This window comes from Aegilops tauschii, chromosome 6 (assembly GCF_002575655.3).
Source record: "Aegilops tauschii subsp. strangulata cultivar AL8/78 chromosome 6, Aet v6.0, whole genome shotgun sequence".
NCBI lineage: Eukaryota > Viridiplantae > Streptophyta > Magnoliopsida > Poales > Poaceae > Aegilops > Aegilops tauschii.
In genome coordinates, this window is record NC_053040.3 from 42,310,618 (window position 1) to 42,382,204 (window position 71,587).

General features: G+C 46.7%; 2 protein-coding genes and 1 long non-coding RNA gene across 9 annotated transcripts; 2 read left to right on the top strand and 1 right to left on the bottom strand.

Moving 5' to 3' along the window:
- The first annotated feature begins 29,093 nt into the window (after positions 1–29,093).
- LOC109758424 (uncharacterized) lies at positions 29,094–35,929 on the top strand. 7 transcript variants are annotated; one of them, XM_073500973.1, is made up of 14 exons: positions 29,203–29,544; positions 30,544–30,736; positions 32,225–32,478; positions 32,628–32,682; positions 33,045–33,172; positions 33,253–33,403; positions 33,495–33,762; positions 33,847–33,928; positions 34,026–34,092; positions 34,209–34,266; positions 34,350–34,431; positions 34,630–34,893; positions 35,000–35,173; positions 35,318–35,929. In XM_073500973.1, the coding sequence occupies exons 2-14, from the start codon at positions 30,592–30,594 to the stop codon at positions 35,663–35,665; spliced, it is 2,076 nt and encodes a 691-aa protein (XP_073357074.1). In that variant the 5' UTR covers positions 29,203–29,544; positions 30,544–30,591; the 3' UTR covers positions 35,666–35,929. The 7 variants fall into 7 exon arrangements, with proteins under 7 accessions (XP_020172871.1, XP_073357075.1, XP_073357074.1 ...); XM_020317280.4 differs by having other exon boundaries at positions 29,243–29,544; positions 35,315–35,929; XM_073500972.1 differs by lacking the exon at positions 29,203–29,544 and adding an exon at positions 30,326–30,358 and having other exon boundaries at positions 35,315–35,929.
- On the bottom strand, positions 32,838–35,561 carry LOC141025518 (uncharacterized). Its single transcript, XR_012187098.1, has 2 exons — positions 35,288–35,561; positions 32,838–35,195 (listed from the first exon to the last, which is right to left on the bottom strand). It is a non-coding gene; the product is annotated as an uncharacterized lncRNA (long non-coding RNA).
- Positions 35,930–45,980: 10,051 nt separating the features above from the next.
- On the top strand, positions 45,981–47,808 carry LOC109758430 (uncharacterized). Its single transcript, XM_020317288.4, has 4 exons — positions 45,981–46,421; positions 46,527–46,589; positions 46,828–46,905; positions 47,192–47,808. Exons 1-4 carry the CDS (start codon positions 46,077–46,079, stop codon positions 47,489–47,491), a joined length of 786 nt encoding a protein of 261 aa, XP_020172877.1. The 5' UTR covers positions 45,981–46,076; the 3' UTR covers positions 47,492–47,808.
- Positions 47,809–71,587: the final 23,779 nt, after the last annotated feature.

Consider the following 71,587-nt stretch of genomic DNA (forward strand, 5'->3'; position numbering starts at 1 on the left):
TTTTTAGGGATGAACTCTCCATGTAATGCACCACGCGAGGACACGAGAGTTGGGCCACGTTATTTTTTTCTTCCCCTCGTTTTTTTCCAAGGTTGTTTTTACTCTCTTTTCTAACACAACTAGCAAGATGCTCGTGCGTTGCACGGAACATCAAGATGCATTTGTATGAGTAGTTTATCTTGTAAGAGAAAAGGATGAACGAGGAAAGACATTATTTGCAAATGTGGAGAGGGGTGTGGGTATCTTTATGCAAAAGTGTCATAGTTTCCTTCCTATCCGTCAGATATAAATCGAACGGCCTATATTGCAGGATGGCAGGCACACCATCATCACCAACTCTATTTTTTATAAGAGTATAGATAAATATACACGCAGACGCTTATACATACGCACATATACTCATCACACAAACGCATGCACGCACACCCTACCCCCTATAAGCACTACCGAGAGGCTGAGCCGACACATCATCTTGAGATTGACGAAGTCATCACACTTGTCTTCGTTGTCAACGGGAACGTCTTCTCCCACTAAACAAACATCGCCGAAGGGCCTGAAATACATTTAGGAAAATGTGAGAACCAATGTGAAGTCTAGGACTTGACCTCTGGTGAGTTGAGGATATCGCTGTCCTACTGACCATCCAACAACAGGCTGGTTCACTAGGTCGATTTTTTTACTAAGTCATGTTCTTAGCTATGTCGGTTTCTAATTGAAAAAACGTCACAAAATTACAAAACATGTTTGTGAATTACAAAAAACCTTGAATTCAAAAACTTTCCATAAAAGAAAAAGTGATTGCATTTTTTAAAATAAATATCCAAAAATACTCATGAATTCAAATACGTTCATCGACTTGAAAAAATGTTTGTACATACGAAGTTTTCACAATTCAAAAAATTTCGTGAACTCAAAATATATTCAACAATTCAAAAATAGAATTCATGGACTTTAATATTGTTCATGAATTCAGATAAATGGTCAAGGATTCGACGAACATACAAAAATAAGTATTCAAGAAATGGAGTTTGTTTTATATTTATGAACATTATTTGAAATTTTGGATTTTTTTTGAAAAATATGACTATTTTTGGCACACGGGAACATTTTGGAAATTCCAAAAAAATTATGAAAGATGCGACAATGTTTTAAAACCATGACGAAACTTTGAAAATGGGAATTACTTGAATTTCAAAAAAAATGAAGGCGAGCATTTTTGGAAAAATTATGTACATTCTTTGAATGTGTATACAAAATTATTAAAACGGGAATATATTTTGGAAAACACAAACAACTTTTAAAAACCTTGATTTGTTTTGAATATGTGAACAAATTTTCGAAAATGGACGTTCTTCTAATTCAATTTTTTAAAATGCAAACATTTTAAAAAGTCATACATTTTTTAATATGTGATTAATTTTCGAAAATGAGAATATTTCTTGAATTCCAACCAATTTTGAATTCCTGAAAATTTTCCAAAACATCAACAATATTTGAATATGTGAACATAATTTGAAAAGGCAAACCGTTTTCTAAATTTCAGGCAATTTTTGGAAAGCAGTCATTTGTTGAAATTTTTCGAACAATTCTTGAATATGTAAACAAATTTGGAATTGAGAATTTCCTTAAATTCCAAAAAATAATTCCAAACATTTTTTCAAACGCAAATGCTTCATGATATATGGGAAAAAATAAAAATGAGAACATTTTTTTAATTCCTGAATTAAAGGAAAAAAATGAAAAGGGAACACACACAAAAACGAAAACAGAAAAGGAAGAAAGGGAAAATGAAAACGAAAATTTCGAACTAATTTTGACGATTTTTAAATTTGAACATATTTTTATGATTTTGAAATTTTTTGAGATTTATAAATTTTAGAAGAAGAAAATAAAAATAAAAAGAACATCAGAAAAAAGAAAACCGAAAAAACTGGAAAAGAAAAGGCCGTTCCAGGAAAAATCTGCTTGGAACCTGCTAGAAGGTTTGCAGAACCGGCTGAAAAGGACTTTGCCACACCTACGTAATTGACCTACATAAAGTTACATACTAGCTGATTTGGCCTAGTTTGGTTGGACGAAAGGTTAGGCCTAGGCCCACACCGTGAAAATCAGGGGGGGAGGGCTGATTAGTTTACAAAGGGCATAATGTAGGATTACGTAGATAGACTACGTAGATCTAGCATTATTGGAACCTGCTAGAAGGTTTGCAGAACCGGCTGAAAAGAACCCGTCCCGCAAAACATGTGCGATCTAATGGGTCGAGCGGCCCATAGCATTTCTCGTTTATATCTCACTTCACTTGAGACAAAACGTAGCCTCATGGGACCAATGTCTCGCTCGTTGCGAGACGTAGCGCCCCCCCCCCCCCCCCCCCCCCCCCCCCCTTCGCTTGTGGCGCTGGATGCTTGCTCTGCTTAGTGGGCTGGCCCATTAAAACGGTTTTGGAAAGGTTCTATCTATATGTACTAATTTTATAACATTTCAAACGGTTTGTTTTTCTCTGTTTTAATGTGCTCCTTTGTTTTTCATTTTTCAAATACATGACTACCTTTTCTAATACACATTGTACATTCTTCGTATACATGTGGATATTTTTTTATACACGTTAAACAATTTTGAATACATAATTAACATTTTTTTAACATAGAACATTTCTTTGAGGACATTTAACATTTTTCATATACATGTTGAGACAGTTTTCTTGAATGGTAAGAAACACTAGTTCAAACTCATGTGGACATGTGTTCAAAAAATAATAATTATGTGGACATTTTTTATATTGTATAAATATTTTTATATTGTTAAAATCCACGAATCTTGAATTCCATCGTCATTTTCCTCTCCTTAATATTAGTTCTCGTCGCAACCTGGTATCCCCATATTGCCATGGGGAGTGAATGTTTTGTGTTTTTCGCTCAGGAGGGTTGTGCCCACCGCAATTGTAACTTGTCACCACGTTGAGATTTATGCGACGGATTAGACACACCACAAATCGTTCGCTCAAAAATCCGTTCTAGAGAACGTTCACTCTACATCATTTCCATTTAAAAAATACCAATATGTCTATATTTGTGGTGCGTCCGAGGCATGTTGGTATATATGGCACGAAAAAGTTCTAACAAAGGGCAATGCAATAATTGCAAAAAAAGCGAGAGTTAATTTGCATACATATGGTTTCCTTTCTACAAGTGGGACTTCAAAGCTAAATTATATTTAATATATTTTTATTTTCTAAATTTGTTGCAAATGTAAAGTCAATAACACCATTTGGAACAAAAACACGATGAGTTGCCTCCTAAGGGCATCTCTAACCCTTTCCTCAAAATCCTTTAATTACGTTTTGAGGAGCTAGATCCTAGCTAACCCTTCCCTCGAACATATAACTTGTAAAAAATTGAGAAGTTATTATTCAAAAGTTGCCTCTTCTGCTCAAATTTGAGTATTCCACACAATTTTCCCTAAACTTTCTAACACATCACCCCCCCCCCCCAATGCCGGTATAAGTACTCGGCAGGGACCCTCCCCCCAACCCTAACCCGAGCCCCGCCGCCATCTATTTCCCCCCAAATCGCCTCCATCGCCACCCATCGCCGTCGTGTGCCACGACTTTGCTTGCCCCCGCCCGAGCCCTCCCCCTAGCCTAGACAATGGCCCGCAGACGCCCCGCTCTGCCAGATATGCTCTCCACCATGCGCGTGGCCGAAATTGCGGCGGAGGTCGACGCCATGGTGGCCACACATGAGGCCTCGGACGCCAATTGCAGGTCCTCCTTGTTGTCTTCGTTGGAGAAGAAGGATGAGGAGATGGAGGAGGAGGGAGAGGAGGAGAAGGAGGACGAGGGAGAGGATATGGAGGACGAGGGAGAGGAGGAGATGGAGGAGATGGAGGAGGAGGGAGAGGAGGAGAAGGAGGACGGGGGAGAGGAGTTGGAGGAGGAGGGAGAGGAGGAGATGGAGGGGGCGGGAGAGAAGCAGGAAGAGTGGGAGCATCCTGATGCCGACGCAATGGTGCACGGTGGCTACATGGTGCCCCTCCAACCGCAAGTGGAGGAGGAACACCGCGTGGCGAAAATCATGGCAGAGTTCGACGCAATCATTGCCAAATATGAGGCCTCAGACGCCAAATGGAAGTCATCCTTGTTGTCATCGTTGGAGAAGAAGGGTGAGGAGATGGAGGAGGAGGATAAAGAGGAGGAGGAAGAGGGGCTGAAAGAGTGGGATCAGCCTGATGCCGACGCGGCGGTGCACAGTGGCGTCATGGTGCCCCTCCAACCGCAATTGGAGAAGGAACTCCGCGTGGCCGAGGCCACGCACGGGGCGGAAATCGGGGCAGAGGTCGATGCCATCGAGGACGCACGCGAGTCCCCAGGCACCGATTGGATGTCCTCCTTGTTGTCGTCGTTGGAGAATAAGGATGAGGAGATGAAGGATAATTAATGGAGATGGGGAGAAGGAGGAGGGAGAGGATATGGAGGAGGAGAAGGAAGAACATGATATGGAGGAAGAGGGAGAGGAGGTGAAGGGCAAAGGAGAGGAGATGGTGGAGGAGGAGGAGGAGGAGGAGGGAGAGGAGATGGTGGAGGAGGAGGAGGAGGAGGGAGAGGAGATGGTGGAGGAGGAGGAGAAGGGAGAGGAGCAGGAAGAGTGGGAGCAGCCTGATGGCAACGCGGTGCACGGTGGCGTCATGGTGCCCCTCCAACCCCAAGTGGAGGAGGAGCACCATGTGGTCGAGGCGCAACTCGTCGTCGGGCACGCCGACGCCATGGCCATCGCCAACCCGCAGGAGGTGATGGAGTACCGCATTGCCAATGCGGAACATGTCCGCAAGCGTCGTGCATGTCTTACCTCGGTCTTCGTCTGCCTCTATGACACTGACGACGACGGCAATGATAAGCCAACAGTGAAGATGCTGAGGGGCAGCCACAATGGCGAGGCATCGGCCTCCGGCACCGCATCGGTCATCTACAACCTCCCCTCCGACGAGGAGGCTTAGCTTACTTTTAGCTCGTTCTTAGCTATAATTAGCTCGCTTTCATATCTAATTAAGTTCTACCTAGTTTAATTGTATCAGTAGTATGATGTTTAATTCTGAAGTTTATGTATAATTAGGCACTATGGGGTATTAAGTTTCAGTTTGAGTTTGAAATGGCTTGTTTGTGCACAATTTCGGTTTTGGGGAGTTAAAGAACAGGGAACGGTTAACTCTACACTTTTCTTGACTCGTCATTTTTAGAGAGTTAAAGTTTAGGAGGTATTTAGAGAGTTAAAGAATAGGGGAGGGGGTTAGAGATGTCCTAATGCCTTGTACGATGCAAGGTTCTTAGTACAATAAACTGAGTTTTTTTAAGTGTCAGTGCTTATCTCTACATGAGGGGCGCCTAATTAAGTTGCTATCCTTTATAAATAAGCATATGTGCTTAAAAAGTGATTTATTTCACTAAGCACCGTGCATTGTACGGCGTCCCTAATACCAATTTGCTTGTGTGGGCGCTAGAGGAAAGAAAAATTGAAAAAAAAACATAGCGTGCATGGAAAAGTCTATGACTGTTACGTGAGTAGCAATCAACAGACACTTATAGGAGTATAATGCAAGGTGCTTAAGGAGATGCATTTCTGGCTCAAGGAGATGCTTAGTGAAATAAATCATTTTTTTCTTAAGCATCAGTGCTTAGCTAAGCATAGATGTCTAATTAAGCATCTTCTCTACAAACAAGCCCTGATGCTTACGAAAAATTGTTTTTATTCTGTAGGCATCTCCTGTAAGCATGCTTTAAAACAAAAACAAAAAATTTACCTTACCATGTGTCCTCCCAACGCTTCGTAACGAGGCGCCCACGTCCACGGAATAAAATATGTTAGAGTTAGCTGAATGTACAATATATGCTATGGTTTTTTTTCCCTCAAGGTAACGTCTGCCTCCAGTCAAACCGGCTCATGCCAAAAAAAAGTAGTTGAATCATCAGGCGATTGGTTTTGAGTCGATGCAACAAACAAAATCTCGGGATCGGCCAAGAAATGGCCACAAAGGTGATCCTGGCACCTCCGTTGTCGATGGCCTAAGGGCATGTACAATGGTGCTATCTAAAGCCATGTAGGATAGATGATGAGGTGGAAGAGAGAACTCATAAGAAAAGGCTTGTCTTTTTTTATTTAAGAGAAGACAAGAGGTGATCTCTTAGCACAATATGTCTCACCACATTTTTAGGAATTGCTAGTTATTGAAGATAAGACTAAGAGATGACCTATTGTAGACAAATTTTGTTGTCATCTCTAAATCACATATAAGACTTAAGATAAGACTATCTTATCAACCATTGTACATGCCCTAAATGGTAATATTTTTGAAATTCGTTGAGAGATCCATGTTAGTATATATAGGGGAGCCTTAAAATTCAAGGCACTTATAGGCATCGGACTGATAGTTTGCTTTGCTATCAAGCGGGTCGGGGTTCGTACGATTAATTATAAGCATGTCTATCGTCCGAACTATTAGCTAATCCCCGTGTGTGATGGTCTAGTTTACTTTGTTAAATGACTGCTTCGTTTGTAACTACTCCTGTGATTTTTTTCTGCTTCCTAATCATTGTTCCCACAATCATCCTTGTTTTAAAAACTGCTTCTAGGATGACTTCAAATCCCATTTTTTGTGGAATTTTTTTTGGAAAAATATACTTACTTCTCACAAGTAAATACAGCAATTAATTACGATATTTCTGATGTGTTTCCTTGTCAATGGTAACATGATTTTAATACCACACAAGCATTCTTCTTGATGAACAGAAGCATCATTTTCTGGTAAATTAAACTTGCTTCCATCTACCAGTGAATTATCTTCCCAGCCGAATCACTAGTAGAAAAAGGGCCTTTAGTCCCGGTTCTGGAACCGGGATTAAAGGGGTACTAAAGGAAATGTTATGATTTTTTTTTGAATTTTTTTTTTGATTTTCAAATTTCTGAATTATTTTAACCTCTAATCTCTAATCACCCCATCACTGCTCAATTTAACCTGTAATCTCTAATCACCCCTCATCATTCCAAATCATCTAACTTTCCGGACGGTCACCCATCCTCTCACTACTCCAGCCTGAGCACGCCTAACTTCCGGGTTCTATTCTCCCTCATTTTCAAGTCTGCACTTGTTGTTTTCCTGATAATAGTAAGATGTCAATCCTATTAACGCTCAGGAATTTAGCTTGAGCATGAAGTCACACATTTCACTGTTTGAGTTTGAAACTATTGTTCTAAAAAACAATAATTATTTAGTAACACTAATATTTCTTGAATAGGTAGTTTGACCACAGTTTGACCAGATTTGACCAAAATTCAAAAAATGAAATAATTATTTAGTAACACTAATATTTCTTGAATAATTAGTTTGACCATTGTTTGACCACAGTTTGACCAGATTTGACCAGATTTGACCAAAATTCAAAAAAACTGAAATAATTATTTAGTAACACTAATATTCTTGAATAATTATTTAGTAACACTAATACCTCTTGAATAAGTAGTTTGACCAGATTTAACAAAAATTCAAAAAAAACTGAAATTTGAGCATAACTTTTTTTCCTTTTAGAATTTGAGGATTCTAAAAATTTGCAAACAGGCCGAAGGCCATCAAAATCGGATGCGGATTTTCGTGCTGAACATTTTGATATATTATACGTTTTTTTCTGACATCGTATGCAAAAGTTATAGCCGTTTTACATTTTCCCTACACTTTTTGCAAAACATGTCCAAATTTAAGTTTTTAAATTTTCCTAACTAGTACACTAGTAACATAACTACATCTGGAAGGATTTTAATTTTTGAAGTTTTTATCATTTTCTTTTGATTTTTACAAAACTGAAAAGGCGATCCACCAAGGGGGGTAGAGTTTGAAAATGGGACCTTTAGTACCGGTTCGTGCCATGAACCGGTACTAATGCCTCAAACCCCATTAGTACCGGTTGGTGGCTCGAACCGGGACTAAAGGTCTAACCTTTAGTACCGGTTGGTGCCACGAACCGGTACTAATGGGCATCGCACCCTTTAGTCCCGGTTCGTGGCACCAACCGGGACTAAAGGTCCCATTTGAACCGGGACTAATGCCTGTACGGTGCCCTAGCCGCTCGAACCGGGACTAATGCTCACATTAGTCCCGGTTCATAATGCAACCGGGATTAATGCTCTTTTCTCGCTGAACCAAAGCCCTGTTTTCTACTAGTGAATTAAACTTGTTAAAATTGGACCGTTTGTCAAAATTTCCTTGCCACAACTGAGAGGACTCCCGTGTCGCTCTCGCGGGCGGCTTGGGAGAAACCCCAGCCGCCGCCGACATCCACCCTCGCCTCCCCCCTCCTCCTCCCGCCGCCGCCGCCGGACAGCCACCCTCGCCTCCCTCCTCCTCCTCCCGCCGCCACCGGAGGGCGTCCTTGGGCAAAGCCCTCGGCGCCGGCGCCAGCGGGGACGGCTCTCCCTCCTCTTCTCCAGGCGTGGCGACGCGGGACACTGGCCGGCGACGGAGACTCCCGGGCGGGCGCGGGCGGCCGGGGGCACGCACCGGCAATGGTGGCGCAGTGCACCGGCGCGAGCGGCGCGGAGGCGTGGGCAGCTGGGTCTGCAAGGATCTGTCGCCTCTCTGCCCAGGGGAGCTCCAGATCCCGCTCCCTTCGGACGGCGGACCGTTCCCTTGGCCGGCGGTCCCCGCGGCGGCAACTGGGGGCTGGTGGCATAGGCGGGTGTGGTAGTCAGCGCAACATGGTGGAGCAGGCCATGGCGGTGACCCTGGTGACTGCCATGCCTAGTCTGGGTGCCTCTCTTCGCCCAGATCTGGACCCTTCTGGGGCGGTGGCTCGCACGGCTGGTGCTCTCCATGGTTGCGTCCGGGGGATCGGTGGTGGCTGCTGTCGGCGGGGTAGGCGTGTGGTGGTGTGGTGTTGTGGCCGGCGGTGAGGGGTTGGGTGCAGGTGGCAGCCGAGACAGAACCAACTCTGTCTGTGCAGGTGCTCGAGGTGAGCGGCTGTGTTTGCGGATGACTCTTGCTGGACCAAGCGGGCACGCTCGTCGTGGACTGGCAGGAGAGGAGAAGGTCTAGCGCTGCCGGACTCGGCGGCCGGCGTTTGCGGAGTCGGCCGGGCTGGGATGCTTCGGGCGAAAGCCTATTGCCGACCTCATCGGCAACGATGATGATGATGTCTCCTGGCGATGTGTCCCTTCGTGAAGGCATCATTGGGGAGCTACCGTTGCCGACTATTTCTCTGTGCTTCGGGCGAAAGTCTCAGATCCTTCTCTGGATCGGACAATGACGACATCTTCAATGGTTTTTCCCCATTGGGGCGTCATTTCAGGAGCCAGGGATCCGCGGTTGGTCGTCTGATGTCTGGGCTGGAGTGTTGGTTCAGGTTGCTGGTTTGTAGGGCGGTGGCGGTGGAGGTGCTCTGTGGCGGCGACCGGTACCTTGGTCATCCTATGCTGATGGTTGACCTCTCTTTTTGGGGCTCGTGGTGTTCGGCACCCTTTGATGGCTTTTGAGGTTTGGTGGCCTGCGGAGTGCTATGGTTCTCTCTATTTGTGATGGTGGCCGTGGTGTGGCTCAGAGGAGGTGTAGGGCTATCTCGGCGGAAAATTGCCCTTCGGCACGGTCTGTGGCTTTCTCTGCCGCGACGTTCCTAGGCAGCAGGATGCTCTTCGATGGTGGCTACGATCTCCTAGCTCTTCAAGGTGCAGAGACCGCATGGTAGCAGGCAACTTCTTCTCTACGTCTTCTCGGTGGCAGATGTCCTTTCGACGGATCCAACAAAGCTAGTTCCCGCTCTTCTCGGTCCACTGGTGGTGATGGATGCTAGGTTCTTGGTGTTGGCTGCTTGTCGTAGCTCGCTTCTGGTTCTTTTTCTGTTGTTCCTTATTCCATCTTCTATTCTGTTGTTCCTGGTTCCTTTTCCTATGTGTCGGGTGATATCTGTTGTAACCGTCATGTTATATCTCAATCTTATCTATAATGAAAATGGTTCAGGCTAGCGTAAGCCCGCCATAGCACCGTCAAAAAAATTTGTTAAAATTGTATAAGAATTTTTACCTAAGTGATGATTTGTCTTACTTCAAAAACATGAAAATTGGGTTTCCATCTACTAGAAAAATGCTTCTAAATAAATAAGGCCTTTTTATACAAAGAATCATTATCATGAGTACACTTGCTTCAAACAAGGAGAAATACGAATGTGCTCAATTTGTTTCCATGGACAAAAGATTCTGCTTTCATAGTTCCATGGACAAACAATGTTGCTTCCGAAACAGATAATTTACATAGGATCGATACTTATGAATTGTCAGTTGATCCTACTAGCTTCCCTACTTGCTTATGTATAGGATGTGACAATGTGGCCCTCAAGCCAACCTTTGGCGCAGCTCCTCAAGGCGCACACTATCTTGGCACCAGTGACATACTAGGAGCAACATATCGGTTTGCCTCCGTCGACTTGAAGAAGAAGTTCGTTAGTACGGCAGTGGTTTGCTTGGAAGCATATAAGCAAAATATGTTTGGTGAACTAGTATGGAAGAACATATGTAGGTTCAAAGCATATAATTCAGCAATTTAAAGCAATGAAGCATACATATACAGTTACATACACTACCAAATGGCTTTGGTAATCATGTTGTCTTAATTTTCATAAGCCTGAAAGCATACGGTTACAAACGTCGACGGAGAGACCGCCACCATAGGAGATATATGCAATGAAAGGTAAATATGGAAGCATGAGTAATGTGACATCAACGGTTGAATATATACACATTATTGCTAGAATGAACAGGCTAATTATATTACACAACCTGAAAAGCCATGCAAGAAGAGGAAATCATACAAGTTATGAGAAATATAATGCAGCATGTTTGCTTTTTTTAATAAATCTACACACTGGAAACACATATACAAAATCAAGAAGTGTGATTGCAGTTCTATCAGTACATAAAGAAAACATGGATGCTCCGAAGCTGTCGGATTTCGGGTTCCGGCAAAGCCCTTGGGGTTCGAACACTGGGGTGCGCACGAAGATCTCTCCTCTCTCGAGTTAATCACGCCCTCACCGCTCCGCGATCTCAAGACTTAGCTCGCCGGACCCAGAACACAAGAGACACAAGGTTTATACTGGTTCGGGCCACCGATGTGGTGTAATACCCTACTCTAGTGTGGTGGTGGTGGATTGCCTCTTGGGCTGAGGATGAACAGTACAAGGGAAGAACAGCCCCCCAGAGAAGAGGTGTTCTTGTGCTTGGTGAGTGTGAGGATGGAATGGATCCAATCCAAGGTGAGGTGAGTTCTACCCAAGTCGAGATGTTCCTCCTACTGTGGTGGCTAGTCCTATTTATAGAGGCCTTGGTCCTCTTCCCAAATATTGAGCGGGAAGGGATGCCACAACGGCCAATTTGAAGGGGGACAACTAGTACAAGATATCCTGACTAAAGGTGGTCTTTGCCTGCCAAAGGCTCTGGTGGTGACACCGTATTGGGCTCCACGATGACCTCCATCCTGCCGTCCTGCTGGTCTTGATCTCGTTGCACCGACATGGGAACCTTTGCATGATGCCTTGGTACTCCTCGCCTGCGCTTGCCTCCTTAGCACCAAAGAGAAAACGAGGACACTGCGCGCGCTGGCGCCCGCCTGGCCTTGGTCATCATGGCTTGTGTCATAGGAACCTCACGAGGTTCCCTTTGTCTTGATCTCTCCGCCCCTCCCGAGCTAGCCTGGTGGGGCCGCCCCTGAGGAGGTATTGCGTCGTCCGCCTCGCGAGGCTTGGCCCCTCGCGAGGGTCTTGAGTGTTTGCTGGTGAAGACGGGCCGTACTGGGCCGCGGGTGGAGCCACGCCATGGGCCGCAGGCAGGCAAGTCTGGGGACCCCTGTTCCCAGGACGCCGACAGTAGCCCCCGGGCCCAAGGCGCGCTTGGACTTGGCTTCGAGGCGAAGCTGAAGGGCAAGTGCGGAGCGTCGCGGGCCCCAACAGCCTGCGGCCTTGGTCGACGCATGGCGATTGATTGAACGTGGGCGTCTTCGCTTCCCCACGCTGCCTCGGCAACTGCCCGACTAACAAAAAGACTGGCGCGGGCAACGCTTACCTTCATTGCTTTCCTCCGCCTCGCTTCAGATCCCCTTTCTCGCTCCTTGCTTCCGCAATATCCAGATCTGCTTCAATCCCCTTCTGAGCTTCCGACCAATGGCAACGCAAAAGAACAAGGCTGTTGCGCCGCCTGCTTGGTACGAGCCGGCGCTGGACGCGCCCAATGTCTCGGAGAAGAACCTTGCCGCCACACGCCTGCTGACGGCGGGGGAAAGCAACGAGAAGGGGAAGACCGAGCTCCGGGCCGGTTCCGCCGAGCCAGAGGCTTAGGGGAGCACCTTCTACCCCTTCTTCATGAGCAGCGTCGTCGCGGGCCTGGTTCCCCCTTCTCCAACTTGTTCTACGTCGTCCTCCGCCATTACAGGTTGCAGGCCCTTCATCTCCATCCCAACTCCATTCTTCTCTTGTTGATCTTCGCCTTCTACTGTGAGGCGTATGTCGAGGTGATGCCGTCCGTGGCCCTGCTGCGCCACTTCTTCTTCCTCCGAATCAACGACGGTCACACTTCTGGGTGCGCCAACTTCATCGCGGCCGGCAAAGACAACACGATCTCGAAGACCGGGAAGAAGGCCGACGGCTTTAGGAGCAAGTGGGTCATGATGGACGCCAAGTGCGTCCATCCGCGCTTGAGGCTGCCGACGGAGATGCCCCAGTCCGACGAAGGATGGTCTTGCGTGAAGCTTACTGATGACCGGGCGAAGCTGGTGCTGGAGAAGGTGAATGTCGACCTGAAGCTGGGCAACGCGAAGGCTGCGAAGCTGATGGGGGCCATGCTCCTGAGGGAGTTCATGATGCTGCGCGTGGCCCCGCTCCAGGCGCACTCGTGCCCCTTGTGGATGCTTCAAGGCACGGAAGATAAGCTCCGCTTGAGTCCGGCGGCCTTATCTGACGAAGAGCTGGCAGTGGCTCTCCACCTCTTGGTCGGGGATGATCAGGAGTACCCGCCGAGTCCCTTCGTTCCTCTGTTCCTTCGCGAGGACGGAGCGCAGATTGCGGCCGCCATGCCCACCTTTGATGGGCGCGGGCTGGTGCCACTGGCGCCTACTGGGGTCCCGGTGGTGACGTCGTCGGTGGACATGTCTTCTGGTGATTCCCACAGGGAGGGAGAAGAGGAGGAGGAGGAGCGCGACTCAGAGGCGACCCCTGAGGGGACGGGGGAGACCTCCCCGTTGCGCAAGGCTGACATCCTCCGCACCCTGCCTGACGACGACGACGAAGCTGATGCCCTTCCGGAGAGGGAGGAGCTGGCCGAGGTTCCGACAAAGGGCAGGTCGGCGTTGATCTCCCGGGGCGCTGCTTCAGCTCCAACACCACCTGGGGCTGCCTCCGGCCCATCTGCTGCCCCTTCTTCTGCTCCTGGAGCCCGCGCTCCCGCGCCTCAGGCTGCGAGGCTCTCAGGCTTCAAGCTTAGCAAGAGAAGGGTGGACTACACCGCGGTGGATCAGTAAGTGCTCGTGCTCCGTCTTGCCCTTGCTTATGCTGCTGATTCTTGACATTCACCGTTGATTGGCTAGGCCACCGCATGCGGCGAAGGAAGAGGAAGGAGGATCCGGCGACACTGCCCGGGACCAAACCGCCTGCGGCAGCCGCACCTCCCTCCGTGGAGAAGGGGAGCGATGGCGCTCGCACCTCCCCGGCCCGGTCGTCCTCGCGAGGCCTGGAGGAGCATCCTCGTGTGGAGTCTGCCCCCGTGGCTCCACTAGCTCCAGAGGTGCTGATGTCCGGCGCGGCTGCTGAGGTCCCCAAAGCTCAGGAGCCCCCAGTCTCCCGGGCTATGGTGACGACGTCGGCTCCTCCTCCTCCCGCTATACCGCTGATTCCAGATCCTTCCGCCTCCCCTGATGTCTTGGAGCGCGCTCTTCTTGAGATGTCCCGGCTACGAGAAGATCTTCAGGGCGCCGACCCCCACCTGGTGGCCGGGCGCCTGGAGCTGGTCTCTGGCTGGCTTCATTCTGACGCGTCTGCTCGGGCAGCGTTGAGCCAGGCCACAGCGACCTCCAAGAAGGAGAAGCAGGCCGCCACCCAAGCCGCGGCTGCTCGTGAGGAGGAGCTGAAGGATGTCGAGGCCGCCCGGGAGCTCTGCCGGGTGCTGGAGGCCGAGCTGAAGACCCTGCACAACGAGCGTGCAGAAGAAGCTCGTGGCCGCAAGGCGTAGGAGGGGAAGATGAAGGCCCGGGAGGATGCCGTCAAGGGTCGCGACGCCGAACTGGAGGAGCTGGCGAAGGTGCAGGCCGCGGAACGCAGCCGGCTGGAGAAGCTGGAGCAGAAGGTGGGGGCGGAGAAGGCCGAGCTTGACGCCAAGGCGGAAGTCCTGGCCGAGGACCGCGTGGCCTTCGCGCTCCTCGAGGAGAGGTCTCGCATGGCGTTGAAGGCACTCTACGAGAAAGGCTTGGAGAAGCCGCTGACCACCGATGAGGACGGCCCCGCCCAGCTGCTTCCCTACTTGGTCGAGGCGCTTGAGAAAGTCGTGTGCGGTATCGGCCCCATGGCAGAGGAAGAAACTCGTGTCCTTTCCTCGGCTGCGCTAACGCGCGTCTTCAGCCACCTCCATCTTCGCGATCCTGCCGCCCGCCTCGACGAGCTGCTGGAGCATGTGGACGATGAGCACTGCGCAGCCGCTGCCGCACCCGTGAAGGGTCAGGTGGAGGCCCTGCTGAAGAAGTTCTGCACCTTTGCTCCCGCACCTTCGACCGGCAGCGCTACTGATCCTGCAGCCTCGGCTGGTGGTACAGGTGAAGGCGACACCACCAAGGAAGGAGCGCCTCTTGCGGGCGCCGGCGGTGTCCAGGGATGACTTGCTTGCGGCTCCTTTCCTGTTTAGCTCCTGCAACATGCACCATGCCTCGTGGAGGCGTTTAAACTTGCGTTTGGTATTGTGAGAACAATATGTCCTGTAATATTTGCTTTGACATTTTGCGATTTCCTTCCTATTTACTTTACGTTCTACGTCGGCAAAGCCCGACCCCGCGCATACCTCAACCGCCGTTGGGTCGTCCGGATCACCAGGACGAGACCGAGGAGTGAGGGGCTACATGGTCAGTTAGGCTCCTGAGTCGCGATGCTCAGGAGTCCCCCTTGACGTGCAAACAACTTACAGGAAGGAGATTGAAGAATAGGTCTAGTGTTCTGCATCGCCAGGGCCCGGCCCCGCGCATACCTCAACCGCCGTTGGGTCGTCCGGAACACCAGGACGAGACCAAGGAGTGAGGGGCTACGTGACCAGTTAGGCTCCTGAGTCGCGATGCTCAGGAGTCCCCCTTGACGCTCAAACGACCTTCATACCTTTTTCCTCACCAAGGCTCCGCTCGAGAGGGCGCGCGACGACCAGGTCCAGGGGACCTGGCAGGGCGGCGTACGCTTGGGCGTGACCCAAGTGCAGCCCCCGTGCCCAGCCCCTCGCGCGGCTCTCCCGGGGGGAGGCGTTGCGACGAGGCCAAATACTAAGCTCAGAGCTCCCTGAGGTTGATACGGCCAAGGGGCCGCCCTCAGTTGTTTATCACCAGCGTGGAGCATAGCACTTCCGCACTTGCGCGGGCATAACCGCTCCTTGGTAGTGTCGACCGTCAGCGCGGAGCATGGTGCTTCCACTGGTGTGTGGGGGGGGACTCCCTACTGCGGAGAGCCCCCGGGGCGTGTACAGCCCCGCCCTGACACGTGGCTTGCACGGCAGGGCTAGACGAGGTGTGTCTGGGCACTCGTGAGCCAGCGCGGGACTCACGAGGCCCTACCTCAAGGCGGGTTGCGCCTGGTCTTGATTCTTGTTGGCTATGGCGGCCCTGCGAGATGGTTAGACAACCTGCACCGAACGAATCTCCTGAGGTTATCACATGAGAAGGCCAAGCACCAATGACCCCAGGAGGTGACGTGAACGGGACCAGCCCGCCAGACAGAGCTCAGCCGTTGGATTTATCGATGCTGCAGGGACGGGCCCGAGCACAGACGCCGTGCCTAGCCTTCTTATGCGAAGGACCCTGAAGAAAGACGATCGGCGCGCGGCTCCCGTGGTGGGTGACAATCAAGCAAGTGATAACCATGGATAGATTATGCATGAAAAGCAAAATAGCTCAGGTAAATGCATGAACGATACATGCCACTGGGTCAGAACCGAGCAGCTTGGCGTTGATGCCGCCCGAGGGGCGCCCCCAGCAGAGTAAGCTAAAGACATAAAAAGGGATACATGCCGCACGGACGGACCCACGCGGCCCAGGAATGATGCGGCCCTGAGGGCGCTCCTAGCTAAATAAACTTGGAAAATGTCACCTGGTTCCGTTGTCGAAGGGGTGTTGAGGCAGCTGAAGACGCGTGGTGAAGGGGTTTCTCCTCACGAGCCACCAGGGCCCTGAGCCTCGGGAGGCTCCGAAGGCCCAGGCGGATCCTTGAGGACCGTCTCCATCTCCACCAGGACTGCGTGATGCCTGGCCTCCTGAGCCGCCAAGATGCTCCGCAGGTCGCGCTGGAACGTGGATGCCACGCTTGGCAGGCCGAATGTCATGCAAACGTAGCTGTGAGGCGGGCCTTCGCAACGTCCCACGCGCGAAGGCCAGAAGAGTTCCTGGGATGCGGCCCTGTTGAGCCCTGGGATGTCGATGCAGACGCGCAGCCCGCCATCCTCGCCTGGATGGGGAGCCGCGCCAGGTGAGCGGCGATCGCCGCGCATGGCCCTTGCTTCCTACAGCTCCTGAGTGGTCTTGGAAATGAACTCATGAACGCTGGGCGCTCCTCGCTTGGTATCCTCTTGAGGGAAACGTGCCGCGAAGCACGCCTCCAAGTGGTGCCCGAGCGCCTCCCAAGGGCGAGATCTGAGGCCCTCCAGAAGAGAGCCCCCGAGCCCTGCCAGAGGAGGGCGCCGGGCGCGCCTTCCTATGCGAGGGAGGGAGGCGCCCTAGTCGCTGGCGCCGACCCTGGCATGGCACCGCTCCCCTGAGGCCCTGTGCGGAGTAGCTGCTTCTTCTTCTTAGGGATGGCCTCAGGAGGGTGTTCGCCCTTGCTATCGGGGTCTTCGATTGCTGCGGCTTGGAAGGCGCACTCGAGGGAGCACACCGCATCTCTTTCTTCGCAGGGGACCGTGATGATCCCGCCGCTTCCTGGCATCTTGAGGACGTTGTAGCCGTGGTGGGTCACCGCCATGAACTTGGCCAGGGCTAGATACCCGAGGATGACATTGTATGGCAGACGGATGTGGGTGAAGTCAAAGTCGATGAGCTTGGTGCGGTAGTTGTCGCGCTGTCCGAAGGTGACAGGGAGGCGGACCTGCCCTATTGGGGTGGTGGAACCGTCGGTCACTCCTGAGAAGGGCTTGGTAGGCTGAAGCTGATCGTAAGGCACTTGAAGGCTGTCGAATGTCTCGACGGACAGGACGTTAAGCCCTGCGCCGCCGTTGATAAGGGTCTTGGTGACTTGTACGTTGCTGATGACGGCTGAATAGAGCATCGAGAGGGCACCAGCGGTGGCCGCGCAATTGAGCTGATCTGCCGAGCTGAAGGTGATGGCGCACTTGGACCACCTGAGCGGGTGATACGTCTCCACCGTATCTATAATTTTTTATTGTACCATGCGATATTATATTCTATTTTGGATGTTTAATGGGCTTTATTATACACTTTTATATTATTTTTGGGACTAACCTATTAACCGGAGGCCCAGCCCAAATTGCTGTTTTTTTTGCCTATTTCAGTGTTTCGAAGGAAAAGGATATCAAACGGAGTCCAAACGGAATGAAACCTTCGGGAACATGATTTTCGGAACAAACGTGATCCAGAGGACTTGGAGTCTACGTCAAGCAATCAACAAGGAGAGCACGAGGCAGGGGGGCGCGCCTACCCCCTGGGCGCGCCCTCCAACCTCGTGGGCCCCTCGTTGCTCCACCGACGTATTTCTTTCTCCTATATATACCTACGTACCCCCAAACGATCATAGACGGAGCCAAAACCCTATTTCCACCGCCGCAACCTTCTGTACCCGTGAGATCCCATCTTGGGGCCTTTTCCGGTGCTCCGCCGGAGGGGGCATTGATCATGGAGGGCTTCTACATCAACAACATAGCCTCTCCGATGATGTGTGAGTAGTTTACCTCAGACCTTCGGGTCCATAGTTATTAGCTAGATGGCTTCTTATCTCTCTTTGGATCTCAATACAAAGTTCTCCTTGATCTTCTTGGAGATCTATTCGATGTAATCTTCTTTTGCGGTGTGTTTATTGAGATCCGATGAATTATGGGTTTATGATCAAGTTTATCTATGAACAATATTTGAATCTCCTCTGAATTCTTTTATGTATGATTGGTTATCTTTGCAAGTCTCTTCGAATTATCAGTTTGGTTTGGCCTACTAGATTGATCTTTCTTGCAATGGGAGAAGTGCTTAGCTTTGGGTTCAATCTTGCGGTGCTCGATCCCAGTGACAGCAGGGGAAACGACACGTATTGTATTGTTGCCATCGAGGATAAAAAGATGGGGTTTATATCATATTGCATGAGTTTATCCCTCTACATCATGTCATCTTGCTTAAAGCATTACTCTGTTCTTATGATCTTAATACTCTAGATGCATGCTGGATAGCGGTCGATGTGTGGAGTAATAGTAGTAGATGCAGAATCGTTTCGGTCTACTTGTCACGGACGTGATGCCTATATACATGATCATACCTAGATATTCTCATAATATGCTCAATTCTATCAATTGCTCGACAGTAATTCGTTTACCCACCGTAATACTTATGCTCCTGAGAGAAGCCACTAGTGAAACCTATGGCCCCCGGGTCTATTTTCTATCATATTAATCTTCCAACACTTAAGCTATTTCCATTGCCGTTTATTTTACTTTGCATCTTTATTTTCTCTTTATCATAAAAATACCCAAAATATTATCTTATCATATCTATCAGATCTCACTCTCGTAAGTGACCGTGAAGGGATTGACAACCCCTTTATCGCGTTGGTTGCGAGGTTCTTATTTGTTTGTGCAGGTGCGTGGGACTCGAGCGTGGTCTCCTGCTGGATTGATACCTTGGTTCTCAAAAACCGAGGGAAATACTTACGCTACTTACCACCCTTTCCTCTTCAAGGGAAAACCAACGCAGTGCTCAAGAGGTAGCAAGAAGGATTTCTGGCGCCGTTGCCGGGAAGATTTGCGCCAAGTCAAGTAAAGATTTGACTCCCGACAACGAGCCATTTCTGGCGCCGTTGCCGGGGAGTCTACGCACAAGTCAAGACATACCAAATACCCATCACAAACTCATCTCCCTCGCATTACATTATTTTCCATTTGCCTCTCGTTTTCCTCTCCCCCACTTCACCCTTGCCGTTTTATTCGCCCTCTTTTTCGTTCGCCTCTTTTCCGCTTGCTTTGTCGTTATGGCTAGTCCTTTATCTACTCCTTTGTCTCCCGAGTTTGAAGTTCTTCACTTCAAACAAAGACAAGGAGAAAACTTAAAAGACGCTTGGTATAGAATTTGCAATGCTCAAAATAGATCTACCAGGAAGCAATCTACTTCCGTTCTTCTCCGCAATTTTTATGTTGGCGCTACTCCTTGGTATAGATATATTCTTGATACCATTACCGGAGGGAATTTCTTGGGTAGCCATACTTTTGATTCTTATAATGCTATGATAGATTTGTTTGGCTCACCACCTCTTTTGGTTAATGGAACTATGTTAACTTTGGAACATGTGATGCAAAGGCTTGAAATTATTGAAAATAAAGTTGCTACTGTAGAGTTGATTGAGAATTTGGATAAAAAGATCCACAACCAAATTACCCAATATGGATCTAAGGTGGGAGTTACTCTGAAAAGTTTTAAGGAAAAAGAACCCATAGTTAATGAAAGAATAGATCTGGACTCTACTAGAATCGATGAACTTGAAGGAATTATCACTAATTTGGGATCCGCTTTTTCTTCCGTTAAAAATACTCCAAATCCTCCTACCAAAATTACCAAGCTTGTTTATGTTCCTAAAAATAAGGGTGAATCCTCTAGTAAGGAAACTGCGGATCTAAAATCAATAAGTGTTCATCCCAATCTTTTTGCTATCATTAAGGAACCGTTTTCTACAAATGATTTTATTGATTTTCTGCCTAGGAGTTTGATAATTAATAAAAAGAAAGAAACTCCTAGGGGTTATAGGTGTCCTATTGAAGAATTTCCTACCAAAGATGGCAATACTTAGATCTATCCTTGTTTTTATGCCTAGCTAGGGGCGTTAAACGATAGCGCTTGTTGGGAGGCAACCCAATTTTATTTTAGTTTTTTGCTTTTTGCTTCTGTTTAGTAATAAATATTTGATCTAGCCTCTGGTTAGATTTGTTTTTATGTTTTAATTAGTGTTTGTGCCAAGTGAAACCTATAGGATCTTCTTGGATGATAGTTATTTGATCTTGCTGAAAATTCCAGAAACTTTCTGTTCACGAAAACAATTGTTAAAAATCACCAGAACGTGATAAAATACTGATTCCAATTGCAGCTGATCAATAAACAAATTGTCTAGGTCGTCCTATTCTGGTATAATTTTTTGAGTTACAGAAGTTTGCGTTAGTTACAGATTACTACAGACTGTTCTGTTTTTGACAGATTCTGTTTTTCGTGTGTTGTTTGCTTATTTTGATGAATCTATGGCTAGTAAAATAGTTTATAAACCATAGAGAAGTTGGAATAAAGTAATTTTAACACCAATATAAATAAAGAATGAGTTCAATACAGTACCTTGAAATGGTGTTTTATTTTCCTTCGCTAACGGACCTCACAAGATTTTCTGTTGAGTTTTGTGTTTTGAAGTTTTCAAGTTTTGGGTAAAGATTTGATGGATTATGGAACAATGAGTGGCAAGAGCCTAAGCTTGGGGATGCCCCAGAAGGCATCCCCTCTTTCGTCTTCGTCCATCGGTAACTTTACTTGGAGCTATATTTTTATTCACCACATGATATGTGTTTTGCTTGGAGCGTCTTGTATAATTTGAGTATTTGCTTTTTAGTTTACCACAATCATCCTTGCTGTACACACCTTTTGTGAGAGACACACATGATTCGGAATTTATTAGAATACTCTATGTGCTTCACTTATATCTTTTGAGCTATATAGTTTTTGCTCTAGTACTTCACTTATATCTTTTAGAGCACGGTGGTGGATTTGTTTTATAGAAACTATTGTTCTCTCATGCTTCACTTATATTATTTTGAGAGTCCTACAAAACAGCATGGCAATTTGCTTAAATTTTGAAATTAGTCCTAATATGCTAGGTATTCAAGATGAGTAAAAACTTTCTTATTAGTGCGTTGAATACTAAGAGAAGTTTGATGCTTGATGATTGTTTTGAGATATGGAGGTAGTGATATTAAAGTTGTGCTAGTTGAGTAATTGTGAATTTGAGAAATACTTGTGTTGAAGTTTGCAAGTCCCGTAGCATGCACGTATGGTAACCGTTGTGTAACAAATTTGAAACATGAGGTGTTCTTTGAGTGTCATCCTTTGTGTGGAGGTCGGGATCGCGCGATGGTTAACTCCTACCAACCCTTCCCCAGGAGCATGCGTGTAGTTCTTGGTTTTGATGACTTGTAGATTTTTGCAATAAGTATGTGAGTTCTTTATGACTAATGTTGAGTCCATGGATTATACGCACTCTCACCCTTCCATCATTGCTAGCCTCTTCGGTACCGTGCATTGCCTTTCTCACCTTGAGAGTTGGTGCAAACTTCGCCGGTACATCCAAACCCCGTGATATGATACGCTGTTTCACACATAAACCTCCTTATATCTTCCGCAAAACAACCACCATACCTACCTATTATGGCATTTCCATAGCCATTCTGAGATATATTGCCATGCAACTTTCCACCGTTCCGTTTATCATGACACGCTTCATCATTGTTATATTGCCTTGCATGATCATGTAGTTGACATCGTATTTGTGGCAAAGCCACCGTGCATATTATTTCATACATGTCACTCTTGGTTCATGGCCCATACCGGTGCACTGCCGGAGGCATTCATATAGAGTCATACTTTGTTCTAGTATCGAGTTGTAATAATTGAGTTGTAAATAAATAGAAGTGTGATGATCATCATTCATAGAGCATTGTCCCAAAAAAAGAAAAAAAAAGAGAAAGGCCAAAGAAAAAAAAGAAAGGCCCAAAATATATATATAAAGAAGGGGAAATGTTAACATCCTTTTTCCACACTTGTGCTTCAAAGTAGCACCATGATCTTTATGATAGAGAGTCTCTTGTTTTGTCACCTTCATATACTAGTGGGAATTTTTCATTATAGAACTTGGCTTGTATATTCCAACAATGGGCTTCCTCAAATGCCCTAGGTCTTCGTGAGCAAGCAAGTTGGATGCACACCCACTTAGTTTCTTTTGTTGAGCTTTCATACATTTATAGCTCTAGTGCATCTGTTGCATGGCAATCCCTACTCCTTGCATTGACATCAATCGATGGGCATCTCCCTAGCTCATTGATTAGCCGCGTCAATGTGAGACTTTCTCCTTTTTTGTCTTCTCCACATAACCCCCATCATCATATTCTATTCCACCCATAGTGCTATGGCTCACGCTCATGTATTGCATGAAAGTTGAAAAAGTTTGAAAATTCTAAAGTACGAAACAATTGTTTGGCTGAATCCGGGGTTGTGCATGATGAGAGCATTCTTGTGTGACGAAGATGGAGCATGACCAAACTATATAATTTTGTAGGGATGAACTTTCTTTGGCCATGTTATTTTGAGAAGACATAATTGCTTAGTTAGTATGCTTGAAGTATTGTTACTTTTGTGTCAATATTAAACTTTTATCTCGAATCTTTTGGATCTGAATATTCATACCACAATTAAGAGGGTTACATTGAAAATTATGCTAAGTAGCATTCCACATCAAAAATTCTGTTTTTATCATTTACCTACTCGAGGACGAGCAGGAATTAAGCTTGGGGATGCTTGATACGTCTCCAACGTATCTATAATTTTTGATTGTTCCATGCTATATTATATTCTGTTTTGGATGTTTAATGGGCTTTATTATACACTTTTATATTATTTTTGGGACTAACCTATTAACCGGAGGCCCAGCCCAAATTGCTGTTTTTTTGCCTATTTCAGTGTTCCGAAGGAAAAGGACATCAAACGGAGTCCAAACGGAATAAAACCTTCGGGAACGTGATTTTCGGAACAAATGTGATCCAGAGGACTTGGAGTCTACGTCAAGCAATCAACGAGGAGAGCACGAGGCAGGGGGCGCGCCTACACCCTGGGTGCGCCCTCCACCCTCGTGGGCCCCTCGTTGCTCCACCGACGTACTTCTTCCTCCTATATATACCTACATACCCCCAAACGATCATAGACGGAGCCAAAACCCTATTTCCACCGCCGCAACCTTCTGTACCCGTGAGATCCCATCTTGGGGCCTTTTCCGGCGCTCCGCCGGAGGGGGCATTGATCACGGAGGGCTTCTACATCAACACCATAGCCTCTCCGATGATGTGTGAGTAGTTTACCTCAGACCTTCGGGTCCATAGTTATTAGCTAGATGGCTTCTTCTCTCTCTTTGGATCTCAATACAAAGTTCTCCTTGATCTTCTTGGAGATCTATTCGATGTAATCTTCTTTTGCGGTGTGTTTATCGAGATCCGATGAATTGTGGGTTTATGATCAAGTTTATCTATGAACAATATTTGAATCTCCTCTGAATTCTTTTATGTATGATTGGTTATCTTTGCAAGTCTCTTTGAATTATCTGTTTGGTTTGGCCTACTAGATTGATCTTTCTTGCAATGGGAGAAGTTCTTAGCTTTGGGTTCAAGCTTGCGGTGCTCGATCCCAGTGACAGCAGGGGAAACGACACGTATTGTATTGTTGCCATCGAGGATAAAAAGATTGGTTTTATATCATATTGCATGAGTTTATCCCTCTACATCATGTCATCTTGCTTAAAGCATTACTCTGTTCTTATGAACTTAATACTCTAGATGCATGCTGGATAGCGGTCGATGTGTGGAGTAATAGTAGTAGATGCGGAATCATTTCAGTCTACTTGTCACGGACGTGATGCCTATATACATGATCATACCTAGATATTCTCATAACTATGCTCAATTTTATCAATTGCTCGACAGTAATTCGTTTACCCACCGTAATACTTATGCTCCTGAGAGAAGCCACTAGTGAAACCTATGGCCCGTGGGTCTATTTTCTATCATATTAATCTTCCAACACTTAGCTATTTCCATTGCAGTTTATTTTACTTTGCATCTTTATTTTCTCTTTATCTTAAAAATACCAAAAGGGCCGTGAAGGGATTGACAACCCCTTTATCGCGTTAGTTGCGAGGTTCTTATTTGTTTGTGTAGGTGCGTGGGACTCGAGCGTGGTCTCCTACTGGATTGATACCTTGGTTCTCAAAAACTGAGGGAAATACTTACGTTACTTTACTGCATCACCCTTTCCTCTTCAAGGGAAAACCAATGCAGTGCTCAAGAGGTAGCAGCGGGCATGTGGCCTCCAGCCTGGGAAGGACTGCGTTCACCTCGTGAGCAAACTGCTTGAAAATTCGCTGAGAGGCTGGGGCTTGAGCTCCGCCTAAGATGCAGGCGATGCACGTTGTTCCTGGAAGCCCCTAGCCCCCTCGTCTTGGTGGTGGTCGTCGTTCCTTCTTGGTGGTGGCGGCAGCGGAGGAAGACCAGCGTTGCCCTGGGGGCAGTCCTCGCGAGGCTGATCTCTCCAGGCGCCCTCACGAGGCTGATCTTGCCAGCGGTCCTCACGAGGCCGGTCACGCCACTCCTGGCGAGGGCCATGGTCGTCCCAACGTCCTCCGCCACGTCCTCCTCCTCGGCCATAGCCCCGGTCGTTGCGCTCGGGGCGTCAACCGAAGCGTCCATCTCGAATGGCCCTGAGCTCTTGACAGACGTTAGTGTTGTGGCTGTGTACGTTGTGGAAGGCGCAGAACGGCCGGCTGCTCTTGGATGATTCGGGCTGGTCTCGGCCGCGCTTCGTGTCCGGCTCCGCCGCGAGCACGGCCACTCCCTTGCGCTTCACGTCCTTGGCCTTGGCTTTCTTCTCCTCCGGGTTGGTAGCTGGGAGCTCGAGGAGGGAAAGGCGCCCTTCCTCAGCTCTTGCGCACTTGGTCGCCAGGTTGAACAGCTCCAGAGCCGTGCACAGCTCCTCGTGGATGGCGAGCTCCTCCTTCATCTTGATGTCGCGGACGCCATCAGAGAACGCCGAGATGATGGCCTCGTCCGTCACCTTGGGGATCTTGAGGCAAACGTTGTTGAAGCGCTGGATGTACTTCTGTAGGGTCTCTCCTGGCTGCTGCTTGATGCGGCGCAGGTCACCCGCGACTGGGGGACGGTCGCGAGTGCCCTGGAAGTTGGCGACGAAGCGGTTGCACATCTGGTCCCAGGAGGATATCGAGCCTGGAGGCAGGTTCAGGAGCCACGAGCGGGCGCCATCCTTGAGTGCCATTGGGAACCAGTTCGCCATGACTTTTTCGTCGCCGTTGGCCGCCTCGATGCTCAGCTCGTAGAGCTACAAGAACTCCGCGGATTCGGGGGTGCCGTCGTAGCGAGGAAGTAGATCCGGCTTGAACTTGCCCGGCCAGGCGACGCTACGCAGCGCGGGGGTGAAGGCGCGGCAGCCTGCCGTGGTCACCGGGGCCCTTCGCTGATGCAGAGCTTGCCCTTGATGCCCGTGCGCCACCGCTGCAGGCGGCACACGATCTTGTCGTGGTGGCGCTGGGAGCACGGGAGCGTTTTCTTGCGGCCGGGGAACTTCTTGGCAGCTTCCTTCTTCTCGCGCAGTCGCCCGACGCGGTGGGTCGCGCCAGGGGACCGCACGCCTTGGCGCCAGGGCGCCGTCTTGGGGCAGAGATGGTGGAGGCTCCCCGTGAGCAACATTGCCCGCAGCTGGCGGAGGGCGAGGCAGCGAGAGGGACAGCGCAGGGGAGCCCCCTGCGGCGCTCACGAGCTCGGCGATGCGGTCCAGCCAGTCCTCGTAGAGGTCATCGACGGGGCGCTAGCACAGGAGCTCGCGTGCCATGAGCAGCGCGGCCTGCGCGTCCGTGGGAGCGCGACGAGAGTGGGACAACGAGCCGGCCGGGGTCAGCGACGGAGTGGCGGAGTGGCGGTGCGGCCGTCCCGCCGTACCGAGGGGTGCAGCGAGGATACTTGCTGCTCGTTCCCCGTCGGGCCGGTGGCGGCGTTGGCGGCGCGCGAGGGAGAACGACGGGGAAGCCCGCCGACAGGGGCCGTCTAAGCGACGCGGGCGGCGAGGGCGGCCCAGCGCTCAGCGCGAGCCCGACGAGCGTCCGCCATGGATGCGACGAAGCGATGGGACGCGAATCAGTGGAAGGAAAACTTCGGCGCACCCCTACCTGGCGCGCCAAATGTTGGATTTCGAGTTCCGGCAAAACCCTTGAGGTTCGAACACTTGGGTGCGCACGAAGATCTCTCCTCTCTCTAGTTAATCACGCCCTCACCGCTCCGCGATCTCAAGACTTAGCTCGCCGGACCCAGAACACAAGAGACACCAGGTTTATACTGGTTTGGGCCACCGATGTGGTGTAATACCCTACTCCAGTGTGGTGGTGGTGGATTGCCTCTTGGGCTGAGGATGAACAGTACAAGGGAAGAACAGCCCCCGGAGAAGAGGTGTTCTTGTGCTTGGTGAGTGTGAGGATGGAATGGATCCAATCCAAGGTGAGGTGAGTTCTACCCAAGTCGAGATGTTCCTCCTACTGGGGTGGCTAGTCCTATTTATAGAGGCCTTGGTCCTCTTCCCAAATATTGAGCGGGAAGGGATGCCACAATGGCCAATTTGAAGGGGGACAGCTAGTACAAACTATCCTGACTAAAGGTGGTCTTCGCCTGCCAAAGGCTCTGGTGGTGACGTCGTCTTGGGCTCCACGATGACCTCCGTCCTGCCGTCCTGCTGGTCTTGGTCTCATTTCACCGATATGGGAACCTTTGCATGATGCCTCGGTACTCCTCGCATGCGCTTGCCTCCTTAGCACCAAAGAGGAAACGTGGTCGCCCGCCTGGCCTTGGTCGTCATGGCTTGCGTCATAGTAACCTCACGAGGTTCCCTTTGCCTTGATCTCTCCGCCCCTCGTGAGCTAGCTTGGTGGGGCCGCCCCTGAGGAGGTCTTGCGTCGTCCGCCTCGCGAGGGTCTTGAGTGTTTGCTGGTGAAGACGGGCCGTACTGGGCCGTGGGTGGAGCCACGCCGTGGGCCACAGGAAGGCAAGTCTGGGGACCCCGTTCCCAGGACGCCGACAGAAGCAATGAGCTTTACATTCATACATCTAGGAAACATGGCAAGAGATTGAAGTTGCATGGAAGAAACATCTGTACAAAGAATCACCTAGGAAGTATGGATGCTAATGCTTTGAAGAAATTATATGTACACCTAGCAAGCATGGCAACCAGGTTGAAATTCCATCTGTCCATATGAATGATGGTAGATGCAGGGGTAGATAGGAAGCTACCTCGAAGCATGGCAATAGATTGAAATTGCGATATACGTAGGAAGCACGAATGCTTGAAGCAAAATACAATTTCTACCACTCTATAAATAAGACATATTGGAAGCACAAAAGATTGGTGATGCAAATTGCAGAGTAGCATGCTTTCCGCTGGTATCCAGGTGAAATTTATAATCCCCTTATATTAAGGCATAGACATATGCATAGATCAGCAACGAGGTGGGGATGGAGGAGCATAATTTGGGCAATATTTGAGAAGGTGTACATTGGAGAACGACGGGGATTTGGGCTCGCCGGCGATGTGGTGGAGAACGGCGGCATGCGCGGTGGTCCGAGAGCCGCATCGAGAGAAGTGGGACGGGCCATGGATCCAACCCGAACGGCGCTGACAGAGAATACATGGGAGGTGCGGTGGATGACGACCTTGGCGGAGAAGGTGTTGGAGGCAGGAGAGAGGAAAGGGATTGGGGATTGATTCGGGAGAGAGGTAGGAAAAATCGAACACGGGTCACCAAATTGTCCGAGCTTGACCGCGCGGACAATTTCAGCCATCCTCCAACGATGGCCATCAAAACTGTCCTCACTGGTCTGGACGGCCGGAATCTCACAAACTGGCACCAGACTGGCCGAAGGATCGAGAAGTATGGGCGTCCACTTGGCCCACTATTACTTGGTCCATTGTCCACATAGTCCATGTGTCCCACTCCATCATCTCTCTTTTTTTTCAGTCTACCTGGCCCATCATGAGCCATAGCCCACAGCCCGGATTTTATGAACACGGTTGGATCATCGGGCTGTCTGTGGACAGTTGATGACGTCCATTTGGTGATCCGCTTTGGAGTTTCCTTTGACTCGGGTAAGAAGGGGTTTGTTTCTAAAAGAAGGTAAGAAGGGGATTTTCCTTGTTCTCTCGACTGTGGGTCGAAACACTCGAATCAATGGTGTAGGAGTGGTCTGACGATTTATTGACGAGTACTTTTAACATGCTCCCTCTTACCCTCTCTTTTCACATTGTAAGTAAGAAGATAAGAGTTCATCCGACCATTACTTAATCAAACCAATGGCTGACATCTATTACGAACACTTACCTCTCGTGTGAAAAGGGGAGGTAGGAGGGAGGGAGGTAAGAGGGATCGTGCTAAAATTCGCCTTTATTGACTCGTATGACAGGAATTTGCTTCCCAAGAATTTGTCATGTTTGTTTCACGTAGCGTGCTTCGGTCCAATAAAAAAATGAACATGTTACTACAATGTCCTGAGTGTCTGAGTTTCTGACTGACTGACGTCGTCGACGAATGGCGGGTGGGGCGCAGAGGAAAGGAAAGGAAGACCATCATCATAATATGTGCTGCTCGCCCGTACGCAGTAGTAAAACTAAACTCTGGCAGTCTCGGCCGGCAGCACTTGAATTGCCGATATCATCATATCTTTTCTCGCAGCCGCGGCAGCAAGCACTAATAGAAAGTCTTCACCAAAAACGCCCACAAGAGGCTGCATCCTGTAGCCAGTAGGGGTGTTTAAGTGGGGGATAGACTGGACTGGACTGGACAGGGCACGGAGATATCCGTCCGTCCGTCCGTCTCCGCACACACGCAGTACATGTGAGGAGAGAGAGGGATGAAGACAGCGCTACGAGCCTAGCCAACGAGAGAGGATTTATAGTGAGGGGGAGAGGACAAGCGCAGGCCAGTCCAGGCGGGGGGCGCTCGCGGCGGCAGCTTTCCGTTCACGCCCACGCCACGGCGAAAAGGGGCCGACGTCGCCCGTCCCCTACCCCGGCCTCCCCCTCCAGACCATAATCCCATTTACTACCGCTCCCTTCTTCCTCCTCCAGACAAGCAACCACCTCCCTCCGTACCAGACAGATATCGCTCGCTCTGTTCCTCCTCCTCTGCTCGCCCTTCTTCCTCCTCTCCAGCACGTCCTCCGCAGCTGTTGTTGCCGCCGCCGCGGGGAGGATTCTGCTCCGCGCCGGCGCCGATCGACGCGATGCGAGGTGGGTACGCGTACGAGCACAAGCGTTAATTACTTTCTTGATTTGGTTGAATATAGTTGGTTCGTGTTTCCTGCGATGTGTTCCGTTTCTTTCCTCCACTTAATCCGTGCCTTTTCCGTCGATTCTCGCCGTTATCACCTCCGTGTTTTCCAGCTTGACAGCATTAACTCAGGATAAACCCCGCGTTCTTTGGTGCGATGGATCGAGCATCGACCCGTCCATGGCCCAAGCAGCTGCTGTCCCCGTCGACGTCCCATCACCGCATTTCTCCCACTACTTGCTTCCAAAACCGAGCAGAGCAGAGATTTCCCAATCCTTCATTAATGGCGATTACATTAGTACTCGGAGTATTACTCGGAAGAATTAAGCGAGCAGAGAGAGATTTCCGCATTAATTCGGATCTGGACGGATAAAGGGAAGGGATCGATCCATGGATCGATCGCTGCCTGCGCAATGCAAAGACACCGCCACCATATTCCTCTCTCTTTCTTTCTGGGATTCCTGGGGCTAAAGAAAAGATCCATCCAATCCAATGCTACATGGCCGGGTTTCGTTTTCAGGCAAGAAAGTGAGTGAGAATTCCTCCTCCTTTCCTCCGCCTTTCCAGGCATCCGATCCCTCCCTCCCTCCCCCGTTCGTCCTCACAGGAGCAAGCAACGCAGGCAGCTCGCTCGCTCACTCCTTTTCTCTTCGTCTATCTATCCGCCCAATCTTTTCCTGATGTTGCTTCCATTGTACCGCTGCTGACCTCTGGGATGCCTGTCTCCTTGTCTCAGTCCAGGCAGGCTACCACCACTACTACGGCGACTAGTAAGTAAGTAGTACAACCGCTGCTAGGCCCGGCCCATGCCCACTTTATTATCTATCTCCCTCCCATAAAGAAAAAGAAACAAAGTTGTTGTTCACTCACTTTGCTCCCCCTCCTTATTAAAGAGACCCCCCCTCTCCCTCTCCTCTTCCATGCTAATGGACGCATTGGCCGTGTGTGTCTCCGTGTAGGTGTGGGGAGAGAGAAAGAGGATTTGTAGGAAGGAGAAGCCTTTTTGGATGGTGGTGGATATGGAGGATGAGGGCCGGAGGGAGAAGAAGAGGCTGGCGGCGGTGGTTGGGGTCACGAGGAGGCACGTGATGAGGAGCGGCTCGTCGTCCTCCTCCTCCTCGCCGACTTCATTGCCTCCCCCTGCCGCTGCTGGTACGTGGTTGTGTCCTCTGCTCTGCTCCCAGCTTCCTCTCTCATCTCATCTCACTGCCACCAATGGCCTACTCCATCAGATCAGATCAGATGATGGTCACATTGAACAAACTCTGCTGCTTTCTCTCTCATCCTCCCCAAAATGCCCCTTATCTTCTCCCCCTATAAACAGCAATCTCTCTCTCTCTTTTTCCTTGTGTTCTCTGGAGGAGGTGGATGGTGTGCTGGTGGGGCGCTGCTACTGCTACAACAGATCAGTGTGGCCAGTGGGCTTCTGTGATTGGTTTTAAGGTTCTTTTCTTGGGAAATTAGCCTCTTTTCTTGTGTTAGCAACCGGCCGGCCTCGTGGCCGGAATCATTGCCTAGAACTAGATTAGCACCGTGTACTTTGGGGGGCTGGCCGGCCGGAGAGTGGAGACCACCACCAGCTACCAGTACCACCAAACGGCAAGCAAAATTCTCCTCAGCTCTGCTTCCAAATCGATTTCCTGATCAACTTGAGCTCCATTCTGGTTCTCTGATGGAACTGAGCTTGCACAATTTTGGGAAGAAGCTATCCTTTTTCCCCTCTATCTCCCCTCGGTCACCGGCCACAAGGAACCAAAACTTCCGTGCCTTTTTGCGCTTAGCGATCCATATCCTGTGCTGCCTTTTCCGATTAGGTGGAGCTCGTCTCCTCCTCCGTGAAGAAATTTCCGGGAGATATCGTGATGCTTGCCTCTGGCTTGTGGCTTTGTGGCCTTGGGCCGCAACGCTTGGCACCTACTGCATGCCGACGTGTAGGGAGATGTGTGCACACGTACTACGTACGCTAGCCCTCGGCTTTCCCGTCGTCCTTTTCTGCAACAGAAATTGGCCGTCGTCGTCGGATGTGTATCAACGGACGACCGTGATACGGCGTAAATGGGAGGAAATTAATTCCTGTTTTTTCGGCTACTAGTGCTTTCTAGAGTCCCTTGAGAGTTTGTTTTTCTGCTATATCTATTTTATTTATTTATTTTATTTGACATGCAGTTCTCCTGCATGGTTTGGAAGAAAAAAAAGTTTGTTTTTTGGGGGTGCTTTCTTCTCCTGTATATTATTCTGTTTCTCCTTTTTCCTCCTATCTAACTTTGCTGCTGTTATCCTGGCTTTTCGGGGGCCTTTTTGGTTGATTCAGTTAGGGCATCTCTCCCCCACCGGCGACCATTCGATTTTTATTTATTTAATTTTTCTTGTTAAAGCATAGAAGTCTTACTGCTCTGGTCTTCTCTTCTCGATCATCTCAACTTCATGCCAAAGGAAGTTTCTGTTATTTCCATGTGACTGATGCATTGGATTTCTTTTGTTTTCTCTGTCTAAAAATCAAATTATTTTTTAAGGGAAATAATGGATTTAATCAAGTACTAGAAGTACGGCAGTTCACAACACTATATCATGATGCTTGACAACGGCTATTCCATCAGATTACCTTTCTAATGCCTGTTCCCCTCTCAACACTATTTCCAGACAGCAACATGAACGAGAGCGAGGGCGGGGATCACGTCGCCGAACTCAAGCGTAAGAAAGGGAAGAAACCCAAGCCCCTGAAGTGGAGATCAACCAACAGCGACATGAACAATCATCGCAACGGCGAGGCCGAAGAAGGTTCCGACGGAGGCCGCGACGACGACGATACGGTCCTCTCCTCACTGACCAGATCCGCCACTCCTAGCAGCAGCAGCAGCCTGATCATCAGGAAGAGGCCGAGGACCCTCGGAAAGGTGATGCCTTGTTCTGCCTTCCCTGAAATGAAGTGAAGCGAAGCTCATTCATTTTATTTATTCCCAAACAATGAAAAAGGCTCACTCATTTGGTTTCTGTATTTGTTTATGCACGGCTTAATTTGTTTTTTCGTCTTGCAAATTCAAAGGTGGCTGAGGGCTGTGATGCCGTGGACCCGCCGGTTCCTAGGAAATTGAGATCAGGTACCACTAATCGCTGCATTTGGTGTCTCTTAAAGCTGGGAACAGGGACAGCTTTGTCCCTTTCTCTTTCCATCTTTACCTACTGATTTGCATAGCATAGGACCATCTCTGGCTAATGGTTCTCAGATTTGATGATGGCTAACCAACAAGATTGCTTAGTGGTTTTACAAAGTAATATAGTGATAATTTTTAATAGCATATCTAACTTGGCTGGTCCCTGAATGTACTATTGATGTGAGTGTTTCTACTTTTGGGACATCCACAGTTTAGATGTTTTCTTAAGCAACAATTGGCAGAGCACCAAGTTTACATTTCAATTCTGGGTCTTCTTTACATCTCAATTCTGGGTCTTCTACTTTCAGCCATAATCAAGCGCGTCGGTCAGGCTGTTCCTTCGTCGCCGCGGCATGCCAAGAAGAGGCGTCATCTTTCAGCTATCAGTGCTCAGATTTTTCAGATGGATCGTGAAACAAGAACCGACGAGACCATGGTATGTATCTTCTGTCTGAAAACTGCTCTTCACTTTGTCATAATCCAAGACTTTGCAAGTGAACTATGGGTTTCTTGCAGCCATCGAATTCTTTCACAAAGGAGGAGGAAGTACTTGCTGATACTTTGCTAGCACTATCCCAAATAGCCCCACCTTCTGAGCCAAAAGCCGACACGGCGACGGAGCAAGATATCTCAAACACAAATGTTGCCTCAACTTCTTGTTCAGAAGGTTGTTGATCTTCACTCTTTCCTGCTATTGTGTATTTCATACTAATAACTGAAGTTGTACAGTTTGAGTAACATGCTGCATTGTAATTCAGGTGTGATTACTCCTACTGGAGCTATCAAGGAGGATGACAGAATAACTTTGTTGCCAACTGATGCTAACAAAGTGGTTACGCAGTCTGGCTGCGCAGATCAACAAGTGGAACCAACTGCTACTGCTAGTGTTCCACAACTAAATCCTGCTGTAGGTGCTCCTCGCATCAGCATAAATCCTGATCCTCCCAAAGATGGACAGATACAGGACCTTTCTTTGGGACTTTTCGCGAATTCGCCAAGTCCACCTAAAGAGTCCTTCAATAAAAGGTGGGGAATTGCTTCATGGATATCCTCAGTTCTCTTACCTTGCCATAATGTTGATGGTGTTCTCATGTTTACTTCTGTTTACAGCGCTTGGAAGAAGCCGAAGGCACAGTTTGATGGTAGTCTAAGTCTAACTAACCAGACAAAGAAGGAGGCTCCTCACTGGCTGGTATTGCTTCTTCCGTTTTTGCTCTCTGAAAGTACTGCTGTAATTTCCATTTTGTCCGAATGTTTCATGAAGTCCCCACAATATGTTTTTTATACAGCTGAACCGCAATAAATCTGGTTTTGTGGCACATGATAGAACAAAAGATGAGAATAGCAGTGCCAAAGGTAAATCCTAGTTTCAGAATGCCATGACAACTACTTTATGACACGCGATTCTACTAAAATGCTGGCGATGCTGCTATTGCTTCTTAGCTAATCTGTTGTTACATCATCCCTATCAGAATTTACGCCTGCCATCCAGGCTCCGCTACCTTGTACATCTACTGGGTCTTCAAAAAAGTAAGTTGCTGCCTAAAACTTGACACTGTTTCCTACACTCTTTTTAGTTGTTAAGAAGAGCGTTAATGTCTGTTGTTTTGCAGGCCCTCTTCAAGTACATTGGGTGCATGCACAATATCTGGCAAAGAAATTACTACAGCCTGGGCAATTGCAAATAATGACAAGGTCAAGTATTTTATCAACTCTAATTTTAGTAAAACAAATTGGCCCTGCTACTCAATTATCTATCGGACACTAAAATCATAGCCAAGTTGGTCGCTCAAGTAATATAGATATTCTTACCCCTGAAAGGATTTTCCTGTACATAACAAAATGTTGAGCTTGAACCCTTTGAGCTGACAAGTGCATCCTTTTTATTCACAGCTTTCCCTTCCTGAAAATGGTGGCTCTGCAAAGACATGGAAGAGAAGTGTTACCCATGCCTATGTGAGTCATCTCATCCAAAACCATTTGGACAAAGACAAGGCGTCACAAAATCAAGTAATCACCCAGGAGAGATCACACAGCCGCATTTCAAGCTCTCCAAGCGTCTCCACCTTGAATAAGAATGGCATGCATTTCGACGGGGGGAACCCAGTTCAGCCTTCTATCGGGGTTTGCGACATGGCTCCTGGTCGGCAAGCAATGGTTTGTGATCATAACCGCCTTTCCATTGGCACTGCTGCTACTCCAGTAGCCCAGTTTCTTCTGTGATTCTGTCTTCAGGCTTGACATGTCCTGCTGCTTCTTTCAGGTCAGCACTGATTACCTGAACTTGCCCACCTCGGCGGCATTCTCGGGGCCACAGTATGTTCAGTATATGCATCCCCAGATGATCGCCACTCACCACGGTCCGGCGCCGTATCAGTCGTATTCGCATCTCCCTTGTAGCAGAGGGAATGTGGCACCCGTGATGTCGATCCAGCAGGTTCTCTCTTTGCGCAATGTTTCTGAACTTGTTAAATAGAAGTGTCAGCAAATGCAGCCATCTTAGCTCTGATCATAATAACAACTGCTTGTTATAATAGAAACAAAGTCTCACTAGATCTTGTTTGCCAATGTCGCCCAGCAGCAGATGCAGCAGTACATGTGCGGTCCGGGGTACGCGCCGCACCCCGGCGTGCCGGCGAGCCAGGCCGCCATGAAGCTCCAGCAGTTCGCGCCGACTCCGCAGCAGCAGCAGCAGATGTGGCAGTACCATTTCTCCCAGTACCAGCCGAGGCAAGCAGCAGAGGGCGCGGCCGCGGCGTGGCAGAGCGGCCGGCTCCGGGACATGCCGTCGTCCGGCTCCCTGCGGCCGATGCAGGCGCTCCATGCTCCCCCGGCGATGGCGCCGCCGCAGATGGAGCTCCTCTGCGCGCCGTACCAGGGCGGCGGCGGCGGCGGGGCCAGACGACCGCCGCAGCTCAGGCTGATCTAGTAGTGGCGAGTGAGCGAGTGATGTGTAGATCTTAAAGAAAGAAAGGAGATCGTCGGTCCCCGGCGCTGCGTTTACTTTGACCTGACAACAGAGGATGGTTCTGAGAAAATTATAGCAGTGGTGTGATGTGACTTATGACTTGTGAGTGGCTGAGGCCGGGAGGGGAAGGGGGCAAATTTTAACTGTGATTAGCATAATTTTCTGTTCGTCGACCAGTTTTAAAGTTTTAATAATGTGGAAATGGGATACTGTAGTTTTCCTCTATGTTCCATGTGGAATTTAAGGCCGATATACTTGTTTTTTGATAGAATTGAAGGGTGTTTGCAAATATATCTATGCTTTTTTTTGCCTAAAAAATCGCAGCACACATCTTCTAAAAAAACCACTGAATCGCTAACAATTTGCAAAAGATCACCGCCTTTTCTTATTTTTTTGCTGGAACCACTAAAATCTTGATTAAGTGTTTTTTCATAGGATAACTGAGAGTGAGACCAAGTCGTCAGGCCCACGGGGTAACGGTCGTTAGACGACATTGCCCTTTAGCTATTTGGCCCAACCAAACAGTTGCGCGCAACCATCTTTCTCCTCGGTCCCCTCAGTTATCCGCGACCCTAGCAGGCTCGCCACCACCCGCTGCAACCATGGCCCCGTAGAATGACGGCGAGATGAGCTCAGAGTCCCTAACGCCGCTCTCGAAAGAACATGGCTACAAGCCCTACGTGGGTCTTCTCTGAACTAGGGTTAGGGTTCCTAGAAGTGGGCATTTTCCGATTTGAGCTTTGATTTGACTCCAATCTTTGATTTTTGTTGCTTGTTCGTGGTATTTTAGTGTCTAGCCACAACGGATGACTTGGATTGGTGTGGTGTGGGTACGGGATACGTGCTTTGCATCTATAAGCTGCCGACGGAGAGATTCGTTGCATTGGAAGGCATGATCATTGGCAAGAGGTTCTATGGCTGCATTGCGCGTGTGAGTATTTTGTTTCCATTTCATTACTTCTGTGCACGTAGCTCATTAGTGTTCATAATCGTGTGCGCATACATCTTTTTATTAGTGTGCACATGGATATGTTGGTTAGTTAGTACAATTGCTTTGTTTAATGTGTTCTATAAGTGTGTGAAAAATGGTCAGTACAAATGCTCATATGCACATAGTTCAGTGTCATTTGAAATAGTTGTTTACTAAAGACCAAGCTTTGTGTTGTTTAAATAAGTGGGTTGATTAAAGACCAAACTCTATTCAGCATAAAGAATTGCTCATTGTATTTAGTGTGTAATGTTGAAGATTTATTATTAAAATTTAATGCGGAAAGAATTATTTCATTTTAGTGCCACAAGTTAAATGTTGCCTTGTGATATTTTCATAATGGGTACAATTGTGGTGTTGTGGAGTGGGTGGATTTAGAATGGCCCGGTGTGAAGTAGATCTGGGATATGTATGAGCAGGCCAAGGAAGGCACAATCAATGACACTTTTGCTCAAGCAAAGCGGATTTCAACGCTAGCAAAAGAGAAGAAGTAGCAAGTGGAGAAAATACAATAAGATTATTAAGGACGCCAAAGAAGTTTTTGCATCTATTTAGGAAAAGGTGCACAAGGAGAATTATGAGAAGTTTTCTTAGGGAAAGGGAAGAGGAGAAGATTGATCTTCAAGCACAGGAAGAAGTGGGCAAAGCTTGAGAGGGAAAACATGGAGCTGAAGAAACAGGCAGCTGAAGCACATTCAGACTGCTGAAGCAGATGTGATTACGAAGTGAAAGAAAACAGCAGTTGAAGGTATTGATGAGCTCAAGCAGGAGAAAAAGAAGCTTGAGCATGTCATTACTGGCATGTTGCAAGCTGGGGAGGTGAACACGAGCAATATCAAGAGGATCAAGGGAATTTGTGATGAGTGAAATGTAAAAAGTTGTTTTAATTCATGTGCCATGAGATTTAAGGCCAGTTCTTTTGGGGCTTATGGCTGGATGTGGAAATAAGATGCCTGCTCCCCAGCTTATTCTAGAAGCCCAACCTATTTTTTCAGAAGCCTACTTATTTATTTTGGGGCTTATTGCTGGATGTGGAAATAAACTGCCTCCTCCATAGCTTATTCTAGAAGGCCAACCTATTTTTTTACAAGCCTACTTATTTATTTTGGGGCTTACTGCTGGATGTGGAAATAAACTGCCACCTCCATAGCTTATTCTATATGCCCAACCTAATTTTTTTAGAAGCCTACTTATGAATAAGAATTGGCCTTTATGTATTTTGGAGGAGCCAAAGTATGCTTGTGATGTATGAAGTTGTTGTTATGAATTTATGATGTTGAACTTGCTATGCTGTAACGTCACATTTGTCGTACTAAGTTTCTAAAAAATCATGCTGGTGTTGAATTTATCAGAATTTGTGCTATTGAAATTAGCATATATCTCCTTTTTGTTTTTGATGTTGAATTTATCAGATTTTTTTATATTGACATGTTATGGTGGTTTAGGATTTAGCCTAACCATATTTGCCGTTGATGACCACGACAAATGCCAAATGGTATTATGTTTACCCTAACCATATTTGTCGTTGACGATGACAAAAAATGCCGAAGGATTTAGACTTTACCCTAACCATCTTACGATGACAAATGCCAAAGGGTTTTAGCTTTACCCTAACCATATTTTTTGTCATCGACGATGAAAAATGCCAAATGGTTTTGGATTTACCCTAACCATATGCCAAATACATCATTCATCAACAAGCAAGATCATCATGCAAAATGCATCATTCATCAATAAGAAAGATCATCAAGCCAAATGCTTTATTCATCAACAAGCTATGCCATCATGAAAAATGCACCATTCCACAAGAATCTAGATCATCATGAAAAATGCATCATTCATCAACAATCTAGATCATCATCAACTAGTTCATTCATCCACCCAACATCAGTACACATGACTTAATAGTTCAACGGCCTCAACACTTAGAGTTCAACAGACACGACTTAACAGTTCAAAGGTTGAACTGATATGAGTTAAAAGTTCATTCAGCAACACATCACTTGTTTTCACTAGTTGTCAAATACTCCAACATCCTTGATGTCTTTTTCCTAGTCCTCTTCTGTACAGTCAAAGCACTAGCACATCTTGATGAACTAGGTGATGAGTGGTATTTTTACACTCATTTACCCTTTGTTTAAACCGAGATATTTCACTTAAATAGAGATATTGCCTCTATTACTAATGAACGGAAAGGATTTCAAAAATCCTCTCTTTGATGTGTTTCTACAGGAAATGGGCTAAATATGGACGAAATCAAGTGAGAACATGGAAAGAAGTGAAGGAGAAGATAGAAAAAATCAGGAGGAGGTGTTCCAGAAGCCACAGAGGAAAAGATGGTGTTCCATACGACCATGACCGCTCGTATGAGTGGTTGTATGGCATGGAAACCGAGGCCTCTCATCCACCTGAACAACTTTTATAAAGGGGTCGAGACCGAAATGTTAATAGAACATCTGCGAGCGAAGCCAGAATAGAGTCCTCTTCATCCCTCTCCATCAACCCTAGCCGCCGCTATTTCCACCTCCATAGCCACCATCACCATTATAGTTCATCTTCCACTAGATCATATTTGTAATCGTGCATCGCACATGGCATCCATTTGTAAGACATATTATCAATCAATCTGCATGATGTGTTCTTCAATGTGTTCTTCATGCTATTTGATCGCCATGTGTGAGTAGTTCGGTAAGGTATGAGTTGAGAGAAGAGCCTTACAACCCTTTGTAGTTGTTGTGGGGTCAATGGAAGTGCCTTGAATTAACTTCCCGTATGTGTGAAATAAAATTATTCCGTAGATGTCTCTTGTCTACAAATTGTGGAAATGCTAACTATTTTTGTCACCAAACATGAGCCAGTTGATCCGGCTCCTTTGGGCCCAGTGAATCTCTTCCATCTGAAGCAATCGCTCAAGTTCTTCGACCAAATCTTTCTGCCTTACAACATTCTGGTGTGTCAAAGTATCCCATGCACTTGCTCCAACTCTCTATGTACATTCTTTATTTTCCTTGATGACTTTTTCAGTAATGTTTTATCCCATACATGCAGTTGTTTATGTACCAAAGCAAGCTTTTCCGCAAGTCCCATATTCCCTTCCGTAGACTGCCAGGCTTGTTCGACTACATCACGAAATTTCTCCTCCTTGAGCCAACATGCCTCGAAGTGAAGCACTGCTTGGCCCACCGCTTCTTGAGTAATTTCCTCATGCAGATTCATAATGATCGGCCTTTGATCCGACTTATAATAGTCAAGATGCTCCAGGACTGCTCGTGGAAACATTTCATTCCATCCCTCATTTACAAGTGCATGATCTAAACATTCTCTGATAAGATCTCGATGCCATGTGAATTTATCCCCAATGAAACCTTGGTCCGATAGATTACATTCAGCTACCACATCTCTGAAACTTTGTAGGAAGTGGTTTGGTCTATCATTACCCCCTTCCTTCTCAAAAGAATACATGATTTCATTCATGCCCCAATTACCATCCACGTCATATCCACCATTGATTTCAGCGTTCTTAATCTATCCCAGGATAAGTATTTGTCTTTCCACTTTGGCTTTCCATAGAACCCTGTCAATCTCCAGAAATTATCAGAACCACTCCCCACAAAACTTCTATGAAATTCTCTATTTTGTCTCTTAGAGATACAACCACTTCTTTTTTACATAGAAAACGCAAACCCCCGCTGCGGCCATTACTCCTCACTACATACTTGTGATCCATCTTAGTCCGCCGGCACAAACATTCTGCCAAGTACTCATCTAAGTGTGTTTCCATAAGAAAAATAATGTCCGGACTCCTGCCCTTCTGAAAGTTCAAAAGAACACGTATTGTCGCGGCTTGTTACAAGCCACGATAATTCCAACTCAAGATCCTCATTGTGCCCAGTCAGCCTCACTCATCCAATGTGTGACACGGAAAGAAACTCTCAGCCGGTGAAACCACCGGAGGATAGCAAACACCAACTTTTACATCGATGCACCTTGGCCACTTCTATTTGGCTGAAACAAATCAAATAGAATGTTAATTGATATTTTGTTTTAAAAATAAATAGAAGTGGAAATAACCTGATATTTTTCCTAGTCATAAGTCTAGGCCTCAGAGGGTTCTCCACAATTTGGTGCATCTATGACCCTCTTTGTTGTAGTTGATGCAAGTGATTGTGCCCATTCTTGAGGTGTCTTTGGGTTTAGGCACCTCAAATTGTCCCTTCTTCTTTTTGTCTATTTTGTGCCCTTCTTTATGGTGACTGCATGGAGGACAATGAAATATTCGTTAGCCAAAATGGGCGGCCGATTTACATTTGGTATGCATTACACATAGACTGGATCAAATTTTTTGATTCAACATGTGGGCCCTCACGTGTACTCATAAGCACACTACCTCAAGCTAAAATGGCAACACCTTTCTGATCTCTTCCAGTGGATTCCCAACATTATGTCCATAATGTCCTCTAGAAAGCACAATCCAAGTTGACCATGGTCCAATCCTAAGGTGGTGGTCGCAACTTTACTGCTCAGACTTGTTGTTAAATCGATATCTTCTAAAGGAATTCCTTCACGACAACCACCAACATTGCTCCATGCAGCATAAACAGCTGCAACCATAGACAATTGGCAGACTAAAGAGCACTAAAAAAGAGGTGATCAAAAATTTCTATAACTGTTGGGTAAAGGGAGGAGCCATGCTTTGATAAATCCTTCTAGTGTGTTATAAAGCGTGAAGCTGTGGCAGAGCCACATTGGGGACAAACAGGGCCATGGCCCACCCAAACCATCACGAAAATATTGAAGATGGTGGTAAATTTGTGCCCTAAATTGTAGAATTTGTGAGGTGTCTTTTAGCCCGGCCCGCTCAGCGAATTGCTTATAGCTCCATCACTGACATGAAAAGGGCATGTTAGGCATGGATTAGCGGTAAACACGTCTTAAATTATGCATTCATGCATAACTTCTCGGATAACCCAAGACAAAGGAGCCACGATACCAACTGAAAGATCGTGGATATCGCCTAGAGGGGGGGGTGAATAGGCGCTTTAAAATAATTATAGTTTAGGCTTGAACAAATGCGGAACAAAACTAGCGTTTAATTTGACAAGAACAAATCCTAAATCGACTAGGCTCACCTATGTGCACAAACTAAGTGATAGCAATATATATAACATGTCATACTATGGCTATCACAAAGTAAAGTGCATAAGTAAAGGGCTCGGGTAAGAGATAACCGAGGCATGCAGTGACGACGATGTATCCCGAAGTTCACACCCTTGCGAATGCTAATCTCCCTTTGGAGCATTGTGGAGGCACAATCCTCCCCAAAAGGCCACTATGGCCACCGTAATCTCCTCACGCCCTCGCATAATGCAAGATGTCGTGATTCCACAAAGGGACCCTTGTGGGCGGTCACCAAACCCGTACAAATGGCAACCCTTGGGGGCAGTCACTAAACCGTACACTTTGGCAACCCTTGGGGGCGGTCACCGGAACCCGTACATATTGCTCGGGGCAATCTCCACAACTTAATTGGAGACCCCGACGCTTGCCCGGAGTTTTACACCACAATGATTGAGCTCCGAGACACCACTAACAGTCTAGGGCGCACAAGCACCCAAGAGGAACAAGCTCTAGGGTACCAAGCACCCAAGAGTAATAAGCTTCTCAACTTTTCACTTCCACGTATCACCGTGAAGAACTCAAACTGATGCAACTAATGCAATGGCAAGAACACATGAAGTGGTCAAGTCCCTCACTCCCAAATCCCACCAAAGTAACAAAAGCTATGGAGGAATATGAGAGGAAGAACTAGCAGATCACCAAGAACTCCAATATCTACATCCAAGGGGTTCCCCTCACATAGAGGGAAAGTGATCGGTGGAAACGTAGATCTAGATCTCCTCTCACTTTTCCCTCAAGAACTAGCAAGAATCATCGAAGGGAATGAGAGTTAGCAAGCTCTAAGAAGGTCAACAGTGGGGAAAGAACACGAGCTGAAGCGATGAGGTCCATGGAGGAAGAAGACCCCCTTTTATAGGCCCCCAAGTCAAACCATTATGTGCACTGGACGCAAACAAGCGGTACTACCGCTCGGGCGAAAGATCTCAGAGTATAGTGCAAAGGCAAAGCACCCCGAGGCAGTAGTGCCACTGGAGCGGTACTATCGTTGGGGTTGCAGTACACATGGGAGAAGCGGAGGTAGGGAAGAGTACGGCGGTAGTACGCAGTACTACTGCTCCCCCCAGCGGTACTACCGCCCTACAATCGCGGAGAGGAAAACGAGTCCAGAGGCTAAAAAATAAGCGAAATTGGAGCGGTAGTGGGCGGGTGGTACTTCCGCTCGCACTACCGTTCTACTGCAACGCAACCCGACACGAAAAGTTGAGTCCCGAGAAGCAGCGGTAGTAGTCGCGGTGCTGGACAACGGAAGTACCGCTTATAAGCGGTACTACTGCTTCCCAGAGCGGTACTACCGCGGGAGTGCTACAAAGAAGCCCAAGCAAAATGGATACAATAAAACCTGAACTGACATACTTCTACAAATGAGCTCCAAATAGAGCAAACTCAAGCTTGTTATAGTAAGAAGAGGCAGTAGAAAAATGTCAATGATATAGAGATGTGAAACCTCTATGAACGAAGAACCGGCAAAAACCCCAACATCAAAAACATCATGGAAGATGCATGTGAACTCCGTTTTTGATGAACTCGAGCTTGTCATGAAGATGAACATAAGCTCCAAATCTCACATAGAGAAACACCAAACAAGAACCAAGAAAGATGATGCAATGGCTTGAGCTCTCTATGAACGTAACGATCAAGCTACTCACTCGAAAGCCCCCCTTAATAGTACTGCAATCAATCCTACAACCCGGTCTCCCAACTACCACCATGATACCCGTAAAATAGAAAACCTATCAAGGGCAAACCTTTGCCTTGCACATATTCCACTTGAGCTAAATGATGACAATCTTGACTTTCATAAGTTGGACCACCTTTCTTGACTGCGTTGGCTCAATGAAGACTAGTTGATTGCTCCCCCATACTCCACTATGGGTGAGCCACTCTTTGGCACATCTTCACAAGACCATTGTCACCACAATGGACGGAAAACTTCAAGGGCATGATCTCTTCATGATGCTCCACTTGAACTTGCACATCACAACCTAACCCCGCATAGAACTCTTACATAGACCATGGGTTAGTACACAAAGCGTAATGGACAATGCTTACCATACCATGGGATCACTTGATCCCTTTTGGTGCATCTTCTACGATTTTGCGTGCTGATCAATTTGATTCACACTTTGACTTAGTCTTGATCAACCTTGCATCATGTCTTCTACATGACCAATCTTTGGATAATTCCTTGAATAACACCTTGGTCATCTCATAAACTCCTTGAAACCAACACATGGACTTTAAAAAATGTCTATGGACAAATCCTTCGAATATAACTCAAGGCAACCATTAGTCCATAGAAAATGTCATCAATTACCTTCCACACATGGGGGCACCATGCTCTTTCACCAATGAAGCAGTATAGCTTGTACATGGCCAACATGTCGAACTGGTTTGTTTGTGACCAAACAACAACAAAAAGTCAAGTACATATTTGTCACAAAGTACTTGATTAGTACGGAAAGCTAGGGATTTTCCATCTACATACTCCCTTCGACTCCAAAAGGTGTATATGTGTTAACCATCTAAATTTGTGCTCTGACTATCAATTAATCAAATAATATGTTGTTTATGTCACACAAATTGCTACTATTAGATTTTTTTTACTAAATACACTTTCAAATTATGATTTTGTAATCGTTAACTAAATATTATACGAGATGTTTTTGACCAAAGCATGAATTTCTATAATTGTGGGGTAAAGTAGGGATCAACAACTGGTATGCATTGCAAATAGATTGGATCAAAGATTTGATTCTACATAAAGGTCCTCGCGTGCACCCGTAAGCACACTAGATCCAACAAAAATGGCACCACCTTCATGATCTCTCCCAACCGATTCCCAACCTTGTTTCCATAATGTCTCGTGGAAAGAACCACCTATGTTGACCATGATCCAATCTTGAGGTGGTGGCCACCACTTGACTACTCAGACTTCTTGTTGAATCGGTATCCTCCAAAGGAATTCCTTCCTAGCAACCACCATTGTTGCTCCTGCAACAGAAAGCAGCCGTGGCCATAGACAATTGGGCCATGACTCCGGTAAATCCATTCAATGTGTTCTTATGCGTGAAGCAGTGGCGGAGTCAGATCGAGGACAAAATGGGCCATGACTCACCCAACCCATCAAGGAAACACGATGGTGATAGATCTGGGCTATGAAGGTAGAATTTGTAAGGTAACTTTTAGGCCGGCCCTTCTGCTCAGCGAATTGCTTATAGCTACACCGTTGACGTCAAAAGGGCATGTTAGCGGTCAGATGAGGAGTGCCGTCCAAAAAATATACCTTAAACGATGCATTCATGCATAATTTCTCGGATGACCCAAGCAGACAACCACGACACCACCGAAGCAGCAGAGCTTGTACACGTCCGGCACAACCCAACTGGTTTGTTTGAGGCCAAACGACAAAAAAGGAAGTCATTATTACATACTTCTTGCAAGGTGCTTGGTTAGTATGGAAGGCTAGGGAATTTCCGGTTACATTACCCCCTCCCCGAGTGCAAAAAGAGGATATATGTCAACCATCTATTAGTTAATCAAATATTCCGTTATTTATGTTACACAAAATTGCTAACATTAGATTCGTACTAAAAAACGCCTTCGGATTAATATTTTGTAATCGTCGACTAAATATTATACGCGACATTTTTTATGAAAAGTTCTCAAAAGAAATAATTTTTTATGAAGCATGCATTTTGTGAGTCAAACTGCCCTCTTCTTTTAGAGCCGGAGCTCCATCATGCAAGAATGAAAAATAAAAAAAACGAGAGAAAACCTTGAAATGTGCACAGGAGTGAAAAAAAGAGAGAAGAGCGTGAGACACGTAGAAGAAGAAGAGGAGGAGAAAGAGGAAAGACAGGCGGAGAGGCAAGAGTGCCTAAAAATCTGGCGGCGTGGAGGCGGAAACAAACCCACCAAACCACCACAAACCCCCCATCCCGCACGCCAGGGCCCACCCGTCATACGCACCGCGCGCCGGGCGGGGCCCCACCTGTCATCCGCCCCACGCGGCGCCCCTCATCCCCGCGCGCGCCGCGCCACGTGGCGGCACGGGACGCCCCCTCCCCGCCCCGCTGCGCTTCCTCGCTATTAAACCAAAACAACCGGGCCAATCCTCCGCCTCCTCCCCTGCTCTCGCCATCGCACGCCCGCGCAGAACCCACCCAAGACCCAGCCCCTCGCTCGCTCGCTCGCCCGCCGAGATCCATGGCGGCCGCGGCGCGGGAGGGGGAGTTCAGCGAGCGCGAGCTCGAGGTGGCCGCCATTCTCGCCGACCTGCCGTCCATCGTGCGGGCCTGCAACCGCCGCCGCCGCCAGCAGGAGAAGCAGCAGCAGGCGCGGCCGGAGATCCCCTCCTGGGGCCGGCGCCGGCCGCGGAGGGCCCCGGCGGCGCCGCCGGCCGAGAAGCCCGCGGCGGCCGGTGATGACGAGAGGAGCGAGGGCGTCGCCAGCCCGGACACCCCGCTCGCCTTCCCGGAGGACGACGAGCACGCCGAGGCCGCCGCCGCGGCGGCCGTGGAGGACGCGGCCAAGGCCACCGCGCAGGACAAGGTGAGCCGCCGGGCCGCGAGATCTGCGCCCGCCCGCCTCCCTCCGCCAATCCGGCCCGCCTCGATTCCGATTTCTTGCTCCTCATTGACGTCTCCCTCTGTTCAGTGGGCGCAGGAGCAGCGCGGCGTGGTCGCGAGCTTGTCCCACGAGAACGCCCATCTCCTAAAGGTCCGTGACGGCCTCCGCCTTTTCTTTTCCTCCTCCTTCGAGCTGTCTCTTTTTTGTCGAATTACGTGGGGAATCATTGCCGATCTCGTCACGCGCCCTCCTCTGCCCCCATGGATTGGACGGATTAGCTCCGGCGATTTATTTCGAAATAATCTCGATTTTATTAGCCGTCTTGATCGCAAATCGGAAGCACTGTTCCTCTAACACTGTTCCCCGCTCACTGTGGTGAATCCAACAGCAAATCGAGGACTTCAGGGCCCGGCTGCACACCTCGCGGAGCACCAACGACAGCCTCAAGCAGATTCACCAGAGCAAGGTGATGAGTTCACTTCCCCCCCTGTTTCCTCCTCCCAATCTCTGCTCGAATCAGTCGATCGATCCAGTTCGTTGTTACAGCACAGTGATTTCCTGTTTTCCTTGCGGTGGACTCCCCGATTCAATCCGCCATTGACCACGCGAAGCTCCTGCTTTTATTTACTTCCTGTTTTCCGCGCTTCCTTTCCTGGATTGGACGGATTGGGGGCCTCGTGTCGCTCGCTAACCGCATTGCACGAACTTGGCAAATGAGGCTAACGCGGGCGCCACGTGTCTCTCTTCTGCAGCACAAGAAGCGGCACCGGCCGGAGGAGGAGGAGGAGGAGGGGCATAGATGGAAGCTGCCGCAGGCGCGCGCCGCCGACCGGCCGGCGCTGGACCTCAACGAGCCGGCGGAGGCCGACGCCGAGGACGGCAGGCCGCCGCAGACTGCCGCTCTGGCGGCGGCGCAGTGGGTCCACCGAGGGCACCACCAGCAGAACCAGCAGCAGCAGCTGATGCAGATGCAGCACAAGGCGGCGCGGCGGCGGCGGCAGGAGATCCGGCGGGCCAAGGCCGCGGCGGGCAGGACGCGGCGGCAAGGATAAGGATAGAGCGCGGCGGGGCCACAACAACGGCCAGCGCAATGTCGAGATTTTTTTTTCAGTTTGAGGCGTGCTGGTAGCGGTGCCCCCGTGCTGGATCAAGAGTGCGACGCCATTTTGGTCGGATTGGAATTTTGCGAGGTGGATTTTCCATGGACGAGCTGCGCGAGGTAGTGCTGGTGGTAGTATACTAGTATAGTGGTAGAACTCCAGCTAAGTTGTATCATCTGTTGGCAATTAGCCAACATTAATTTTAAATTACAATAAACAATACTAGTGTATTACATTCATGAATACCATTATGTATTCATTATGGCGTATATGAGTGGGTTAGTGTGTTCATTCCTTTTTTACTTTTTTAAATCTTATTGGAATATGGTTTTTTTACTGATGGAATGTTTAGCACTCCATCAGCTTTGGTTAGCAGAATCAGCGTACGAAATTGCTTCACATACCAATGTTTCCCGACTGATTTCCAGACACTAACATTGCACCGTTAGATTTGCTCTCCACGTTTGATCAAAGGGTGGTGGATGGCCCATCGTGTGGTCCGGGCCGTTTTGTTGCCATGCATTGACGGCTCGATTGGCTTGTCGCCCAAAATCGTGTGCAGGGTGTCGTGTGCACAGCGGCAATTTTTTACCGTGACCACACGTCGGACTCATTACGCGGGGCTTGTGATGCACTAAGACCTGTAGATAGTTTTATTAAAAGTTGCAAAGAAATATATCAAAAATATGACAGGGATACACAATAACCTTTTCTTTTTTTGCGGGGAGATACACAAGAACTGAACATATCATAAAATTTCAAAACAAAATTTGAAAACTAGCCAGAGAAACAAAAGTGATAAACTTGTTAACAATATCCCAATATGAAGCGCCGCTTACATTACGTACTGTTTAGTGTTGATTTTGTCTCTTTTTTCTTGACCTGTGTTACAATTGGGATTTAGAGTATTGTGACATGATACGTACTTGTATTATCAATGTCATGTTTGTTCAACAATTCTTTGAACATTTTAAAAGTATTTATGGGAGTTGGGTGCCGCGCACACCATAAGCCCCTGTACACGCAAGAGGTGGGTGCTCCACACCCCTATATGAACATTAAGTTCAAAAAGACATTGCAAAATTTCAAAAAAAAAGCTAGGGTTTTGGGACATGAAACCTGTGTGCCCAATATACTTTCATGTCTAATTTCGTGAAAAAAAAATACCGAAAACGTATCCGTGGCAGAAAAAGTCAAAATTCTTATGTATAGAAAATAAACTTCTTGGATGAATTTTAGTTCAGACTGTATTTTGTTCGTCGTGGATACATTTCCTCGTATTTTTCTATGAAACTTCTATTCCCTGGTCACCCAAGTTTGAGATCCAAGATTTTATTTTTTTTCGAATTTTCTTGGTATTTTTTAATTTAATTTCCGTATAGGGGGGTGGAGCAACTAGGTGCTCCTGTGTCCCTCCCCCCAATAGGAAGAGGATAGGGTGCTTCGCACCCCTATATGAATATTAAGTTCAAAAAACTATTGGGAAATTTCATACATATTCTGGGGTTTGGGCGTCTGAAGACCTGGGTGCCCATTCCACTTTGATGTGAAATTTCGTGAAAAATACCAGAATACGTATCCATGGCAAAAAAGACAAACTTCTTATGTATAGAAAGAAAACTGTTTGGATGTACACCAAATACTTTCATGTGGGCCGGTAGGCTGGGTGTTCTTCAGCCACACTTGGTAGTACCCTTAAGGTTGCGCCACACCCCTAGTGCCACCAAACGATTTTTTTAAGAAAAGGCATAAAGCCCGACTTCAAATGAATGAAGCCATCAACCAGCTAGGGTATGACGACGCTAATTACAAAGGCAAAAGCCTGAAGAAAGAACTGAAAGATAACTGGCAGAGCTCGCTCACGATCAAGAACTATAGAGCAGAGCAATAAGCAATAGCGAGCAGGGCACCACCACAGCGAAACCAGGAACAAGCAGCCGAAGAGCTCGTGATAAACTAGAATAGTTGTGCAACCACAACGAGTAGACAACAAATGGGATGTCCGAGAAGAACCGGGATGCGTGGAGAAAAACATCGGCTTAGATGCCCACTGACCCGAGCCAATGCCGGAGGGGAGATCCAACCCCTATGCCCGACCCGTGCCACAACACATGGACACTGTCCACCGGCCGGCTGCCCAGAGCCAAACAAGACAAGGAGCCCCTGAAGGATTGCAGGAGAACCACCTTGCCACCAACATAGTCGTCATTCCGGAGAGCAATACAATGCCGCCGCCACCAAACGCCATGCCACAACACCACAACTCCACCTTACCTTGAACGATGCCTCCAAGGAGGATCGGGACACCACAAAGCCATCGTTGTTCGTCCAGCAAGGTCAAGGCTTTCACCCAGGGTCGTGGGAGAGGGAGGCAGACAAGAAAGCCCGACACGCCCTCGGGAGGGATGAAGGAAATATGCCCTAGAGGCAATAATAAAGTTGTTATTTTATATTCAAATGTTTATTATTCATGCTAGAATTGTATTAACCGGAAACTTGATACATGTGTGGATACATAGACAAAACAGAGTGTCCCTAGTATGCCTCTACTTGACTAGCTCGTTAATCAAAGATGGTTAAGTTTCCTAACCATAGACATGTGTTGTCATTTGATGAACGGGATCACATCATTAGAGAATGATGTGATGGACAAGAGCCATCCGTTAGCTTAGCATAATGATCGTTTAGTTTTATTGCTATTGCTTTCTTCATGACTTATACATGTTCATCTGACTATGAGATTATGCAACTCTCGAATACTGGAGGAACACCTTGTGTGCTATCAAATGTCACAACGTAACTGGGTGATTATAAAGATGTTCTACAGGTGTCTCCGAAGGTGTTTGTTGGGTTGGCATAGATTGAAATTAGGATTTGTCACTCTGAGTATCGGAGAGGTATCTCTGGGCCCTCTCTGTAATGCACATCACTATAAGCCTTGCAAGCAATGTGACTAATGAGTTAGTTGCGGGATGATGCATTACAGAACGAGTAAAGAGACTTGCCGGTAATGAGATTGAACTAGGTATAAGGATACCGACGATCGAATCTCGGGCAAGTAACATACCGATGACAAAGGGAACAACGTATGTTGTTATGCGGTTTGACCGATAAAGATCTTCATAGAATATGTAGGAACCAATATGAGCATCCAGGTTCCACTATTGGTTATTGACCGGAGATGTGTCTCAGTCATGTCTACATAGTTCTCGAACCTGTAGGGTCCGCATGCTTAACGTTCGATGACGATTTGTATTATGAGTTATGTGATTTGATGATCGAAGTTTATTCGGAGTCCCGGATGAGATCACAGACATGACGAGGAGTCTCGAATGGCCGAGAGGTAAAGATTCATATATTGGAAGGCTATATTCAGACATCGAAAAGGTTCCGAGTGATTCGGATATTTTTCGGAGTACCGGGGAGTTACGGGAATTCACCGGGAGAAGTAATGGGCCTTATTGGGCCATACGGGAAAAGAGGAGGCATGCCAAGGGGAGGTAGCGCGCCCCCCCATGGGTCCGAATTGGACTAGGGGAAGGGGGCGGCGCCCCCCTTGCCTTTTCCTACTCCCTCTCTCTCTCTCCCTCTTTCCTTTTCTCCTGCTCCGAAAAGGAAAGGGTTTCCTACTAGGACTTGGAAGTCCTAGTAGGACTCCATACTCTTGGCGTGCCCCTAGGGGGCCGGACTCTCTCCCTCCCTCCTTTATATACGTGGGCAGGGGGCACCCCAAAGACACCAAGTCTTCTCTTAGCCGTGTGCGGTGCCCCCCTCCACAGTTACACACCTCGGTCATATCGTCATAGTGCTTAGGCGAAGCCCTGCGCCGGTAACTTCATCATCACCGTCGCCACGCCGTCGTCCTGACGGAACTCTCGCTCGTCCTCAACTGGATCAAGAGCTCGAGGGACGTCATCGTGCTGAACATGTGCTGAACACGGAGGTGCCGTACGTTCGGTACTTGGATCGGTTGGATCGTGAAGACGTTCGACTACATCAACCGCGTTACTAAACGCTTCCGCTTTCGGTCTACGAGGGTACGTGGACACACTCTCCCGTCTCATTGCTATGCATCTCCTAGATAGATCTTGCGTGATCGTAGGTAAATTTTTCGAAATACTACGTTCCCCAACAGTGGCATCCGAGCCAGGTCTATGCGTAGATGTTATATGCACGAGTAGAACATAATTAGTTGTGGGCGATAATAGTCATACTGCTTACCAGCAACGTCTTACTTTGATTCGGTGGTATTGTTGGATGAAGCGGCCTGGACCGACATTGCATGACCGCGTTCATGAGACTGGTTCTACCGACGTGCTTCGCACACAGGTGGCTAGTGGGTGTCTGTTTCTCCAACTGTAGTTAAATCGAGTTTGACTACGCCCGGTCCTTGTTGAAGGTTAAAACAGCACACTTGACGAAAAATCGTTGTGTTTTTGATGCATAGGTAAGAACGGTTCTTGCTAGAAGCCCATAGCAGCCACGTAAAACTTGCAACAACAAAGTAGAGGACGTCTAACTTGTTTTTGCAGGGCATGTCGTGAAATGATATGGTCAAGACGTGATGATACATAAATTGTTGTATGAGATGATCATGTTTTGTACAAGTTATCGGCAACTGGCAGGAGCCTTATGGTTGTCGCTTTATTGTATGAAATGCAATGGCCATGTAATTGCTTTACTTTATCACTAAGCGGTAGCGATAGTCATAGAAGCAATAGTTGGCGAGACGACAACGATGCTACGATGAAGATCAAGGTGTCAAGCCGGTGACAATGGTGATCATGACGGTGCTTTGGAGATGGAGATCAAAGGCACAAGATGATGATGGCCATATCATATCACTTATTTTGATTGCATGTGATGTTTATCCTTTATGCATCTTATTTTGCTTAGTACGGCGGTAGCATTATAAGATGATCTCTCACTAAATTTCAAGGTATAAGTGTTCTCCCTGAGTATGCACCGTTGCTACAGTTCGTAGTGCCGAGACACCACGTGATGATCGGGTGTGATAAGCTCTACGTTCACATACAACGGGTGCAAGCCAGTTTTGCACACGTAGAATACTCGGGTTAAACTTGACGAGCCTAGCATATGCAGATATGGCCTCGGAACACTGAGACCAAAAGGTCGAACATGAATCATATAGTAGATATGATCAACATAGTGATGTTCACCATTGAAAACTACTCCATCTCACGTGATGATCGGACATGGTTTAGTTGATTTGGATCACGTGATCATTTAGATGACTAGAGATGTAACATCCCAAATTTTCAATTTGGAATGTTATACATTACATCATCATTGCATAGCATATTTTATTGCATTTCGCAAATCCTCGATAAATCCTATCAACTCAAAGACCCTCGGAGAGAGTTGGGGATTTTCCCGGTTTTTCATATTTGATTTTTATCAAATAATAAAACGAGGATTTTGGTTTTAATTATTTTTCTATCCAAAAAAATATTTCGTATTAAAAAAATGAGAGGAGAAAATATGACTTCTCCAAAATAATTGAAATATTGGAGGAAAAATATTAAAATCAAATATTGGATTTTATTCGAATTTTATTTGCATTAAAAAAATTGCACGTTTTCAAAACTGCATTTTTGGGCCAAGAAATTGTTCATCTCGTTCTAATTATTCTAATTAGACGGGAAAAATTTGTTTTAGCATTTTTGGATTTTTATTTATTTTTCTGCGAGTTTTTTAGATTCGGCGAATTTTTCTTTAAAAAAAAAAATCCCGCGCCCGACTGGGCCGAGGCCCAGCCGAGCCAGGCCGGCCCGTTCCCGCGTCGTCTCCCACCCGGAGACCACCGCGCCGCCGCCGAGTCCGGCTGGAGCACGCCGCCCGCCGCCGCCTTGCCCCCTCGTCCACGCCACCCCTCCCCCTCCTATAAGTACCCCCTCTCCTCACCCCCCCCGCAGCCGCCCCGGAGCCCGTGCGCCGCCGCCCGCCGCCTCCCGTCGTCGCCCCGTCGCCGCCCGAGCCCCGCCGCCCTCGCTGCCCATCGCCCGCCCCGCCGGAGCTGCCCGCCGAGGTAGCCGAAGCCGCCGCCGCCGAGTCCGGTTTAAAAAAAAAACGATTCGGTTTATTTTTTTCGAAACCCTAGTTTTTTTAGATCGGTTTATTTTTTTAGTTTTATTAATTAGTGAACGTTCACCGACCCGTTCGTTTTAACGAACGTGTTCGTCGGATTGTCGATGTTAACGAACGTCCGTTCGTTTAACAGTTCGTCAGTTTTCTTTTTCGTCGGATTTTCCGCGATTATCCCAATCGCGATTTCTGATCAGATTTTCGTTCTGGTTTAACTTTTCGCTCGTTTATCGGAATCAGGCGATTCAAGCGCCTAGAGTTTCGTCTCGAAAATCTCTTTCCGTTTAACCTACTCAAACAAGTTTTTGCTACTGTAAAATTTGACTTAGATCTAGATTAGTAAACGAAGCTTGTTTCTTTCGCCGTTTGATTTTCGTTGCTTCGTTCGATTTGATTATTTTTGCAAACCGGAGTTCTTAAGTTGAACTTACTGGTTGGATCTTTATTTGAGTTTTACTTGTGCATTAGATGAGTACTTATTGTTTGCTTGTTTGTTTGCGATAGAGTACCCGGAGTGCGCCGCTTGCTACTTCGAATCTCTAGGTTTCACGGACCATCAGCAAGGCAAGTAACACTTTGATCATACTTTTTACTACCCAGTTTTATTGCATTAGATCAACCCTCAAACATTGCATGATTAGGATCTAATTAACTTGTGGGTATTGGGAAGTAGTTGAGGTAGTACCTATTGCCCTGTTTATGGTCAAACCCTTGGGAGTTACTTCTACGTTTGCTTATATCGCTATGCTATGCTAGTAGACGTGGATTGGGTTTGAGAGTTTTCACGACAGATGTGAGATTGTTAACTAATGGTTTACTTAAGGTGGCAACTAAAACTCACATCTGGGTGGATTGAGGCACCTGGAGAACCCAGTGCTGCCTGTATTTTTGGATATCCCGGAGTACCCGTGTGATCATCCTATGGACCGCCACCCAGGCTCAAAGGGATCATGAGATTATTCATGCTAGAAACTTCCGTGTGCAGCCACAAGCTATTATGGGCTCTAGCATAGTTGAGTAGGTTGTGTGAGCTCTTGAAGAGGTAGACTAGCAGATGTAGGGGATGTAGGTGGTACTGTCTACCCGGAGTAGAGAGTTAACGCTTCTGAAAGACTGTGTCTCGGTCATCCGTTTCTCAAACATCATGTAGTGCGAGAATCAAGCGGAGGCGATCGAGTCTTGTGGGGAAAAGTGCACAAACCTCTGCAGAGTGTATAAACTAATCATGGTTAGCCGTGTCCCCGGTTATGGACAACTTGAGTATCTAGTACTTGGATTATCATATGAATCTCATCATCATGTTACTTTAATTAATTTTGTTGGGTTAATGATGATACTTAATTGGGATTGAGTTGGAGGTACCTTCTCAATGTTTCACAACCACCATGATAGTTAAATAAAATTTATTCCTCTGAAGTAGGGAAAAATTGGCTTTTTGCAAAACTGTAACCATAGAGCTTTCTACCAGCCATACATGCATGTAGTATAGCATTATTATGTTCATTACTCTCTATGTGTTACATTGCCAGCATATTCCATGTGCTGACCCGTTTTCGGGCTGCAACGTTTTATGTTGCAGACTTTTCAGACGACGAGTAAGGTGCCTTAGGTCGTGGTCTTATACTCAGTGATGCCGTTGGAGTTGATGGACTCACTTATCTTCCAAGTCTTCCGCTGTTATCGTTTTAGATGGACTTGAGCCATATTTATCATACTTATTCTCTTTTGAGATATTCGTTGTAATAAGTGTGTGATTGCTACTCTGTTATAAATCCTCCATTTGTACTGTGCGTGTCAGCATTACTGATCCAGGGATGACACTGGTGCACAGCAGCACAGACTGTTTGAGGTCTGGTCGCTACAAAGGTGGTATCAGAGCACACGTTGACTGTAGGACACGACCACTAAGCTTAAACCCTAGAACACTTCTCTCTTCTCATTTCTGACTCCTCTCCACTTTCTACTCTTTTAGGAATGGCGGATGCAAGGAGCAAGTTCATGCAACCAGATGAAGATACGCCTTTTGGACGAGACTTGAAGGAAGTCACTAAGTACTTGAACATTGGAATACCAAGCATCACCGGAACCTACAACGCCACATTACCTGAAGAGGAGAGCTGGAAGATTCAAGTTCAAGTTCCAGGAAGGACGTTTACGCCAGTCACTGAGCCTACAAAGTTGGCTTTTGAAGCACCAACCTGGAGTTTAGGGAAGAGCATGGCAGCCCACATCTCTATGGGACGCATTGGAGAAGTCTACCACGGGGAGGATACTATTTATCAAATTTGTGGATGCCGAGACAAGCAATGGGAGATGATTAGCACCAAGAAGGATGGATCAATTGCAGCTTTCATCCAGGAGCAAAACCAACACATTCATCGCCAGGAGAACCAGATGTGCTCAGACAAGATAGATCTGAACAAGGCATTAACGAAGATCAAGGAGTTGGAGGAAGAACTCAAGGCTACACGTGAGGATTATTTGGAGGAAATCGTCGCGCTAGTAGGGAAGAATGACGACCTGGAGAAGAAGATTGGAGTACTCATGGGAAATCCAGTATCAAAAGCAGAAGATGATGAATGCGCTTGCCCGGATAACTACATCATCATCGACGACACCGACTCGGACCCCAGTGAAGATGACTTTGTTGATGAAGCTGGAACAGATATCATGGAGTCTTCGACTGATCAAAATTTCTAGTAGACCACCATATCAGTAGTAGTATTTCCCCATTTATATATAGTATAGTTCGAGCACTTTTGTAACGCTAGTTAGATCGATTGTATGCCTTGTTTGAATTGATTGAGTGATATTGATTGTGTTTGTCTCATGAGCATATGGGTAGTGTTTTCTCTCTAGACCTCATTCTACTCTAAACTCTCATCTTTTCTAACCTATCAGATGCCTCCGAGACGCGACACCGGATTTGTTTTCCCACCAGATATCACCCAGTTGATTCAGCAACAGAATGCCCTGATGCAAGTGTTAGTACAGAACCAAGGCAACAACAACAACAACAACAACCCACCACCACCACCTGTTGATCACCTAGCCCGTTTCTTGAGGCTAAATCCGCCGGTGTTTTCCAGCAGCACCGAGCCGATAGTTGCAGATGATTGGCTCCGCAAAGTTGGAAGGGAGTTGACCACTGCAGGATGCACAAATGCGGAAAGAGTGCGTTTTGCCGCACATCAGCTTGATGGACCCGCAGCATCATGGTGGGAGAATTACACAGCCACACACCCTATTGACACTGTCACATGGGACCAGTTTCAGCAAGCTTTCCGTACTGCCCATGTTTCAGCAGGAGCTATGGTTATGAAGAAGCGTGAGTTTCGCAACCTACGCCAAGGAGGACGCACCGTAGGCCAGTATGTGGAGGATTTCAGTAAGTTAGCACGTTATGCACCAGATGACGTTGCCACAGATGCAGCCAAGCAGGAGAAGTTTTTGGAAGGACTGAATGATGAGCTGAGCATGCAGCTAATGGTAGCAACCTTCAACAACTACCAGGAGTTGGTAGATAGAGCGCTCATGATTGAAGGGAAGCAGCAGCAGATTGAAAACCGTAAAAGTAAGTATGGACAAGGGAAGTACAATTCTGGAGCTCAGCAGAAGCCACGTTTTACCCCGAAACCGGGAGGACAGTTTCAGCATACCCATGGAGGAGGTAGTTCGCACAACCATAGTGGACCCAAGAATGGTAATGGGAATGGAGGAAGCAATGGGCAGAACCGTAATAACCCATCTACCCCAGCCAAGAGGGATCTAAGTCACATTACTTGTTTCAAGTGCCAGAAGACTGGACATTATGCAACCGACTGTCCTGAAGCCCAGAATGGAAATGGCAATGGAAGCTCTGGGAAGAAGCCGAACCCTTTCAACAAAGGACAAGTGAACCACGTTTACGTGGAGGAGGTTGAAGCACAGCCTGATGTAGTAATAGGTAAGTTTTTGGTTAAGTCATTTACTGCACTCGTTCTTTTTGATACTGGTGCATCGCATTCATACATATCAAGGGGATTTGTGGATAAGTATAAACTGCCAACCCAAGCCCTTAGGTCACCCATGTTAGTAACCTCGCCAGGACAGAGTATATGGCTAGTTTATGGTGTGAACGGTTACCATTAAGGATTGGTAACTACGTGTTTCCCTCAGACCTAATAATATTGGAATCGCAAGGATTGGATGTGATATTAGGCATGGATTGGTTATCAAAGTATGAAGGGAACATTGAGTGCGCCAGTAAGTCGATTTTGCTTACCACCCCAGAAGGAAGAAGGATTAAGTATGTATCTCGGCATGTGCCGAAGAGGACTCGGGTGAATTCCTTATCAGGAGTTGTACAGGAGGAAGTACCAGTGGTGAAGGATTACCCGGATGTATTTCCAGAAGAGTTGCCAGGCATGCCACCGGATAGAGACATTGAGTTCTTGATTGAACTTTTGCCAGGCACAGGGCCAATATCTAAGAGACCGTACAGGATGCCCGCAAAAGATTTGGAGGAGATTAAGAAGCAGATTAAGGAGTTACTGGATAAAGGCTATATTCGCCCAAGTTCGTCACCTTGGGGGTCGCCTGTGCTTCTAGTGGAGAAGAAAGATGGATCGTTGAGGATGGTTGTTGATTATCATGGATTGAATGAAGTGACCATCAAAAACAAGCACCCACTGCCGATGATCAATGATCTGTTTGACCGATTACAAGGAGCTAAGGTATTTTCCAAGATCGATCTACGATTAGGATACCATCAGTTAAAGATTCGAGAGCAGGATATACCTAAGACGGCTTTTACCACCAGGTATGGGCTATATGAGTATACCGTTATGTCATTTGGTCTGACTAACGCACCTGCCTATTTCATGAACCTGATGAACAAAGTGTTTATGGAGTTTTTGGATAAGTTCGTCGTGGTGTTCATTGACGATATTTTAGTTTACTCCAAAAATGAAGAAGAGCATAAGGAGCATTTGCGTTTGGTACTTGAGAAGCTCAGAGAACATCAGTTGTACGCCAAGTTCAGCAAATGTGAATTTTGGCTGAAGGAAGTTGGATTCCTCGGACATGTTATATCCGGAGAAGGAATAGCAGTAGACCCCGCCAAAGTTGACACAGTAACAAGTTGGGAATCACCCATGTCAGTTGGAGAGATCCGGAGTTTCCTTGGACTCGCAGGATACTACCGGAGGTTCATCGAGAATTTCTCGAAGATTGCTAAGCCCATGACAGAGCTGTTAAAGAAGGACACCAAGTTCAATTGGACTGAGGAATGTGAAGCTAGTTTCCAAGAGTTGAAGAAACGATTGGTTACATCACCAGTGTTGATTCTGCCAGATCAACGCAAGGATTATGAAGTTTATTGCGACGCTTCTCGTCGAGGACTTGGAGCAGTGCTTATGCAGGAAGGAAGAGTTGTTTCATATGCTTCACGGCAAACTCAATATGGGTTGTAGTCGACCGTTTGACGAAAGTAGCTCATTTCATCCCAGTGAAGACCACTTACACTAGTGCTAAGTTGGCAAAGATATACATGACCAGAATCGTATGTTTGCATGGAGTTCCGAGGACCATTGTATCAGATAGAGGAACCCAGTTTACCTCGAAGTTTTGGAATCAGTTACATGAAACTTTGGGAACCAAGCTAGAATTCAGTACAGCCTTTCACCCACAGACAGATGGACAGACCGAGAGAGTCAATCAGATTTTGGAAGACATGTTGAGAGCCTGTGCGCTAGATTATGGATCTAGTTGGGAGGACAATTTGCCATATGCAGAGTTTTCTTACAACAACAGTTATCAACCAGTTTGAAGATGGCCCCTTTCGAAGCTTTGTACGGAAGGAGGTGTAGAACACCATTGTTATGGGACGAAGTTGGGGACCGTCAGTTGTTTGGACCAGATTTGATTAAGGAGTCTGAACAGAAAGTGAGGTTGATTCGCGATAGGCTCAAGGTAGCCCAGTCCAGGCAGAAGAGTTGCGCGGATTCTAAACGAAAGGAGACAGTTCACGAAGTCGGAGACAGAGTTTATCTTCGAGTATCACCACTTCGAGGAGTGAAGCGCTTTGGAGTTAAGGGAAAGTTAGCGCCTCGTTTTGTAGGACTATACAGAGTTTTGGAACGTATGGGAGAAGTTGCCTACAAGCTGGAATTGCCTGAAGGATTGTCAGGAGTTCATGATGTATTTCACGTTTCCTAGTTGAAGAAGTGCCACGCGGAGATGGCTGAGATACCACTGGGAGATACAGTGCCACTGGAAGCGATTCAGCTGGAAAGTGATTTGACCTATGAGGAGAAGCCAGTCAAGATTCTTGAGTATGCTAGCCGAGTCACCCGCAGTAAGGTTATCAAGTTTTGCAAAGTCCAGTGGAGTCACCATACTGAAGATGAAGCCACCTGGGAGCGAGAGGAAGATCTACGGAAGAACCACTCTCACCTATTTTCTATCCAACCCGAATCTCGAGGGCGAGATTCATCTTAAGGGGGTAGGTTTGTAACATCCCAAATTTTCAATTTGGAACGTTATACATTAGATCATCATTGCATAGCATATTTTATTGCATTTCGGCAAATCCTCGATAAATCCTAAGCAACTCAAGGACCCTCGGAGAGAGTTGGAGATTTTCCCGGTTTTTCATATTTGATTTTTATCAAATAATAAAACGAGGATTTTGGTTTTAATTATTTTTCTATCCGAAAAAATATTTCGTATTAAAAAAAATGAGAGGAGAAAATATGACTTCTCCAAAATAATTGAAATATTGGAGGAAAAATATTAAAATCAAATATTGGGTTTTATTCGAATTTTATTTGCAATTTTAATTGCATTAAAAAAATTGCACGTTTTCAAAACTGCATTTTTGGGCCAAGAAATTGTTCATCTCGTTCTAATTATTCTAATTAGACGGGAAAAATTTGTTTTAGCATTTTTGGATTTTTATTTATTTTTCTGCGAGTTTTTTTAGATTCGGCGAATTTTTCTTTAAAAAAAATATCCTGCGCCTGACTGGGCCGAGGCCCAGCCGAGCCAGGCCGGCCCGTTCCCGCGTCGTCTCCCACCCGGAGACCACCGCGCCGCCGCCGAGTCCGGCTCGAGCACGCCGCCCGCCGCCGCCGAGTCCGGCTCGAGCACGCCGCCCGCCGCCGCCTTGCCCCCTCCTCCACGCCACCCCTCCCCCTCCTATAAGTACCCCCCCTCTCCTCACCCCGCCGCCGCCGCCCCGGAGCCCGTGCGCCGCCGCCCGCCGCCTCCCGTCGTCGCCCAGTCGCCGCCCGAGCCCCGCCGCCCTCGCCGCCCCTCGCCCGTACCGCCGGAGCCCCGCCGGAGCTGCCCGCCGAGGTAGCCGAAGCCGCCGCCGCCGAGTCCTTTTTTTCGAAACCCTAGTTTTTTTAGATCGGTTTATTTTTTGGTTTTATTAATTAGTGAACGTTCACCGACCCGTTCGTTTTAACGAACGTGTTCGTCGGATTTTCGCTGTTAACGAACGTCCGTTCGTTTAACTGTTCGTTAGTTTTCTTTTACGTCGGATTTTCCGCGATTATCCCGATCGTGATTTCTGATCAGATTTTTGTTCTGGTTTAACTTTTCGCTCGTTTATCGGAATCAGGCGATTCAAGCGCCTAGAGTTTCGTCTCGAAAATCTCTTTCCGTTTAACCTACTCAAACAAGTTTTTGCTACTGTAAAATTTGACTTAGATCTAGATTAGTAAACGAAGCTTGTTTCTTTCGCCGTTTGATTTTCGTTGCTTCGTTCGATTTGATTATTTTTGCAAACCGGAGTTCTTAAGTTGAACTTACTGGTTGGATCTTTATTTGAGTTTTACTTGTGCATTAGATGAGTACTTATTGTTTGCTTGTTTGTTTGCGATAGAGTACCCGGAGTGCGCCGCTTGCTACTTCGAATCTCTAGGTTTCACGGACCATCAGCAAGGCAAGTAACACTTTGATCATACTTTTTACTACCCAGTTTTATTGCATTAGATCAACCCTCAAACATTGCATGATTAGGATCTAATTAACTTGTGGGTATTGGGAAGTAGTTGAGGTAGTACCTATTGCCCTGTTTATGGTCAAACCCTTGGGAGTTACTTCTACGTTTGCTTATATCGCTATGCTATGCTAGTAGACGTGGATTGGGTTTGAGAGTTTTCACGACAGATGTGAGATTGTTAACTAATGGTTTACTTAAGGTGGCAACTAAAACTCACATCTGGGTGGATTGAGGCACCTGGAGAACCCAGTGCTGCCTGTATTTTTGGATATCCCGGAGTACCCGTGTGATCATCCTATGGACCGCCACCCAGGCTCAAAGGGATCATGAGATTATTCATGCTAGAAACTTCCGTGTGCAGCCACAAGCTATTATGGGCTCTAGCATAGTTGAGTAGGTTGTGTGAGCTCTTGAAGAGGTAGACTAGCAGATGTAGGGGATGTAGGTGGTACTGTCTACCCGGAGTAGAGAGTTAACGCTTCTGAAAGACTGTGTCTCGGTCATCCGTTTCTCAAACATCATGTAGTGCGAGAATCAAGCGGAGGCGATCGAGTCTTGTGGGGAAAAGTGCACAAACCTCTGCAGAGTGTATAAACTAATCATGGTTAGCCGTGTCCCCGGTTATGGACAACTTGAGTATCTAGTACTTGGATTATCATATGAATCTCATCATCATGTTACTTTAATTAATTTTGTTGGGTTAATGATGATACTTAATTGGGATTGAGTTGGAGGTACCTTCTCAATGTTTCACAACCACCATGATAGTTAAATAAAATTTATTCCTCTGAAGTAGGGAAAAATTGGCTTTTCGCAAAACTGTAACCATAGAGCTTTCTACCAGCCATACATGCATGTAGTATAGCATTATTATGTTCATTACTCTCTATGTGTTACATTGCCAGCATATTCCATGTGCTGACCCGTTTTCGGGCTGCAATGTTTTATGTTGCAGACTTTTCAGACGACGAGTAAGGTGCCTTAGGTCGTGGTCTTATACTCAGTGATGCCGTTGGAGTTGATGGACTCACTTATCTTCCAAGTCTTCCGCTGTTATCGTTTTAGATGGACTTGAGCCATATTTATCATACTTATTCTCTTTTGAGATATTCGTTGTAATAAGTGTGTGATTGCTACTCTGTTATAAATCCTCCATTTGTACTGTGCGTGTCAGCATTACTGATCCAGGGATGACACTGGTGCACAGCAGCACAGACTGTTTGAGGTCTGGTCGCTACAAGATGGAGGAGAATAGCTCAACCAGTGAGCATGTGCTCAGAATGTCCGAGTACTACAATCGCTTGAATCAAGTGGGAGTTAATCTTCCAGATAAGATAGTGATTGACAGAGTTCTCTAGTCACTATCACCAAGTTACTGGAACTTCGTGATGAACTATAATATGCAAGGGATGATGAAAACGATTCCCGAGCTCTTCGCAATGCTGAAATCGGCGAAGGTAGAAATCAAGAAAAGCATCAAGTGTTGATGGTTGACAAGGCCACTAGTTTCAAGTAAAAGGGCAAGGGAAAGAAAGGGAACTTCAAGAATAATGGCAAGCAAGTTGCCACTCCCATGAAGAAGCCCAAAGCTAGACCCAAGCCTGAAACTGAGTGCTTCTACTGCAAAGGAAATGATCACTGGAAGCGGAGCTGCCCCAAATACTTGGCGGATAAGAAGGATGGCAAAGTGAACAAAAGTATATTTGATATACCTGTTATTGATGTGTATTTTACTAGTGTTCATAGTAACCCCAGGGTATTTGATACCGGTTCAATTATTATGATTAGTAACTCGAAACAGGAGTTGCAAAATGAACAGAGACTAGTTAAGGGCAATGTGACGATGTGTGTTGGAAATGATTCCAAGGTTGATAAGATCACCATCGCACACTCCTTTTACCTTCGGAATTAGTGTTGAACCTAAAATAAATGTTATTTGGTGTTTGCGTTGAGCATGAATATGATTGGATCATGTTTATTGCAATACACTTATTCACTTAAGTCAAAGAATAATTGTTGTTCTGTTTACATGAATAAAACCTTCTATGGTCATACACTTAATATAAATGGTTTATTGAATCTCGATCGTAGTGATACACATATTCATAATATTGATGCCAAAAGATGCAAAGTTGATAATGATAGCGCAACATACTTGTCGCACTGCCGTTTAGGTCATATTGGTGTAAAGCGCATGAAGAAACTCCATGCTGATGGGCTTTTGGAATCACTTGATTATGAATCACTTGATGCTTGCGAACCATGCCTCATGGGCAAGATGACTAAGACACCGTTCTCCGGAACAATGGAGCGAGCCACTGACTTATTGGAAATAATACATACTGATGTATGCGGTTCGATGAGTGTTGAGGCTCGCGGCGGGTATGGTTATTTTCCGACCTTCACAGATGATTTGAGCAGATATGGGTATATCTACTTGATGAAACATAAGTCTGAAACATTTGAAAAGTTCAAAGAATTTCAGAGTGATTTGGAAAATCATCATAACAAGAAAATAAAGTTTCTACGATCTGATCGTGCAGGTGAATATTTGAGTTACGAGTTGGTCTTCATTTGAAACAATGTGTAATAGTTTCGCTACTCACGCCACCTAGAACACCACAACGTAATGGTGTGTCCGAACGTCGTAACCGTACTTTATTAGATATGGTGCGATCTATGATGTCTCTTACCGATTTACCACTATCATTTTGGGGTTATGCATTAGAGACAACTGCATTCACGTTAAATAGGGCACCATCTAAATCCGTTGAGACGACACCGTATGAACTGTGTTTTGGCAAGAAACCTAAGCTGTCATTTCTTAAAGTTTGGGGCTGCGATGCTTATGTGAAAAAACTTCAACCTGATAAGCTCGAACCCGAATCGGAGAAATGTGTCTTCATAGGATGCCCAAAGGAGACAGTTGGGTACACCTTCTATCACAGATCCAAAGGCAAGATATTCGTTGCTAAGAATGGATCCTTTCTAGAGAAGGAGTTTCTCTCGAAAGAAGTGAGTGGGAGGAAAGTAGAACTTGATGAGGTAATTGTACCTTCTCCCGAATTGGAAAGTAGTTCATCACAGAAATCAGTTCCAGTGATTCCTACACCAATTAGTGAGGAAGCTAATGATGATGAAACTTCTGATCAAGTTACTACCAGACCTCGTAGGTCAACCAGAGTACGGTCCGCACCAGAGTGGTACGGTAATCCTGTTCTGGAAGTCATATTACTAGACCATGACGAACCTAAGAACTGTGAGGAAGCGATGATGACCCCAGATTCCGTGAAATGGCTTGAGGCCATGAAATCTGAGATGGGATCCATGTATGAGAACAAAGTGTGGACTTTGGTTGACTTGCCCGATGATCGGCAAGCCATAGAGAATAAATGGATCTTCAAGAAGAAGACTGACGCTGACGCTAATGTTACTGTCTACAAAGCTTGACTTGTTGCGAAAGTTTTTCGACAAGTTTAAGGGGTTGACTACGATGAGACCTTCTCACCAGTAGCGTTATTTAAGTCTGTCCGAATCATGTTAGAAATTGCCGCATTTTATGATTATGAAATTTGGCAAATGGATGTCAAAACTGCAGTCCTTAATGGATATCTTAAAGAAGAGTTGTATATGATGCAACCAGAAGGTTTTGTCGATCCTGAAGGTGCTAACAAAGTGTGCAAGCTCCAGCGATCCATGTATGGACTGGTGCAAGCCTCTCGGAGTTGGAATATACGCTTTGATAATGTGATCAAAGCATATGGTTTCATACAGACTTTTGGAGAAGCCTGTATTTACAAGAAAGTGAGTGGGAGCTCTGTAGCATTTCTAATATTATATGTGGATGACATATTGTTGATTGGAAATGATACAGAATTTCTGAATAGCATAAGAGGATACTTGAATAAGAATTTTTCAATGAAAGACCTCGGTGAAGCTGCTTACATATTGGGCATCAGGATCTATAGAGATAGATCAAGACGCTTAATTGGACTTTCACAAAGCACATACCTTGATAAGATGTTGAAGGAGTTTAAAATGGATCAGTCAAAGAAGGAGTTCTTGCCTGAGTTGTAAGGTGTGAAGTTGAGTAAAGACTCAAAACCCGACCACGGCAGAAAATAGAAAGAGAATGAAAGTCATTCCCTATGCCTCAGCCATAGGTTCTATAAAGTATGCCATGCTGTGTACCACACCTATTGTATACCTTAGCATGAGTTTGGCAAAGGGAGTACAATAGTGATCTAGAAGTAGATCACTGAACAACGGTCAAAATTATCCTTAGAGGACTAGGGAAATATTTCTCGGTTATGGAGGTGACAAAAGAGTTTGTCGTAAAGAGTTACGTCGATGCAAGCTTTGACACCGATCCAGATGACTTTGAGTATCGATCTGGATACATATTGAAAGTGGGAGAAATTAGCTAGAGTAGCCCCATGCAGAGCATTGTAGACATAGAAAATTTTCAAAATACATACGGCTCTGAATGTGGCAGACCCGTTGACTAAACTTCTCTCACAAGCAAAACATGATCACACCTTAGTACTCTTCGGGTGTTAATCACATAGAAAAATGAACTAGATTATTGACTCTAGTAAACACTTTGGGTATTAGTCACATGGCGATGTGAACTATTGGTGTTAAATCACATGGCGATGTGAACTAGATTATTGACTCTAGTGCAAGTGGGAGACTGAAGGAAATATACCCTAGAGGCAATAATAAAGTTGTTATTTTATATTTCCTTATATCATGATAAATGTTTATTATTCATGCTAGAATTGTATAAACCGAAAACTTGATACATGTGTGGATACATATACAAAACAAGGTGTCCCTATTATGCCTCTACTTGACTAGCGCGTTAATCAAAGATGGTTAAATTTCCTAACCATAGACACGTGTTGTCATTTGATGAACGGGATCACATCAGTAGAGAATGATGTGATGGACAAGACCCATCCGTTAGCTTAGCATAATGATTGTTTAGTTTTATTGCTATTGCTTTCTTCATGACTTATACATGTTCCTATGACTATGAGATTATGCAACTCCGAAATACCGGAGGAACACTTTGTATGCTATCAAATGTCACAACGTAACTGGGTGATTATAAAGATGCTCTACAGGTGTCTCCAAAGGTGTTTGTTGGGTTGGCATAGATCGAGATTAGGATTTGTCACTTTGAGTTTCGAGGCGCAACCTCTATTGACACGTCTTGTCAAAATAGAGATCGTGTCCCCTTATTACAGGATTCTCATCAATACGGGTTTGGGTAATCCAACCGTGCCGTTCGCATGACCCCTTGGGAACAGGCAAGTTTTAAGGCTCGTGGGGGGGGGGGCGCTTGATATTCACTGCCTAGATAAGCCGATAAAGATACATCCTTTACCCCATGCCTTCTTCCTTCCTCTGCTTCCCCATCCTCAAGCTCCAGCGCCCATGCTTCAATCTTTCCCACCGCCACCAACCTCTCCAGCCATGTCCGGATCCGGCTCTCAGGGCAAGTGGGTGGCCTCCTCCGTTACGGAGAAGGACATCAAGGAACTCCGGGAAGCGGGGTACCTGGCTGTGGACATCGCGCACAGGCTTGCTGCCAAAAAAGCAGATCATCCCCACTCCGGAGCCCGGCGAGAGAGTGGTGTTTATCCCAGTTCCTCCCCAGACTAGGGTTTCCACTTCACCCTTTTGTCCGCGGCCTCATGTTCTATTATGGGATAAATTTCCACGATCTAGCCCCAAACTCCTTCCTCCACATCTCTGCGTTTATCATCATGTGCGAGGCGCTCCTGCGCATCCCCCCACTTCGGCCTATGGCTCAAGGTCCTCAACGTGAAGCCGAAGGTGGTTGATGGGCAGCACGCAGACTGTGGAGGTGCCATGGTGAGCAAGCTCCCCAACGTCACCTGGCCCAAAGGGGCCTTCATGGAATCTGTCAAGATATGGCAGCAGGAGTGGTTCTACATCACCGAACCTCGCGGCGCCAACTAGCATTACAAAAAAAATACACTTCCGTGATGATACGTGTTTGTCACAGTAGGTCGCGTTTTTTGTCATGCATGTACATCCATGATGATTTTATGACAGAATCAAGATAGTCATACTTGTGCTGTCGTAGAAGTGTTCCATGACATTACCAAAATTATCATCACGGAAGTGTCCACTTCCATGACGATAAATCGCGCATCACAGAAGTGCTTTCGTCAAGGGTGACCGACACGTGGCATCCACCGTAATGGAACGCTGTTAAGCTATCGGGTCGGGTTTTGGATCCGATAACCCGTTAACAGCCCCGACCAATGGGAAATTTCCACGTGTAAAATTCTTATTGGCCGGACGAAACACGTGTCAGCTTGTCAGTGGGTCAGATAGGCGCCTATGATATGTCGACACGTGCCACGGCCCACCACTGGCCCATTTAGCTTACAAAGCCGGCCTGTTTGACTTGGTCAAAAGTTAACGGGCTGGCCCATGAAAAGCCTGTTAACGGTCTCTTCGCAAATAGCCCATTTTACGGCCCGTTAATTCACGGCCCGTTAGGCCCTAAATGAAATCGGCCCAACAACGTCATGTGAGCCGTCGAATATAACACCAGCCCATTTCACTTTCGGCCCATGTATGGCCCACGACGTCTTTCGGCCCATATGAGGCCTTCGTATCTTTCGGCCCTTTACAGGCCCACGGTGACTCTAGCCCATAATGAACAGTAATTTTCTTTATACCCGTTAACGGCCCGTGATTTACATGGGCTGTTTCCAGCCCGTGTTAGCTTTCGGCCTATTGACGGCCCATACGTTCTTGGGCTCCTTTTCGGCCCTCGATTACTTCCGGACCGTTACTGGCATGTTCCCCTAATGGGCCAAATTCGGCCCATGGCAAGAGTCGGCCCGTTACTGGCCTGTTCCCCTAATGGGCCAAATTCGGCCCATGGCAAGAGTCGGCCCGTTACCCTAATGGGCCAAATTCGGCCCATGGCAAGAGCCGGCCCGTTTCTAGCCTGTTAACCCGTTGCGCCGTTTCCAGCCCGTCCTATATTCTGGTCCATTAACGACCCGTTATGCCTGTGACAGAATTAAGCCTTTGCTGTCCTACGGCCTGTTAACGGCATGTTACCGTGCTGGGCCGATACCAATTACGCCCGATTACGGCCCATGTAGACCCATTTATCCGATGGCCCGTAGGAGACCCATGGATCCTACGGCCCGTATATGGCCCATGGTAGTTGCGGCCACTAGCAAACCAGGGAAAAAGAAGACTAGGAAATAAATAAGGCCGAAGCTAACGCTAGGCTATTAAGGCGATTGCACAGATTACATCCACTCGGCATCAAAGATCGCCACCAGTGCAAATATAGGGAACACCCTACACTATACAAAAATGGCTTGCTGTTTTCTTCAGCCGGTGGCTGCACGTTAAGAATAAATTTTGTATCGCACCAAAACAAATTACAACTATATAACAAAAGGAAGGTTGGCATAAAACTTAACAGTCTAGCAGATAAATGCACCACCAGAAGTTCAGAAGCTCAGTTCATTTGACCTGACTGTTACGTTTTCATGCTGTATTGTCCGATGGAGCACCATAACCCTCGCCTTCATTTCCACTAGGCTCCTGAACACATAGCAAATGTCTAATAGTTTGGTTTCAAAACCATGCATATCTTGACGACATTGAGCAATGTTTCTCCTTGTTTCACAAAGGGTCTCTGTTAGGGAATGGACTTGTGTCTGGAGCGCAGATACAACATTGCTTTGAGCTTGCATATCTTGATCATGAGGCAGTTTGGACGATATTGCCTTAACAACCAACCCAGTATTACGCAGGAACGTGCTTTTGGCACTGTTAGTGGACAGGTACTGACCCACTGCAGCAAGAGCTGACATTGCGGTTATAGTTGCCTTGCCACCTTCAGAAGGTGGCGGTTCCACCATTTTTTCCATAGCTTGCTGAAAAGTTGAGGTTTTACATTAGTAGTACCAGAACAGAAGATATTAAGGAGGCAGCAAAACCAAACAAAATAGCTTTGGTCTATATACAGAACTTATTCTGGTGAACCCATGTCAAATATTAGTTGTATTTTATTATAAAGTACATAATAAAACCAGGTTCCAAACATATGACCATGTACCATCGCTAATGTATTGTCTATTTCTTCACATTGTATTGAGGGCTAAGGATAAAGAGACGAAGTTTATAATACGGTAAGCATAGTATGACATCATTCATATCACAAAACAACTGAGAATAGACAAACAGGCAATTGTAACGTTGTGTGGGCAAGTCCAGCACGGAACTAGATTACGGGTCAAGATCAAAGGAACATCACTCCTCTCTTTTAAACCTTGTAAGGTGCAATGATACACTAAGACAATTGTGTATAAAATTGAAAAGAGTAATAGAAATTGGCTGCAAACCATGCAGTTCAAGGCACAAGTCAGAGTAAGTAGTAGTTAAAAGGCATGAGGATTTAGGACTTACAACAGCGGCTTTGACTGGTGTAGTCATGCCCTTCTTCTTGCTGGTGTGACAGTCCTTGAAGATTTCCATAGCATTTGGTTCAGGTACTTTTTGGTCCTTGCGGGCTTTCCTCTGCATTTCGAACAAGTCAATATAGATCTGATAATATGGTACAGCGAAAAGAGTGAAACAACAGCTAATTACAAGAGCCTCGCAGTGTGCAATATAGCTACGAGATCTTGTCATTTGTTGGAATTTCACTTTCGTACGGTTGGCCTTGTTCTTTGAACAGTTCACCTACAAGAAGATAGATTTGTGTGGCACATGCGTAAATAGGACTTCAACATGTGATCTGATCACATATATATAATGTACCTGATACTTCGGATCAGACCAGTGTTTAACAAGGCCCCTCCAGTCTTCATCCGATATATTTTCCACTGGAGATGTTTGGGAAAGTTCACTGTTAGCCTTGCCTTCAAAGTGAGTTTTCCTCAAGTTATACCGATACTGTCGCAGAGCAGACTTGAAAACATGGGTGCAAGCTTGTCTGGTTGCATCATCTTGGCTATCCAACTTGAACCTCATCTGTTGAAAATTATGGGAGTCTCATTATCAGCAACCTAGAAAGTATGGGACAGAGCAAGACAATATTACTAGTTTCCATACATAACCATACTTACAGATAAATGGTCGAGGAAGGTGTTGAACTGGGTTTCGTCTTTGTCATTCCTATACTGAATCCATGTTGGGAGGATACGTACATGACACCTAACGGCAACCGCTGCCTCTGATACTAACTTGGCTGACTCTGTAGCATCACGTGGCCTTTTTAAACCTGCCTCAAAACGGATCTCCATTCTTCCTCCTCTAGATTTAGTTAACCTATCGAGCATTATCCCTGATGTTTATTTCCTCTTGCGCCTAGGTGCTAGTCCAACAACGAACATAAGAAGTGTTAGTGTACATCAAACTGTGAGACTACATATAAAGAAGCATGCAACTATAACTTGACTCCAGCAACTACCTTCTTGCTGTTGAAGCTCACAAGGTTCATCTGATATTGCCAACTCGTCTTGTGTCAAGAGTGCTTGGGAAGTAGTGTTAGGTGGCAAGGGAGCTTGGGAATGTGCTGCTAGCTCAGTTGACGCATGAGTAAGTCGTGCAGCTGGTAGTACTATGGTAGGTGTTGCAAGAACTAGGGCTGTCTCTGCTTGTTTGGTGGCAGCTATTTGTTTCTGTTTGGCTTTTTTTGCAACTCGTGTAGCATGGGATGCCGTGTTTGTAGAATTTTCCGCTGGACTTTGACCTTCTATTGCACCATCAGTACCAGCAGAATCTGCAGGATTCATCCGCTTCTCATTCCCTGCCATTCTGTGTTTCTTCCTCTTTCTCTGTGCCATGTTAAGTCAAGCCGACAAGAAAAACGAATAACAATTTAGTTCTTCAGAACAAATTGATGCGTGATGCAGACGAACTGAACTTTGATGTTTGAC

Coding starts and splice junctions, on each gene's coding strand:
- LOC109758430 (XM_020317288.4), top strand. CDS start 46,077: ATGGCGGCCGCGGCGCGGGAGGGGGAGTTCAGCGAGCGCGAGCTCGAG. Junction 46,590..46,827: donor AGAACGCCCATCTCCTAAAG/GTCCGTGACGGC, acceptor TGAATCCAACAG/CAAATCGAGGACTTCAGGGC. Junction 46,906..47,191: donor AGCAGATTCACCAGAGCAAG/GTGATGAGTTCA, acceptor TCTCTTCTGCAG/CACAAGAAGCGGCACCGGCC.
- LOC109758424 (XM_020317280.4), top strand. CDS start 30,592: ATGGTGGTGGATATGGAGGATGAGGGCCGGAGGGAGAAGAAGAGGCTG. Junction 34,432..34,629: donor CAATTGCAAATAATGACAAG/GTCAAGTATTTT, acceptor TTTTATTCACAG/CTTTCCCTTCCTGAAAATGG. Junction 35,174..35,314: donor CCGTGATGTCGATCCAGCAG/GTTCTCTCTTTG, acceptor AATGTCGCCCAG/CAGCAGATGCAGCAGTACAT.